Source organism: Ruditapes philippinarum, unplaced genomic scaffold (assembly GCF_026571515.1).
Source record: "Ruditapes philippinarum isolate M1 unplaced genomic scaffold, ASM2657151v2 ctg2033_1_1_1_1, whole genome shotgun sequence".
In the NCBI taxonomy this organism is placed as follows: domain Eukaryota; kingdom Metazoa; phylum Mollusca; class Bivalvia; order Venerida; family Veneridae; genus Ruditapes; species Ruditapes philippinarum.
The window spans coordinates 57,055-129,143 of NW_026854327.1; the positions used below are offsets into that span (position 1 = coordinate 57,055).

The window sequence follows — 72,089 nt, forward strand, 5'->3', positions numbered from 1 at the left end:
AACGATACCCACGCCCCCATTTTGATTGTTGTGACCAATTGTTGACTGCCCACCATTTGAATGGACTCTTGAGTGTTTAGGCGAGTCAACTATGAACGGCCCAGTGCTTCTGGTTGTCGTGTTCGAGTCTGGGTAAATATCCGTCTGATTGTCGTAGAAACTTTTGTCAGCGTACGACTCGTGCCAACCATTTTTATTGTAAATCGCCAAGTTCGGCCTGGGAATCGTCATGGTGTTGTGCGGGCTAAGGTTTTGTGGCATCGTTCCAATTTGAGTCTGTGGCAGGGTATTGTTCTGTGCCATCGGTGCGGCATGCTCCATTCTCAAGTGTAGGTTGTTCACCATCTCCTGCTCGGCGGCTTCAACCATTGTTTTATTGGCCAATATGTTGGTCCTTGTCAACGAAATGTCTCTTTTGATTGCCCTGAAAATTAGAATGTTTTAATGATTTATATTGATGATTAAAAAAATAAACATTTATTTATCGCATTGTATATCTATTGTATTTGTATTTCATTGTTTGGTATTTGTATTGTAATGTATTACGTTTGACTGGTTACTTTCTTTTCTTGTATTGTATTGTTAATTAATTGTTCTTTTCTTGTATTGTATTGTTAATTTATTGTATATTCATCGTATTGCATATCTATTGTAATTGTATTAAATTATATTATATTGTATTGCATTTATAATTGTATTTAATTATGTATTTATTGTATTGTATCGGACTGTATTGTTTTGTATTGTATGAATTGTATCGTATTTTATCGAATTTTGTTGTTGTTGTACCTATTGCATTGTATTACATTGCATTGTATTGTATTGTATATTGTATGTTATTGTATTTTTTTTGTATTTATTGTACTAAGTATTGAACTGTATTGTATTGTATTTACTGCACTGCACTGTATTATATACAATAGTACATACTTCCTTCTTTTTGTCTTGAAGATACATGCAATAAGAAGGGCGAAAAGGGCTGCTACCAGAATTCCCGCTATCTGTAAAGGCACGTAGAAATCATCATCTGAAAAATTAAACACCACGTGAAAACCGTGACATGTAAAACCTCTTTAAAATCTATAACATACCACATACTTGAAAATGTATATACCAGCAATGGTTTTAAATACTGTAACAAAATATAGTGACAATACATATGAATACATTAAAAGTTCACACATTTGAAAAAATAAAAGAAAAAAGTGTAATAAAACTTTAACATTTATAGTATTTCTATATTTGTAATTCTATAATTCAAATATATTTGAATTTCTAATGGTCTAACTGTCAAAAACTGTTAACAAATGTATATCTAAGTGGGTCAGTCCTTCATTAAAACATTTTTATGACAGATCTGTGATATTTTTTTGCATTTTTATTTTCATTTAATATTTTATGATGATAAATTGAGCCTAAAATATATAATAATAGGTAATAAGATTGACTTTCAATGGACCTTTAATACTTATTTATGTGAGACAAAACAAGCTAATTAAAATTTATATCATTTTAGGATTTATAGTATAAACAACAGTTACTTTGTTTCCTTAAAATATTCATCTTAATATTTTGGTTCAAACTTGCATATAAATAGTTTCGGTTGAGCTTGTCACCTAGTCCTTAAGTTAACTGTTAATAGGAATAATTATTTACTGCGGGTCGACTAGTTAGTCCAGTTTTTAAATTAATATGTACTTTATTTCTTTTAAATTCATTACTTTTCAAAGTGGCAAAGTTGTAACAATATTTGATATTAAAAACACTGACAACCTTAAGTATCAACTGTTATTAGCTTTATAAATAGATTTTGCTAATAGCCCTATACACAATACTCATTTGAAACATATATGCCTTAATTTAAAATGCTTTAAGATTTGTCTATATGTTAACTAAAAATGAAAAAAGGTCAAATAAAGCAAACAAAACACGTTACATCTGGACAACAGTAATGAATAATCAATATACTAGGCAGTTTGCGCTTTCAAGTTTAACAGCTTCTTGAGCTTTTGTTTGATGCTGATGTTGTTGTTCTTGTTTGTGTTGAGGGGTACGAAAACTGTGTCGTGTTTTCCCCTTATACTATTTCCATTTCACCCTGATACAATGTACGTAAAACCGGTAGATGACCTAAATCAGCTACCGTACTTTTTGATAACGTTTTACGAATATTCGCACGCGAATTTTAAGTCTTACCTTCTTTTGGCTCATCGACAACTATGGTAGGATTCACTTCAACATGATCATCGTGGTCTTGTCCCTTGTGTTCTTTCTTGTCTACAAAAAAGCATTTAAACTCTATATGTCTACATATTAAAATACGTTTTATGACACATTTTGATTAAGGATAAATGACTGAATAAAAGAATTAAACTTGTTAATAAATGAATTTGTTCAATAAAATGAAGGCACATTTGGTAATTAACTTTTCATAATTTAAACCGGAATAAACCCAATGTTGTAAATATTTGACACTGGCTAACTTCACTTCGTTCTATAAAAGATATTGAATGAAAGAAGAAAAAAACAATAAACTCTTGAATTTATTGAATGTAATAAATTAATTCATTAAAATAAATGCCCATTTTGTAATTAATGTTTGCTCATTTATACCGTAATGAACCATGATATATGCTATACTCCCGTATATATTGCAAACGTGTATTTTGTAATAAAAAATCTAATCTTTACTAATGCTTACTTCACTTTGATCTATTATTAATCGGTGAATTTCGAGTAAAGTTCGGATAATGTAATAAATCCGAATTCCTCTCGCTTCCATGCAAAATCTATATTTAGCTCCTTGGTGTCACGTGATTTCACGTGTCACGTATTTTCCACTGTGACGTCAAAATATAAAAAAATATCAATATGGCGCTTTCCGTAATGCCGATTTTATGGAATGTGAAAAATGTGTTGTATGAAATAGTGGTACTCACATGTTAATTCTATTTCAATATCTATAGGAATATCTGCATGGAACTGTTTTGGTATATTGATGGCTGTTCCATTACATCGCCCTTGAAATAAATAGATGCAACTTCACTTGTACATGTTTATACTTTGTATGGTTTAAGAATTATCTGTAGATCAAACAATTATAGCAAACAGTAATTCATAGCATCCAAATTTATATTCTTATGATGTAAACTGCTGAAAACTATTTTGAAATTGTTTTATTATTTTTGTTGCTCAATCATATGTTGGCATGTTTCTTTCAAATTTTATTAATATCTTTCTTTGTTCTCTGTCAATTAATTTATTTATACTTTAATCATTTGTTCATTTATCCATTGATTCAATAACACCATGCTTATCGTGTGCGCTCATTCATTCATTCATTCATTCATTCATTGATTCATTCAATCATTCATTCATTCATTCATTCATTCATTCATCATTGAGATGTTCTATTTTCCTTACATGTGGAATAGTCTCTTGGTCTACACTGAATAGTCAAAGAAGGATCAATCCAAAATTCTTGTTGAGTGAGCTCCCTTTGTGGTTCGACGCATGCGCATTTCCCATTCACACAAACGCCCGGATATTCACATTCTTCAGTCCCTCGACAACTTTCTCCGACAAACCGGGTATTTGTTACTCGGCACCTTCCGTCAATTGTCGGAGATATGAATTGGTCACATTTGCAAATTCCGGTTGTACACTTGGCAAAGGGAGATAAACATGTATCCATTCTCGGGTCACACGCCTCCCCTACTTTCACAGCTGCGGAAACGAAAAAGACTGTACCGTCAGTGATTTAAAACAAATAATTATCAATAAGCACTCTTAAAAGAAATGAAAAATATATCATAATACCATATAAAGGTACAAATATTTGCTCAAATGAAATTTATACACTATTACTATCTTCTGAAATTCCTTTTGCTGTATAAACTTAGCAGCCCTTCATTCGGGAAAACAATTAAACAACGTACTCTCCCTTGTTTTTGGTTCCCCCTATTTAGTGAACAGTTCTTTACCGTGACATATTACCCTCTTTTTTTGAAATTTGTTTTCGAATTTAAGACGGTTAAAGAGAGTTTGAGAAAAAGTCTTGGAGCTATATATACCATTATTGCCCCCACATTGTACGTCAAATACTGTAGGACAGAAACATGTGCAACCTGACCGGAACTCTTATATTGTACATTCGGAACACCTTTATGCAGCTTACTCGATTAGTGAACAGTTCTATACCGTAACAAAACATTGCCGTAGAATGGAAAATACGTACCTGGAAGGCACTGGAGTCTGTCGTCACTTTGTACAAATCCGACGTCACACAAACAAACGAAACCGTCACAGGAATTAGGGCGACACCTGGCGTTTCCTGCAGATGAAAAATATATAAAATATCATTTTAATATTTTCATTAAAAGTTGCAATTAATTAAGACCACTGTACTACGGTGGCACAGAGGTGACATGTGGGTGTCTTTATTTATCTCGTTCCCACGAGATAATAAGTCGTTCCCACGAGATAATATCTCGTTCCCACGAGATAATTATCTCGTTCCCTCGAGATAATAAGTCGTTCCCACGACATAATATCTCGTTCCCACGAGATAATTATCTCGTTCCCACGACATAATATCTCGTTCCCACGAGATAATAAGTCGTTCCCACGACATAATATCTCGTTCCCACGAGATAATATCTCGTTCCCACGAGTTAATTATCTTGTTCCCACGAGATAATATCTCGTTCCCACGAGATAATTTCAGCCAATCAAAACTCAGTATAGTGGAAAAATTAAAAGTTATTTCCCTTTTTTTAACAAATGCTAAAATGGACTTTAACAATCAGGCTAATATTAGAAACCTTATATCAAGATACTTTCATGAAAGATTGAATTACCGGCAAATAGTGACTGTGTTGCGAGAACAACATGGGATATTATTGTCAATAAGACATTTATATAGACTTTTAAGGTCTGAAGGACTTCAACGAAGGTCGTACTCTGATCCATCTTCAGTTATAGACTTCGTCCAGAATGAACTCCAACATTCAGGCCAGCAACACGGATACAGGATTATGCGTGAAAGATGTCTGGCAAATGGTTTATATGTTCGATCAGGCGACATAGCAACCATTCTCCGTATAATGGATCCCGAGGGTAAGAAAATAGCACACCCGTCTTTATAAATGTATAGCCACAAATAACAAAATGTCATGTAAAAACTTGAGACACAGACATGACAACAAACGTCATATTTATAAGACTTTCTTTTCTGTATCCATTATCATATATTCCTTTATGTTATTTGATGAACAAAAAGCCTCTTCTGTATGAACTTCATAAACGCACTACCCAATTAAAGGAGAAATCACACAGCATCCAGCAGTATCAAAGCCACATGATCCCTATGCGACCAAACATTCACTTTGTTAAATGGTAAACCCAATAGCAACGATGTTGGCCTATAAACATGAGAATACATACAAGAGAGAAATACTTTAAATGCGACGTGACGTGAGAATACAAACAAGAGAGAAATACTTTAAATGCCACGAGACGTGACATTACATACAGGAGTGAAATTCTTTAACTGCGACGAGAAATGAGAATACATACAGGAGAGAAATACTTGAAATACGACAAGACATGAGAATACATACAGGATAGAAAATCTTTAACTGCAACGAGACATGGGAATACATACAGGAGAGAAATTCTTTAACTTCGACGAGACATTAGAATACATTCAGGAGAGATATTCTTTAACTGCAACGAGACATGGGAATACATACAGGAGAGAACTTCTTAAACTGCGACGAGACATGAGAATACATTCAGGAGAGATATTCTTTAACTGCGACGAGACGTGAGAATACATATAGGAGTGAAATACTATAACTGCGAAGAGACATGAGAATACATACAGGAGATAAATAATTTAAATGCGACGAGACGTGAGAATACATACAGGAGAGAAATTATTTAACTCCGACAAGACATGAGAATACATACACGAGAGAAATTTTTAACTGTGACGAGACATGTGAATACATACACGAGAGAAAAATACATACTGGAGAGAAATTCTTTAACTGCGATGAGACATGAGAATACATACAGGAGAGAAAATCTTTAACTGCGACGAAACATAAGAATATAAACAGGACAGACATTCTTTAACTGCGACGTGACATGAGAATACATACAGGAGTGATTTTTTTAAATGCGGCGAGACGTGAGAATGCATATAGGAGAGAAATTCTTTAACTGAGACGAGACATGAGAATACATACAGGAGAGAAATTCTTTAACTGCGACGAGACATGAGAATACGTACAAAAGAGAAATTCTTTAACTGAGACGAGACATGAGAATACATACAGGAGAAAGATACTTTAAATGTGACTAGAGGTGGAGAATACATACAGGAGAGAAAAACTTTAAATGCGACGAGACATGAGAATACAGATAGGAGCGAAATTCTTTAACTGCGAAGAAATTGTTAAGAATACATAGTCATACAGGAATAAAATACTGTTAATTATATGTATACTATATATATTATACTATATGTATTCTCACGTCTCGTCGCAGTTAAAGAATATCTCTCCTGAATGTATTCTCATGTCTCGTCGCAGTTAAAGAATTTCTCTCCTGTATGTATTCTAATGTCTCGTCGAAGTTAAAGAATTTCTCTCCTGTATGTATTCCCATGTCTCGTTGCAGTTAAAGATTTTCTATCCTGTATGTATTCTCATGTCTTGTCGTATTTCAAGTATTTCTCTCCTGTATGTATTCTCATTTCTCGTCGCAGTTAAAGAATTTCTCTCCTGTATGTAATCTCACGTCTCGTGGCATTTAAAGTATTTCTCTCTTGTTTGTATTCTCACGTCACGTCGCATTTAAAGTATTTCTCTCTTGTATGTATTCTCATGTTTATAGGCCAACATCGTTGCTATTGGGTTTACCATTTAACAAAGTGAATGTTTGGTCGCATAGGGATCATGTGGCTTTGATACTGCTGGATGCTGTGTGATTTCTCCTTTAATTGGGTAGTGCGTTTATGAAGTTCATACAGAAGAGGCTTTTTGTTCATCAAATAACATAAAGGAATATATGATAATGGATACAGAAAAGAAAGTCTTATAAATATGACGTTTGTTGTCATGTCTGTGTCTCAAGTTTTTACATGACATTTTGTTATTTGTGGCTATACATTTATAAAGACGGGTGTGCTATTTTCTTACCCTCGGGATCCATTATACGGAGAATGGTTGCTATGTCGCCTGATCGAACATATAAACCATTTGCCAGACATCTTTCACGCATAATCCTGTATCCGTGTTGCTGGCCTGAATGTTGGAGTTCATTCTGGACGAAGTCTATAACTGAAGATGGATCAGAGTACGACCTTCGTTGAAGTCCTTCAGACCTTAAAAGTCTATATAAATGTCTTATTGACAATAATATCCCATGTTGTTCTCGCAACACAGTCACTATTTGCCGGTAATTCAATCTTTCATGAAAGTATCTTGATATAAGGTTTCTAATATTAGCCTGATTGTTAAAGTCCATTTTAGCATTTGTTAAAAAAAGGGAAATAACTTTTAATTTTTCCACTATACTGAGTTTTGATTGGCTGAAATTATCTCGTGGGAACGAGATATTATCTCGTGGGAACAAGATAATTAACTCGTGGGAACGAGATATTATCTCGTGGGAACGAGATATTATGTCGTGGGAACGACTTATTATCTCGTGGGAACGAGATATTATGTCGTGGGAACGAGATAATTATCTCGTGGGAACGAGATATTATGTCGTGGGAACGACTTATTATCTCGTGGGAACGAGATAATTATCTCGTGGGAACGAGATATTATCTCGTGGGAACGACTTATTATCTCGTGGGAACGAGATAAATAAAGACACCCACATGTCACCTCTGTGCCACCGTACTGTACAGCATACCGTCAATGATGTTTACATACAGGGCTCAAATTCTCCGGGATTTGGAATTCGTATTATATTTAAAGTGATTTCAAGAGTTTATATGTCCCGGGATGCTTGTAAAGCTCGTGTCACGAGAGACGCTAGACATTGGTTATATAAAAAAACTCGGCCATATAACCTGTCAATATCTTTTATAATATTAAACAAGTTTTTGTTAATTTTTTTTTCCAGAATTATTTGTATTCTATGTTTAATGAGGGTCCATCCGCCCTTTCAGGCACTAAGAGTACGGACACCTTATCAGTATAAAATGACATAATCAGAATAAAAACTGTCATTCATAATGTGTATGTGATTTAGAGTTTATTTTTACTCGCCACCTATATTGCTATATGGGCGAGTCATCTTGAAGAGTGTTAGTCATTTAAGATTTTGGAGGGTAGTGCAAGTTACAGATACAGAAAGATGCCCAAATTCCTGGTTCTTTATCGTTTTGAAGCACTCACACACTGGACTTCAATTTAAAGTCTTATCCGAAAGACTGATTGGTGATTTTAGTTTAATTGGTGCCGGGAATCGAACCCACAATGTCGAGATTACCTGTCTCGCGCTCTTACCATTTGAGCTATGCGTGTTGGCATAATATTTTCGCAGCCGCGCATATAGGTGATATAAGCCTCACGATTTATCCAATGAAAATTGACGTTATAACCAAGAAGTGTTATTGTTAAAAGTATGCGTCGACAGTTATAGCTTCATGCTCCTTAAAACATGAAAAACAGTTGTGATCATTCAAGTTTTTATAACACATGACTTATAGTGTCATTAGCATGATAACGATGAGTGATCGGATTTCACCTTTTAAAAAGCCAAATGATAAAGAAATAGGAAACCATTTATTATATTATTTTGCACCACAAGCATGATAAAAAAAAGCATTTGCGGGATTCATTTAGACATGCATGACTTGCAGATCAATATGTTTTTGGGAAGGACATTCCTACGTCATCATCGGGAAAAAAAATGGTGGAAAATACTTATCGCGTTCTAGGAAAATACACGACAATCTAAAGTCACGTCTAGTTTGGTTCATATTTATTTAAGCGCGTTTGCGAAACAGGTTCTTGCAACTCATATTTATTACTTTAGAGTCCGTTTCTGGAACCAACCAGTACTGGTGTCCTATGAAGAATCATGGTCGTGACCCCAGTAGGGCTCGAATCAATAAGGTCTTAGCCCTAGGTTGAGATGCTTATACACCTGAACCACTAGGCCACCACTCCCCTCACATATCTAGGGGGTTGAGGATCTTTATTATTATTATTATTATTATTATTTAAATGACATGATTACTATGATCTACGCATTTAAGTTTATTAAAATAACAAAAAATATACATGCATATTATTGGCTATTGACTTTAAATAACCGAACCGTCCAATTATAGAAGAGAAAAATGTGTGACAATTTTGATATATTACTTCTACATTATTTAGATTTTAGTAATTATACAAAATGTTATAACAAATTACTCATTTTATGCGGTAAAATTTGTGCAGTTTAATATATTTTACCGGTGTGAATCCATCAGTCATAATAACTGAATTTCATGAAATTATTTTCTTTTTTCTTGTTAATTTTCAAATTACAAAGCCAGGTTTTGTTAAATGATTATTAAAAAATAAATATATTTCTCAAACATTATGTAATAACATCATCAAAAATGGATTTACATAATTTTATCTAATTATATTTGTATAATTTGCCATTAAAATTCAAATGAGACCTGCTTTATTTTGCTTTATTTTTTAACCAGATATATTTATTTTAAGATTTTGTCATTATAATTACAGTTTCATTTTAATCTTATAAATTAAACCTCTGCATAGTGTCATTCTTTTTTTCTCTTTGCCTATTTCATAGATATTTAAGTAATGTTTTTAACCAGTATAATCATTTAAGTAGACGTATGATCTCATATTGGGATATTTAAGTATTATTTACTGTTCACTTATTAGTAAACAGTTCTAAATCGTGACATATAATAATAAGACCAATTCTTTGCATAACTTTTACTTCTTAAAGGAACTCCGCTGAGATTTATAGACAGAATACATATAATTTTAATTTCTTACATAGATCAACTGGGGCACTTAAAACTGAAATATGAATAAAATTTAACTAACAAATATACTCAGAAATGCACTGTAAATCGTATGTTTGTGCTATTCTTAGTCAGATGTGAGTTTTGTGTCATTATTCACAATTAGAATAACTATTCTGAAAAAAAAACAGAGCGAGTTAATGATCTGAAATTTTGCACATAAGTTGTAGGTATAGATCTACATCGAATGGAGTAATAATCTCGAAAATCATTTCCAGTCCCGTCATGTCGAAATATCTCAGTTGAGTCGCTTTAACGGAAGTTGAACTGCACGTTTCCATTTGCAGACGGCAACTGCCACATAGATCAGTCGTCACATTGCTTTTGTCCAAATTAAAACATGGACAGATCCATTTAAGATATTTAGCGTTTTTATGGTCAAAATCATAAAAAAACAATGGAGTGTTTACCTGGACACTGAGAGTGGGAGTTACAACTCTCGTAAATAGATTTTTCTGGCAGTATCAGGGACCAGTCATTTGAATTAATGCCAGTAGGGGAGAAACTGTTGGTCTGTGTATTGGATGGTTGCGTTGTTTCAGACTTGACGACTATAGAAGTCCCGTTACAAAAATCTGTAAAAGTGAAAAAAATACATAAACGGTGTCTCGTAAATAATAGAATGGCAATTATGCACTGTTCTTCAAGCGTCTTGTACATTCTAATCTCCAGGCAGTAAATTTGCAAACATTTTAATTAGTCGTATTGAAAGGAGATATCGAATGTGGTGGTTGGCATTTGCATTACTTAGATAAAAACTACCATTATAAAACATGACGAAATGACTCAAAGTCCCTGGCGAGATTAGAATCCACATCGGTAAAGGGCAAGTGGTATTTAAAGTAAATTAAATCAATAAAGACCTTAACCACCCGGCCACGGACTACCCTATAAACGATTTCATGTTTACTGTAATGTATAATGTCTATGATTTGTAAATGTAAGAAAGAATGTATTTAATGTTTCACCTAAGCTGTAGTCCTTAGGTCTGCACTGTAGAACACTAATTGGATCCACCCAGAATTCCTCCGTTGTTAAAGACCTAAATTCTCCCGCGCATTTACACACTCCATCAACGCACTGTGCCGGAAATTCACACGAACCGCATCCTTCACCGACGAAATTAACACCCGGAAGTTTACATCGGCCATCTTTTGTAGCTTGGAAACCCTTCATACATTTACATTCCCCGGAATCGCACTGGGCGTACTCGGAAATACACCGTGTCTGGTTTTGTTCACATTTGTCACCTATTCGAGCAGCTGAAACCGGAAATGATATCATCACTTTTAAGAACATAGCTAGTATTGTCTTTTATGCATTTGTAAAATTTTTAACTTTTGTTTCAGGTTGACATTAAACAAGTCATTTTGCTTTTGTTTTGATAGATTAAGAAGTTATACCACGTGACTTTTTCAAATGATGTCTACTTTTTAAGTAGGAGCACATACTGTCACGTGACCAAACGGTAGTTATAAAAAAAAATATTGACCAAAACTAAGTTGATACCATTGCGATAAAGAAATTAAAAAAAGTTAAAGATTATACCTCGGATGCATTCCTTTCTGTCGTGTGTTGCCACGTGACCGTCGTCACATAAGCACGTGTAGCCGTCACATGACGTAGGTTTGCATGTAGCACGTGCAGGGCAGTCGGCACTTGTTGTACACACTTCGTGCACTGCTTTGTGCTTAGCTTGACCTGATGAATATATAATTATAACCTAAAATTATTTTAACCTTCTATCCATCGGACCGGTGGTTAAAGCGTCAGACTAGAAATCTAAGGATTGCTGGGCGCGTGGGTTCAAATCTCGTAAGGCGTAATCCATTGATTCGGCAAGCAAGCAATTTTACACTAAATACTTACTATTGGTTGGTTCCTGGAACGGATATGAGAGTATTTTAATATACATTGTACTTATAGCTTCCTACATGATTAATTTGATAAATAATGATACATTATTTAAACTAAAATGTATAATGATATACTGAAGATTTTATTTGGAAATCACTTTCTATCCGCTTATTTGTTTTGTTTTGTTTTTTTTTTTTTTTTTTTTTTTTTTTTTTTTTTTTTTGGGGGGGGGGGTCCGTTTAATCTGGACATCATCCTTGACTTTCGTCCCCTGGGTCCGAGGTTATGAGATTGAGACAGAACTCGAAAAAAAAGTTTTATAACCTTGATGCCAGAGTAATATATTATTGTATGTATTTAGCGTTGTATGGTTTATTTGTTTTGTACTTACCGTGACAAAGAACACATTGAAACACTGGCAGGAATACTAAAATGCTCCACAACATGTTACTCTGTAAAAGAAAATGCATGTATTATTAACACATTTGAATATATATTTATAAAAACGTGAATAACGTGCAAAAAAATTTATAAACAATAGTGTGAATGATTTCAAACACCCGACCGGATTGCCGCCTGCGTGAGTTCAAACCCCGTTAGGGCTGTATTGGAGTGGCGGCGTGGCCGGGTGGTTAATGCATGTCACTGTTTTAATGTTGTTTGCTTTTGTAGGATACAACGAACACGGAGAGACATCTTGTTTTTGAACTTGTAAAATATAAAGCACCATTACATCGGACCCCGATTTTCTTAGAGTATCTTATAAAGCATGAAAAATGTTGACGCCTCGAATTATTTATGTAAGGATTGCTGACTGCCTGGGTTCAATTCCAATAAAGGCTAGGCCGTTTCTTTCGTGAGCAAGAAACCTTACACTCATTGTTTCGTACTGGTTGGTTCTAGGAAAGGATTTGAATGTATACATAAGCTCATTGCTTCCAACACAATCAAACTTAAGTAAATTTGTATTTATTAACTATTAAAGTTTTTTTTTTTTCTTTTCTTTTTAAGTTGTGGAAGCGAGGTTACGGAATCAGCAGCAAAATTTCTGTTTTTTCGTCAGTGCTACATGTACATGTACCGTGCTTTTCTATGTTGACTGTCTTTTTATAAGAATTAAAAACACTTCTACATCTAAATCCAAAACTACATTGAAACTTCCCACTTTACCGGCTACTGAAATCAAAGTTAGTACTATCTAAATTTGATGGAAAACGAATCACTCCTGTTGCACAAAGGTTCATTGGATTTCTAAACTGTGCATAATATTTTATTTATATTTCATTTTATTTTATATCGTTTTTGGCATTATAATAACGAAGTAGAATAATTAATATTATATTATTTCTTCAAGGTAATGATATAAAATTTTATATATTCAAAATGTAAAAAACAAAAATCTATTTATAGATTGTAGTGATTTTTTACGACCATGGCGTACATGACATTGGTATTTTTTTGTAACTAATAACAAGTTGATTGTCTGTTGCTGTCATAATTGACCGATGATTAATTATCATCAACTTGTCAATTATTGTCATTCGGTACATCATGTACAATGAGAGAAATGGAGGGAAAATGTCTTTGTGACGATATTCGGTAAACTCCGTGAAACTCCGGAATGCTTCGGAAAATTTCAATCATGAATAATCAAAAAATACATTAAATGCATTGTTTCCCTCACAATTAAGAAGAATTTGATTAAAGGACCGTATGTCTTCGGATTTTTTTGTATTCTTTCATACATAACATTATTTAAGCAGGGGCAATAGATTTACAATTAAATTGATCCTTTGTTACATGGAATGAACTTCATTAATAATTGTCCACTTCATTTAGAGATACAGCAAATTTGCTCCAGTGTTTTCCATGAGGCTTTGGAAAATTAGCGTTAATTTATACTTTTTTATATATAATTATAGCATCAAATGTAATAACAATAATATTATATCGGGAACAAATTGTATATAGACAAATTTTAAAACCCTTGGATAAAGACCAAGAATTTTGAGATATTTTTTCATTTAATGATTCACAAAAAGCCATCGACTGGACCTTATAACCTTGCTAGTTACAAGCAGTGGCATTTACTTTTTTCATACCTTATGTTTTTGTTAAAATGTTGTATAAAAACGTTTTTGCTTTTGGAGAGTTTTTTTTTTACAAAACTATACTATTTCATTTTTAAAAATTACACATAATACCCCATGATACGAGTTTATGAAATAAACTTACCATATTTTGATCGTTTATAATCTATGCTTTCTCCTTCAACGAAACCTTTTTAAAGAACCGTGCTTTTTCGGCTTCAAATGTATTGCCAAAATTCTGTGAATTTATTTTTATCCGAAAGTAGTTGAATTTTTAAGGTCTATGACTAAGATAGCAACTCGAAAAAAATAATAGCTTTTTTACATTAATTTGATTTTAAATCCATGTTTTATAGAACTATAATAGTAAATTCAACACATTTTTTTCTTTCAATTATTTTTTTTCACCACAACACTGACCACGCATTAAAACATAATAACATAATAATATATCTATCTGCGCATGTCCAACACTTCTGTGAATCACCCCGCGAAATAATTACCTCAGATATTCTCGCGAAAAACTGAATAAAATATCAATAAAACCTATCACTTCGATAATCAATATTGATCGATCTTTGACCACATATAATAGCATATATGTATTTAATGTCGAATTACTGCCTAACAAAAAAGACGAGCCCAAATTTGTATGACCGATTTAAAGGTACAGATTGCAATAATTTAGCGATTGCAATAAATCCATTTACGACATTGACATTCAGCGTCTAAACTGGGTTTGCTTTAAAGGACAGATTTTACTTCATAAGGTTCTTATACTGTACATATTGAAGGACGTTCATGGGCCAGTGATTAAGGCGTCTACCTTACAACCCAAGGATAGTGGGTTCGAGCTCTAATAGGGTCACGACGAGGTTCCCAATATGACACCAGTATTGGTAAGTTCCGGGAAATAAACCCGACTTTGAGTAGCCTTAAACTTTTATCAAAATTCAGCTGAAATTTAAATTATATCTCGAAACTTATACTTGAAAACAAATATTGTTTTCTTTTTACATTTAAATTTTATCTGACGACTAAACACCACTTACCAATGCAAGACATCTTGCGAATTGTTTATTTTAAGTTAATTTAAATTGAAAAAGTTCAATTATAAGTATATCTAAAATATTTTGAATGACTGATCTTAAATTATATCAATTACAAACTTCTGCATTGAAATAATTAATTTTATAGTGTTCTTTCGGTAAAAAAAAATGATAAAGTGAGGTACTGTGCCTCTTTTTTTTCCTTTTCTTTAAATAACCTTAGAACTGGTTAGAATAGCCTGAATATGAAACTAGAAATAATACAAGCTATACTTTTCCCAAAATTAAGCTTAAATGCATTCGAAAAAGTAAAAGTAACTTGACACACAGTCAACCCTATGTTTCGGACCACCTCCGAAAAAATATGTGTCCTGTAACAAATATATTAGAGTTAAACGTATTCTACGCCTCATTTTTATTACGTTTAAATAGTGGTTTTAGAGAATACTAAATGCCTATCATACGGTGTTTCGTTTGGACAATCGTGATTTTTTATTTCGTCTGTACCCGCGATGCACGATCGTACGATGGTGAAAACGCGATGGTACGATGGTAAAAATCTAAGCATGGGCCTTAAATTAGTATTGCATACATAATGCCGCGCTGGACAAGGAAACAAAATAACAAAATGCTTCTAATAATTCCTTTATTTATTTGGTAGAGGACCTTTAATGCATCAATGGTCAAGACGTCATATTTTCTATTATTTAATGACAGTCACTAATGAATATATTTGTCAGACATAACTAATTCCCATTATGGTACATGTTACGTCGTGATGGGTAATTTATTTACGCCTATCTTCTTGTTTAAACGATTATTTTTCAACATAAACACAAACGAAAACTTTGATGTCTTTCACTGAGGTTTTCAAATCCTTTGTATTTACATAGACAATGTTGTGTTTATAAATAAATCAATTTAATAATTAATTGATTTATACATGTCTATTCAAATACACAAATCATTCTGATAATGAATCATCAGTTTTCAAAGTAAGTAGGTAAATCATCGTGGAAATTTAAAAGTAAGCTTTTTTTCGATTAGCAGGTTGAATTTATACGTTTGTAGAAGTACTGACCTATAAAAGTCTGGAAATAAAGTGATCCCTCGGAAGCATTTATCACATTAAAATTACATGAAAATTGCAGAATTGGTTTGATTGAGTCTGTACATAAAACCTCAAAAATGATAGTAGTCTTATGTATCAAAAGCTTGTGATTTTTGATGTCCTATTACTTTCCAAAATTTTAGTCCTACTACTTGACTATCTTGTACTTCCTTTCAATTTATTTCATATTTTGCAATAACAACAGTTTTAAGTATTTAGTATTGTATATGGGAGTCAAAATACGACTTTGTTTACGGTGTTTGCTTCCTTCATCTGAAATGATATCGCATTGGTCGCTTTTTACTGCAGCTAAAAAGCATTTTTTCTATATCATTCTATTAATATAACATTATTGACACATGTTTGTCATTTGTGGTTGTAGCGCTGGTAGTTTTCACTCCGGATCACGACAGTAAGCCACATTGAATTCACCAGAGCACAGTTTAGCCACCTCATCGTTCCTGGACAGACTGTCAAGCAGTTTACCAGTACTAGTAGCCTTCACTTACACTTATTTGTGAAGTTATTTCATTTTCCTAGAAGTTTGCAGTATTATATAAATGCGTTATAAAGATTTTTTGACAAGTGATATGGCCGTGTATAACGGTTGGGGTTGTGTATCCAAACAACCGTTTATATTATTAGTTATAAAGATTGTTGACAGGTTATATGGCCCTATACAAACGGTTGTTTGTAAATATAACCAGAGTCGCCAGGCGGGGGTTATATTGCAGACAACCGTTTATATTCGGCCATATAACATGTCAACAATCTTTATAACGAATTTATAATACTACAAACTTTCTTTTTCTGAGAAAAAGTGAGATTTCTTTCTCTATACATTGACAGCAGCCGTGTATATAAAACTATATTTATAAACGTCACGATTATTCAATGAAAAGCGACGTTTCAAACGTGCAGTATTATAAAGGGTCGTATAACTTTAAAATGCTTTATAACTAATACTATAAGAGTTATCAAACAAAGAAAAAGAACAAAAGTAAAATAAAAAACGCTATAAAAATTTATTATTACTTTATTATGAAGTTTGAGCAATGGGGAATATATAAATAATTAGCGAAATTAGATTTACAAGTTTATACATAATATATGTTTGTGTTTAGACAGTTATAAATACAACTGTAATTGGAACATATATATCTTTAAAATATGTACACAACTTTCTTAATATATAAACATCAAAAGCTATATTTATATCATTCTAGTGAAAAAAGAAAAAAAAGAGAAAACAAAGAAAATAAATATTCTTGCCTTCTTTCATATGCGTTATTCTTTTTTTGTAATATAAAAAGAAAAGACGTAGTGCTTAATATTTCTTTGCTTTATTTTCTAGTTATTAATTTATTATTGAAGCTAAAAAATATTCTATTTAAAATTCGAAATCCGACATCAATTAAGTACTACGTCATGAACTCACAATTAAACAGTTTTGCGATATACCACAGTTTTTGAAATGGTTCACATTTGATAAACACATAGTATCTATGAGTATAAACAATATCACATCTTAAGCAACGGCAATTTATTATCTAACAAACAAAAACAGATGTCATAATGAATAGCGAAAAATGGCATGTTTAAAAAGAAAAGTCGTATTGCTTACTATTTATTTGCTTCATTTACAAGTTATTATTGAAGCTCAAATGTTCTATTCTGACACCAATTACTACGTCATGAACTTAAAATGACGTCACTAGTTCTGCGATATACCGCAGTTTTTGAAATGGTTCACATTTGATTTCTTTTAATTAATGTTAAAAATATGAAAAATATTTTCTATTTATATAAACAATATCAATAGCGGAATAGCGAAAAATGACATGTTTAATAGTGATGACGTCACATTAACGGATAAAAATAATCACATTGATCAACGGAAATGTGAAAAAACGTCACATTTAATATAAAAAAGTTCACCTTTAGAAATGGAAATATTACAACTAGTTCCAAAAATGTCACACTTTAACCACGAAATAAGATTTTAAGAACGAAAATGTCATATTTTTACCACGAAATTCAGATTTGTATGAACAAAAATGTCATATTTCATCTACGAAATTATCATTTTTAAGAACAGAAATGTCATATTTCAACCACAAAATTAAGAGTTTTAAGAACAAAAATGTGACATTTTAACCATAAAATATATAATTATATTCCTAAAAAGTCATATTTGTTGATAAATATTCTATATTTAGCAGCAAACACGTTTCAATGTACTGCAAAATCGTCATAATTCAAGCATCAATATCATATCTAACAACTAAAATTTCACATCTTATAACAACAATGTCATATTCAATTGCAACAATGTCATATTTGAGAGCGGTAATGTCACAACTAACACGCCTGAATGTCACAAACATAAATTAAATGCTTTTAACATTCAGCAGAAAAATGATTGTTAAATAAAGATATGCATATGATCAAAGTTGGTATAAAAATATAATTTCAACGACATTTTATTTTTTAGAACAATGACTATAGTAATTTATGTTTTAATATGAAGTTGAAAACTACGTGCTTCGAATCGTAATTATTTCAAATTATTATAAAATTTCTTTTTAATATAATTCTTTAATTACTTTATCTTGTAAACAAATAAAAAAATTGACGCATTATAAAGTTTTTGCATTGACATTTAATAAACCGACATGTGCACAAAAAGATCACTTTGAACTTATAGACAAAAAGCATATGTTTTACAGTCTGTTAACTTGGACATGACATAAATTGCTACAGTCTATTTATTTGAGCATGGCATAAATTGCTGTCTTAACAACGCATTACATATTTTCAAGTTATAAATCCTTCAGGAAAGTATCATGCCTATTAATTATAGAATAGATATAAATTATACATGTATCTTCAATTTATGAGTCATTTTCCATATTTATCTAGCTGTATGTGAATAATTACAATCTATTGATACACATACAAAAACCTTTCCTATATAATAGGAAAGGTTTGAATTTGTATCTTAGATATCCTTTTTTATATATATATTCTATTCAATGAGATACCATAGATACATGTATATATTACCAGTGAGATATCATTTGTATTACTCACAGTATATCACTCACTAAATATCATTCACTCCAGTTATAACATTGTCACTAATCAATGAGATACTATGTATATATTACAAGTGAGATATCATTTGTATCACTCACCGCATATCACTCACTACATATCATTCACTCCAGATATAACATTGTCACTAATTAATGAGAAACCGTATATTAACAGTGAGATATAATTTGTATCACTCATCGTATATGTATATAGATCACTACATACCATTCACTCCATATATTGTACAATATACTGTAATTTGCCTACTGTAAAGATGGTTTATAAATACAAAAATTATTTAGAGAAAAAAGATATTCAACACGACTTTAGCATAATAATGATGGTGTTTAAGATATATATAAATATTCTATTGTTGTTTCACTCAGGGTTGATGCTCGTAAATATGAAACATTTGGGTTTTCACTTCAGGTAGAATATAAAGTTATATCTCATCAAAACAAAAATACAAACAAGCAAAATATATTTTTCTGAAAACTGGACGAAAAAAATCAACCTGTTTCTGTGGAAAAAAGAAACAGTGATGGTTTTACTGCATGGTAACAACGTGAACGACTGATTAGACTTTGACCTACTTTTTAGACCAATGAGAAAGCCTAAATTTGAAAATTCTGACAATTTTTTTTCCATGAACTTTCTTCGGTATTGATTTTAAGCACTAATTCATTTAATATTGCGTATATTTGGATACATCGTTGAAAAGTATGCAGTCAACTTCAGACAGTACAGTGTGTGTGTAATAACAAAAACAAGCTTTTAAAGGCCCATTAGGCCTAAAAAATGATATCATTTTTTTCATTTCTAAAAAACTTTCTAGTTTTGGTATCTTGTAACAGTTTCCAAAAAATACTCATTTAACATAAAGAAGAACAATCTTTGCTTCTTTTGCTCTGTAGCAAACTGGTGTAATTGGTATAGTTATGTGAATAAGTATTGTATGGAAGCAAAAATACTACTATGTTTACATTTTACTACCTTTACTACACATTAATGCATAATAAACGCTGCTTTCTTCAGCTTTTTAAACATCTCATTTGCTCTAAATCAATTATTCATGATCAAACTTTATTTAACACAAGTTTGACATATTTAAAGGAATTCAATAAATATGTATTTCTGAAGCACCATGTGCCTTTAACACAATCTCAATGGGTCGCTATGCTCCCATTATTTAGCTGCATACATATTTAATGTTTATCTTTTCTTAACGTCGTCCAACATATACATATTTACAGATGGGTATGCCGAGTTTATTATCACTCTTATATTAAAAAAGACATAACGAAATTTAAACATTTAAACACTTACAATATACGACAAAATTAAACGTTAAGAAATGACAACATCGTTTTAATTATGCCTGAATTTTTGTTATAATATTATGCATATATTTTGCAGATATGTACAGCCAGTTGGTTACCGGTACGGTGGTGAGAGTCGCACGTGCTTCTCCTTCCTGAAAATGTTCAAAGACAAAAATTAGTGCACTCATGTTTATGGCGTTTTTTTTCTTTTCTTTTTTTTAATATGTCTAAAAGTAAATACGATAGTTTACATTCAATCATCTGTATATCTATTTATTTACTTATTCATTTTTTTAATTAATTAATTAATTAATTAATAATTATTATATATTAATTAATTATCATTAATTAATTAATTAATTAATTAATTAATTAATTAATTAATTAATTAATTATTTTCAAAAACATTACTCTACCTGATTTGACTTAAATGCAAAGAAAGCAAACAAATTCTTTCAAACATGACCAATAATATACATTTAATATAATAATATACAGCATTTAGAAAATGTATACATATATGTTGCGTATACTTACTTTACAGCGGGTGCATTTGAAGGATATCGTCTAAAAAAGATATAAAAGGGTTCATGTAAAAGTCAAAGTAATATTTTGTATATATATTAAGTTATTCACATTTTTGCATTTTTTACAAATATTTTTCCATTTAGCGCTATTTTCAAGTAACAAATTAAAAAATTAAAACCACTATTTATTTTTGACATTTCAAAAGAAGTAAATATTTTTCACTTCTGAGGCATAATGTGACTTTAAATATATTAATTGATATAAACCACGTCTTATAATAAATACAACACAAAAATCAATCATATATTTTTATGTTGAGCGTAAATACGAAATATAAAGGGAGACAACTGCGACAGTGCTATTAATTACTATAAATAGATTGACATAGTTACCTCTCTTTGTCCATGTGAAGTTGTCGCACGAGGTCTTTGGATGGTATGGGGAAGGTTGGATAGGCGTGATTATAAGAGCTGCCGGAACTCATCGAGCTGACGCTTAGCCGACTCTCCGACGGATGACTGTGATGACTCAGATTACTGTAGAATAGATGTAGTAATACATAAATAAACAATAGTTTCATGATTGGATAAGACACAACCGCTTTCAATATTTTAGCAAGGGAATTTCTCACATGAAAATCACGTAAAACAAAGACTGCAGCTTTTTCAAACATAAGTAATCAATCTCTATATCACGCGTTATATGAACCCCATATTGAGCCTCGATTTGGAGAAGGACATTGCTGTTATTAATATTCTGTTTATTCAACAATTTTTATGTACATGAAATTGCAATGGAATACAGCGCGTCCCGGAATTCTTAGTTCGTTAACTTAATTGTTTGATATCGCAAACTAAGTTCGTAAAGATCGCACGAAAACTGACTTTTATAAGTGATAATTTATTTCTGACAAAAGGATCATCACGTATGAAGAGTAGGGAAATGTTTTGGGGTTGTTTTCTTCGACTGAATACTCTAATAAAATTGATAAACTTAAGCAATCATCTCGTTTGAATAATAGCACAAACGCTGCTTGCAGGCATCATAGGTCACGTGTTACCTGTAGCCTCACTGCACCCTGTTTTTTTCTTATTTCAGCAATTTTTCATTTTCATGTTTAATGTATTTAACCGCAAACGTCTATTAAATTATACATTTATATAATATGGGTTTTTAATGAATTCATATGCAAAAAATATCGCTCAATCTTACAAAAATACCAAGGCATGAACATTTCGGGTCATAATTACTTTTATCTCCGACTGTTAACATGAGATTTTACAGATGACACTTTTTGTTGAAACATTCATTTGCCATCGATCATACTTAAAACGCATTGTATGACTGCGCATGCGCATGTAATAAACATCACGTGATCTGCGACAAAATGAAATATGATGAAGTTGTCTGTCTGTAAATTAGCCATTTTGATTTCATTATTATTTTTATTTTGTATTTTAAGTTATTGTTTTAGATTATTATCAGATTAATTAAACATTCAGCTATACATATGTTTGGTTCAAATATTATTGTAAATCTAAAATCCATCTCATTTATATCTCGCATAAAATTTGCACTGACTACAAATGGTTAAAAATGTTGACCTATCGTGAAATAAAATCATACGTTATTCAAGTTCGTCCGAGTTGTTGGGTTCTTTTGTTTATTATATTTGATTACTAGTTTGTTTTTTGAAGTCTTTGAATATGTGAATGTATAAGTGCAATGCATAAGTGCAATTTCTAAGGCACATTTGGATATAAACTATATAGCATTGGAGGTATAAACAGGCCGTGTACATATAATTATGAGTTATCAGATGTGTCGACTCTTTTTGGACATACTGAATGGCTGAATATCCAAACCTGAATCTATAAGGTATCCTAAAACAATAACAATTTATTTGTCCTTACAATCCAAGTGTTAAGTTTCATATTATAACTTAATGTTTCAATCAAAAACAATGCAAACACTTTTTTGTTTCATTCTTATAAAGAGGTTAAATGAACGGCGCAATGAGGTCCTCGGATTTTCTTCGTATTAATGTTTTGTTACGCGCTACTTGAGGAATAGAGAAAAATATAGAATCCACATAGAACGCACAAAACAACAACGCTACAAAATGTTGCAATCTCGGTTTGATTGGGCCAGTTCATGGACGGCAATGGAAACTGCGAATGAAATAGAGAAAATAAGAATCTCTAAAGGTAGCCCAACACGGCAAAATTGAAAATGTTTCAGGCTCGGTTTGATTTAGTCTGTTTATGGACATTAATGTCAAGTGCAAATTACCGTCCACGCCCCCTAGCACCGGCTTAAGCAGAATTTAACATTTAACATGAACTGGTACCATTTGCAATTTTGAAACATCCGCAGATGTGTTCATATGGCGGTTATCGTGGAATCTTCAATGTGACACGTTAGTGCCATTCCAGGAAAAGCGGCATATTGTCCCCAAGTAAAAAATTGCGTATGCCCTAAACGATGGGCGGAACTAAATAGAATGCAATAGAATAGAGAAAAATATAATCCCTAAAGATAGCAATCATCAACGCCCCCTCGTCAACCAAGCCATCGTCAACGTCCCCTCCCCCAAGCACCGGCCCAAGGTGAATTCAACATTTCATCAATTTTGAATTTAAAAACATATAGCGAATTCAGTTTCTTTACAAAGCCGTTAAAGAGCATGCTTAGTTTAACATCATAAAAATATATATATTGTAACTTATAGTTCAAATTTGTTTCAATAAATGAATATAAAACATAACCATTTGTCATGTGGTCGATATTCGTATTTTTGAATATCGTTTTTATGTATCATTTTGTCCTTGTATTTGTATATATATCTCTTGTATTTGTATGTTTCTTTACAGTCCGATATACAATCCATTATCCAATATCATTCCTATATCATTCCATTTCATCATCTTATTATAACAACTAATTTCTCATATTTCATTTGACATAATTTGCATGCCGGGCCTCAGTTTTTACAAACTTCCCGGAAAAACCACCTCACGCATGCGCACTTTGATATAAATATTTCTATTGGTTTGCGCCAGAAATTGTTGTCTTGTTTATTTATTTATTTATCAAGGCGTATGTTTATGTCCTTACAGGCATTAACAGACCATTCATACATTTGAAAAAAGACCATACGACATTGGTGGCCAGTGTGGGGGACCGTGACTGAATATGCTCAGAGTTTAATTTACATTGCTCTGTAACTCTGTGAAATTCGAGGACGAATTTCAATATAGCAGGGGAGTATGTCACGGTTCAGAACTGTTTACTATATAGGGGAGACGATGTGTAAGCGGCCGGATAGCTCAGTCGGTAGAGCCGCGGTACGGTATTCCGAGGGTCCCGGGTTCGAGTCCCGGTCAGGCTGCACATTTTTCTCACCCTGTGACACATTATTAACCTCTGGCAATGTCTTGACTAACGTTTGAAATTTTTGCTAAAATATGATAAACAAGATCCACAAGGATAGGCGGTGTTCAATTCAAACAGATGTTGCGAGCACTTTTGACAATGACTCTACAGTAATCGGTCAGAGATTCGATTCAACAGACAGAGGAAACAGACAAGGACAGGCAAAAATCTGCGTACAACCATATATTGCAAAATTCTGGAAACAAAGTGATCCCTCGGAAGCATTAATCACAACAAAATAACATAAGAATTGCAGACTCGGTTTGATTGAGTCTGTACATGAGGGATAATGAATAAGTGCAACATCCCTCACGCCCCCCTAGCACCGGCTTGCAAGACTGGCACTGAGTTAGAATCGTCAAAACACAAGACCAATAGTTAAAAATCTGGAAACAAAGTGATGCCCCGGAAGCATTAATCACAACAAAATTACATAAGAATTGCAGACTCGGTTTGATTGAGTTTGCTTAAGCCAATAGACACGCTATGTATTATATGTACCAGGAAATAGATTTAAACAAGACTATGATGTCATGGTACGACGATTAAGCGTTGACCATAGACTGAACCAAATGATAGGTAGCTGTGCAGGCACTATGCTCCGATCGGAGTGAAGAGGTTAATAAGTCTGTCCATATCATTATCATAGCTTGTTAGGATCTGTTCTCGGTCGGTATCAGATAGCAGGTCAAAAACATTATAAAATGCAAGTTTATGAATTGCTTGATATTGAGGTCGAATATTTAAATACTGTAACACTTAAGGTACTTGTAATTTGTCAAATTTAATGTATACCAAAATGTACACTCATTTAGCATATATGCTTTTATAAACACATCAGTTTATATACTTATAGACAGAATGCGCTGATTTTTTAATAAGATCAAATTATTAAGAAGAATTTTTAACGTGTGTAATAGGGCGTTTATGACAACGCTTGGATAGCTTAATGCACAAAATAGGGCGTTTAGATAAATAAATATGATAAATCAAGTTGCCATTTATCATTTTTATGTATCTGTATTTTGTTTAATTATGGCAACGGTGAGTTAAACCTGTATGAAGTATTATTCAACAATTATAACAGATAGTCCTTAAATCATTTCAACTTATTATGGCTTATATGGCATATGCAGAGAATAAACTTGGATTGTGATTGGTACATTTATGATTTCCATATATAATATCCGTTGTCCTTTACGAGTTATCTTCAATAACAGATTTTATCAAGTGCGATTCGACCTTTCAACCATGTCATTTACACTGGGTGTTTTCAAAACTAAAACATTGTATGTTAATAAAAACTTAAACTTTTCTTTTGTAGTCCTTACCGAGTCCATACTGTGTTTGTGTTTTGTGCTTAATAATAATGTTAAGACAAGTTTTTTTTTATAGAGCACGATTATACCTCTCCGCCATGCCATTTACATTGGGTGTTTTCAAAACTTAGTGCATGGTACAGTTTCGGAACCTAAATAGTTCTTTCGAACGCTTTCCCCTTTGAAAAATTGTTTTGTAATAAAATAATGTTAAGACAAGTCTTTATCAATTACGGTTAAATTAATGTCTCCCAAAATAGGCAATTTGAAAATTGCAACAAAATGGCAAAATGAATATTGAATATATTCCCCCAACGATGCAAATACTGCAGGCCGTGCTACTCTGTTGCATTGTGCATGTCCATATATTTCGTTGGCTCATAGGGAATCTGTATTTATCTATCATACATACTACAGTAAATGCCAACTAGATAAAAAGTGAAACACAAGTTTGTGTTAAAAATATTAAGATTGAACGCAACAGTTCCCATCTGCCCTATAATTAAAGATTAATCAAGATATGAGTTTACGCCATTTTATGATAAAATTGCGGTTACAGTTTTTTAAGGTTTTAAACTAAATTTTGATATGTCGAGACATAAACAATAAAATGACGCCCGCCCTATTTATTAATTTGTAGTGTTCTCTTTTAATTGTCCAACGCCCCTAACTGACGGAAATTCGTTTTCCGAAATAAACGATTGATTTCAGGCAGAGAAAACTTGTTAAACATACTATGGATTCGCATGGTCTATGGCTTAACTGAAGAGTCAGTCAATATCAACGAATAAGCAGCAAAAACAATAAAGGGTGTCCTTCTCGAGGCACAAAGGGTCCCCATAAGTGAAAGGAAGTAACAGTAAATCCGATCTTAATGAGGTGCCGTGACTTTAAGATCGTCAAACTCAATTCAATATAAAAGTGAGAAGAAGAAAAATAAATAAATAAGTAAAGACAAAAATATATATATGAGATGTGTAATTAACCTTCACCGTCTCTTGTGATTAATCAATGTAATTTAACAATGAAAATCTAACAATTAAAAGTAGAAATTAATATTTTGGTAAATCATTAACAACATGTTTGTTAAACAAAATACTGCAAAACGTTATAACGCAATACCATGAAAATTAATAAGATACGGTGTTTTTGTGTAATGAAATTATGAATGTATAGATTTGGGAGGATCAGGAAATAGAAGAAAATAAAATTAATTAATTAATTAATTAAATATGGTGTCATATGTGAATGAGATTGATAGTGGGATGTCAAATAAGAAAACACATAATACGAAAGCTAATTCACAGCTTCAGTCATTATATGTATATATTATAAGAATTGAACAGTCATTTGGGTGTGTGAACATACCATATACATTTAACAACTTACCGTCTTGGAAGAGAGCCACAAGGATCAAACTGGTCGTCCCACCGGTCTCTGTACTGCTGTTCCATTCTGAGCGGCTCCAACCTGTGTTATGAGAAATGTTAATAATTCATTTCTTCTCATGGAAACGAATTCTGATTATTGTGATCGTTTTTACAGATGTTATTATTATTACTTTTATTAATTTTGTTATTATTATTATTATTATTATTATTATTATTATCATTATTATTATTATTATTATTATTGTTATTATTATTAATATCATCATCATCTTTATCAATCATCATCAATCATCATCATCATCATAACAAACATCATCATCATTACTTATTTCATCGCCATCATCATTATTATCATAATCATCATCTTCATCTTTTTCTTCTTCTTCTTCTTCAGCAGCAGTAGCAGCATCAAGAACAACAACAACATCATCATTACATCATTATGCATTATACTTCATTACAAACCGACTTATCATAATATCATCATATAGTGTAGTTTTATCATGGCAAGTGGCCATTCTGACAAACAACATAATCATATCAGTAGTAGCATCATCATTATCCTTATTGCCGTCTGGGTCAACAAAATCATCATCACCATTATGATCATCATCATCATTATCATCAACATCATCATCGCCAACGTCAATATCATCATTATATGAAGAAAATAATTTGTAAAACTTACGACTGTGTAGATATAATGGACATTTGCTCATTAGTAAGTTTCTTCCTGGAAGCTGGAGAAGCGCTGGCCGAATGTCTGAAAACAAACAACATAAAAATTCTTTATTAAAATAATTTAAATGTATATTTAACGGAATTCATGAGGTGGACATAGCCTTCTTTACAAAATGATACTGTAATTTTGTGACACGGCTACTGTTGTTATTGATTATGTTGTTGTTAATCTTGTTGGTGTTTGTTATTTTTGTTGTTGTTTTAGTGGTGGTGGTGGTGGTGTTGTTGTTGTTGTTGTTGACGACGACGATGACTACGATGATGTAAGGTTTGTTTGATGATATTGTAAATTGTATAATATTGAATGGTACGTATCCATAACTATATTATTAAGGACAATATAGACACAAACAAGAAAAAAGAAATCTATATACAAATGGATTTGGCCAAGTACGAGTTATAACAATATCAGCAAACGCCCTGTTTCATTTTTTGTTGCTGTTCTGTTGTTAATTACAATACATGTACATGGCGAATTTAAATGCTAAGTCAAAATCTGAAAAAATACGCTTATATCATAACAAAAACAATTTGAACTGTTGATTAAACTATGTTGCATCTTAAAAACATGTATATCGGAAACCTAACCAATTTAATTTTTTTGATGAATTATGAAATACTTTTGTCATGATGTAAATAAATAACTTTATGCACGTGCATGCAACTGCGTAATGCACAATATAGATGATTGATCTGTGAATTAAATTTAAACATGTTTTACCTATCTTCGTTGCTGTAAGCGGTCGATAGAGAAGCAGACGAATGTCTCCCGCGCAATTTATCGTCAGTCTTTTTAGCCTTCATGTAATGTTTTCCTGACGACATATTTTCTTCGGACTCCTCGGACGAAGATCGGCTACTGGTTGAACTTTTCGACAGGTCTGACCAGTCTGTTGCGGGAGTACTTCCGGTAGACTGGGAACAATCTTGGCTTGACGTATTTCCGGTTCCGCTTGACTGTGATTCAATATCAGCTCCAAGATTAGTATAACTGTACAAGAAACAAAAATGAAATAAATTTCATGAATAGAATGTGAAAAAACAAGCATAGTATAATTTATCACCATTCAGATCTTCCAAGATCTGGCACAAAATGTTCGCATATACAAATACGGGATCAAGGATTTTCATTTGTTTGGGTCGTTGGGTCGTCATAATTCAAATCCCAATTAGGCAACTCATATTTTTTTTTTTTTTTTTTTTTTTTTTTTTTTTATTTTAAGCTATTAAAGCCAGATAAACATTGAAATAAATATCAGTGTTGCAATTAGCGTTATAGCCAATTTACTACAGTCATAACACTGGAAAAACAGCATTGGTGGCACTATACAAAAACAAATTGGTTTATGATCTCACAATCTTCACCTTTCTGACATTCTGAGACCCAAAGAAATCAGCACCTTCTTAGATTTCATTTTTTAGAGGTGTCGCACAATTTCGACAAGAAGTATTGGAAACTGGTAATTTACCTTCATATTCAAATCAGTTTTCAGAAGGGGGTCACATGTCAATTTTTTGGGGTGATTTTCACAAAAAAGTCGTAATATATTTAAATGCACTGGGGGCTTAAACATACAAGCCAAATCCCGCGGGTAGGGGGCGAGGGTCTAAGCATAACTAATTTAATTATTCTAATCTTCTAATGGGGTTTTACAATTTTTACAAGTTTGCATTTTCTATAGTTTTGATACAATTTACAATTGGCCTGCATATGTATTGAGGTCGGGGGTAGATTAATTTCATTGTCGGGTACATTAATTAAGGTTCAAATCGGTATGTTTTCCTTGTATGTTAAAAACATTACTTACCACCAATCTTTTAAAGGCATGAATTCAAACTTTCTTTAATTGAGTATAATAAATCGGAATGAAACTTTTTACATACTTAATCTTTAAAACATTTGATGTGGTTTTCAAAACGTGTAAATTAAGTTAACGTAGTGTAAACACAAGTATGCCATTTTGTTATTTCCAAACCAAATGTTTTTATTTGTCCGTTGATAATCACTAAGACTTAATGCTGCTCTCCTATGATGGAGGTAATAAAGAATCTATCTATCTATCTGTTTTAGTACTGTGGCATTTTCGTTAAAACGATTGTAAAAAGGGAGAGTTGGGTGTATATTTCAAAAAGTGCCTTCCCGCATGTCTCATCTGGTAAGAGCGCGACACTTGTAATCTCGACATTGTGGGTTCGATTCCCAGAATGGCCAAGTAAAAAACCTTTTAAATACTTTTAAATGAGACTTTGTATTATGTATTTTGCATTATCCTCCCAAACATACAACGACTAATACTCTTCAATATGGGCAACCGGTGGCGGCTATTAAAAAAACTCAAATACACATAAATATGTTATAAGGTGGTTCCCTTTCGGACAGAATGAAAATAATGTGAAGGGAGACCAATGCCGGGAACTAATACGGGTTAATGAAAGCTTTTTAAAGCTTACCACTTGGGGGAATAGCGATGACTGTAAAATGATTTGTGATAATGGAAGCAAAACGTAAACAAAGTCATTTTTTATAATAAAAAAAATTATAAACTTAATGCCAGATCATTGTAACTAATAACCAAAAGGCAGAAGAGGCAAGAGGTGACTCATCTATATGGCCTTGAAATTATAGCAAGGTACAAAAATAAAAAGCTTGAAAGATTTTAAAGATTGAAGAATAAGAAATTGTACGTCTAAAATGGCCTTTAAATGCTACTTTGAATAAGAAGATGCAAAAATAGACTTAAAACAACTTTGCTGCAAGAAGTGAATCGTGCAGACCACATCCTTTCCCTCTGATCTTGTCGTCTGCACCTGAATGTTTTATTCATATAATGGCATTTTATGTGTCACCTAAGTGCAACAACTGATAACCTGCTACTAAATTTTGAAGGACTTTTTCCGTTGTTGCACTGAGGCGACGATATGTATATGCAAACCGAGCTGTTTTAATACACGAAAGACACGGAAATGAAACGAAATGGGAAAAAAATGATTTTATATTATTGCGGTTATCTTCCCAGGTTTTCGACACAGACAATGCTTTGCTCTTAATTGCTTAGAGGGATAATAAACCTGGTTAATGTGAATTTTCAGTTTTCCACACCTTATAGATCTTTATTAATGAATAAAACAAAACTTGTATGAATGAGAAATGAATTGATGAAATAATATTTATTGTTGTGCTAAATTATCTTTTTCGCTTTTCGTTTGCGATAACAATCGTAATTATGGTCTTCATGATCACTAAAACATACATGTTCTTAAAATAAAATGCTTAATGTTTTAACTATTGTATATCATATCATATCATATTAATGTTATAAATAGAATAATAAATATAATATAATAAGTATTTGTATTTTGCCGTCATGAGTAAATGAAATGGATTCGTTTTTATTATATAACCTCAACGAGGAAATACTATATATTCTTATCGAGTATTAATATTCACATTCAAAGTAATATAAGAATATAAATCTGTAAGAATTATTCGCTTTTTAAGAAACCCTTTACGTTACAAACCGTGCCAAACTTGTTTTGACCAACAATACCCACCCAAACCCAACACCCCCTCATCATTGCAGGCCTGTTTTAAAACACATATTTATATTTCATAGCGTTCAGTGATATGGGAGTTACATGAAAACAACCATAAAAACGTGTATTATACGTCATAAATTTTGTCATTTACAACAGGTGAAATATGTGGTTAGCAGACGATACTTATTTCTGTCATTTATAGGTGAAAAGTAACATTTTAGAAATGAGATACTGTTGATTTTTATTACGAAATCGGTGTAAGGCGTTGCCTTTCTTGTACTTAAATTCCTACAAAGTCATTAAAGATTTGTATATCATTATTATAACAAATTTATTGCCCATTATAATCAAATGCATTAAAATTATTGGATTTCATTTTGTATGAAATGGTCAACTTCATTGCACAGGGGAAATAGGCAAAGGTAGCAAAAGGAAAATAAAGCGACTTTATAAACAATTAAATATGTATAGTTATTACATAAATGAACCAACATGGCTATCTGATTTTCATTTTTAGAGTTTTCTAAAACCAATATTTTCTCGTAAAGTAAGTGTCAGGCATAACTGCGTTAGACAAATAGAATAAGGTCCTCAGTATTTTGTCATTTTGCCTGGTTTTTTTTCTTTGTACACTATACAATGAAATAATATTTGGAATGTTTTGTCGTTGTTCTGCTTGTATACATTAGTACAATAAAATTACATGATTTTTAAGGAAAACAAGTGTTGAAAGCCAAATATGTGTGGTCACAAAAACCAAATATGTCTCAAAATATTTCTAATTCTAACATACCGTTTGACTTTTGTTTTTAATGCCTTGAACTTAAAGCAAGCAATTATTGAATAGTTTTAGTGACCACTTATTACAGCTATTACATTATGTCCAGCCTTTACTTGCATACAGTACCATCGTTATTTCCAGTTAATAGTACAGTCGGGCTGGGTTTGTTTTATGCATTGATAATATTTGGAAATATCTATAGCAAACTGCCCCTTCTACCAAAAAAGAAAAGAAAACATTCATTTGAAAATAAGCAAGATTGATTAGTATCTCTTTAGCAATAATTTCGCAGATAGACATCCACCCCTCTCCCCTCCTCTCCCTTTATGTTTCAAACCATACAAATTCTACCGATTCCAGGCAGCTTAAATGGTTGAAAAGGGTTGGTTTTTTTAGGATAGGTCGCGACTCCTAGTCTATTGTAAACTGGCCCAAAAATGTTGGGTTTTTTCTTTTTTTTTTTTTTTTTTTTTTTTGTTATAATCTACACATTTTTTTTCACAAAACCAGCTTTCCGTGCAGTGTTAACAAATACGTTATCGCAACTTTTCGGCCCTTTCCGTCAGTCTTCGGATTATGAATAATAGCCGAGGACGTTCCGATTGACACATACGAACAGGAAACCATATCAATAAGAAAACTGTACAGGAAGTACTTTATTGTGCGACGTGCTATTGCTTGAAGTTTCACCTTCATTAAATAACTCATTATCATTTTGTAAACAAAACTTATAGTTTTGCATATAACATTGCGTTTAAGATGAATGGATTTCATGCAAATTTTAGCCTACTAAACATAATGTCTTTAAAAATAAGTTAACGGGCGTTTCCAAATTTATGAAAATGTAAACCTTTTAGAAGTCAACAAACTTTTCTACTACATACATTTACATATGTAAAGAACGGGCACATTGATGTAATGTTTAGCATTTATCGGCATAACTTGCTTTTAAAGGCCACCTGTCGATAAAAAAAACCTTTATCACTTTTACAAGACTGATCAAAATGCATCAAACCACAATATATACAATTTTAACTTTTTGTAAAATATATAAAAAATAACATTCTTTAAAAAAAATAATTTAAATTAAGTCTCAAATTGATTTTGTTACTGACATTATGAAATAATATTTCACCTTAAAGTAAAGCTTACCTTAATTTAGGGATAAACAGGTCGGGATTATTTATTTTCTCTGTTTCGTTTTCTTTCTCAGTCTTTTTAGATCGAAAATAAGGTCCTAGTATCCTTAATAATATCGCAGTAATAGCTAAAATAGCAACAATCACAGCGGCCCCGACAACAACTTTTTCCGCTGTCCCGAAACTTTCACTGTCCGAAAGCACTACCGGTCTACGAATTGTCACTTCCGGTGGAGAATTAATTTCTATTGCAAATGTCTTTGTAGTTTGGTATTGTAGATTTTGAGCAATATCTGTTGTAGATTTTAACACTGTATTTGAAAATGTAGATATAAAATTTGTGTCGTCTGCTAATAGCTTTCCGTTCGTTTCGTTTATTTTCAAATTCTTGTCGGGTTCTATAACTCTGGTGGCATTCAATAACCAGTCTCCGCTATCAAAAACAGTCCTCGACTGTAACACTAGACTGGTTTCAGTTGCTGTGAGATTTTCGACAATCAATGACATGTTTATTTTGTGTTTAACAGTCCATACGTCGAAAACAATCAGGTTTGATCAGATAATTGTTTTGTCCGCTTCGCTGATGTCCCCCTTGGCTATTCTACAAATGTAAAACAATGAAAGTCGACTTTAATTGAAATATATACAGTGAATTAATGTACTAACAAACTCTTACACAATTTTGAAGAAGATATGCAATGGTCCGAAAAATAAATCGTTCAAAAGTGATTTATTAATCAAATGTGTTTTTGTCATGTTATTTTGCATTTTAACATTTGTTTTTTTAAACAATATCGATTATGTTTTATTTTTCAAAGAATTATGAAACATTGAATACGAAGGTGATTTCAATTCGTACAAATTTAATGTGATTTTTGTTATATGATTTCCATTTTATGGAGTTCACAATTTAACAAGTTTATTTAACCATGCAAAGTTTTCACGTTTAGTTTTAGGAAACCTCGAACAGAATTATAATAAATAATGCACGCCCTTTTCACGTGCTGATTCTTGAACGCTTATAACGTGCACATGCTATCGACGATGTTGTCCGTCAATATTTGATTTGACCATATATATATTTATTTGTGGTATGTGAAGGGAAAATTACATCATAGTTACCAAAACGTAGAATATTTCTACAAACAAAAATAGAAAAAACTTGCTTTTTATAATTTACATCCCCTCAATAACTCACTAATTTGTCTGCGAATGTCCCTTACTTATTAAAATGTCTAAGAATATCTCCCTCGTAGACAAAAACGTCTAAGAATATGTCCTTCGTCCACTAAAATGTCTGAAAATATCACCTTCGTACACTAAAATGTTAAAGAATATTTCCTGATTCTTTAAAATGTCTAAGAATATCCCGTCACACAAATGAAACTTAACAGCATATTACTATTATAAATATATTTTAATGTTATAACAAGCAGCTGCAGTAATGCTACAATGCGACCCAACTCCTATATTTTAAAAGTGGAACACTTTTTGCTCCCCCCCCCCACCCATGTATAATAATATCGGACACGAATTGTCATATACATGCACATATACCATCAACTTTCAGAAATAATCTTATATCTTTATCGAAGCAATATCACTACAAGAATTTAAACCCTTTGCATGCTTAAATAAAAATGTCGTCTGCTTAGACTGTCGTCTGCTAGAACTGTCGTCTGCTAGAACTGTCGTCTGCTGCAGTTTTGAACTTTTCGAATTGCTCTAAGAGCTGCAAAAAAAACACAAATGGAAACTGTCAAACAGTTTGGTACATGACACGACTCTAAGGTACTCGGCAATATGTCTGGTACCAGGCTGTGTGCAAAGGCTTCTGAGAACGCTCACAGAAATGTTAATCAGTCAGTCAAACAATTTCTATAATATTAAGAAGGGTAAAAAGGTCATTATGTTGCCAATAATTATATTCATAATAAAATAGCTTGCTAACTTTGAATATTGGTCTCGGTTCTAGAATATGTTCTTTTCTATCAATTCATCCGAAGGCCTTGCTTTAAAAAAGTAATCACTGTTTTAAAAGCATAAATCGTCCTTATTGAGCACGTTTTAACAAAAGTCGAAAATTCCATTTTTAAATAACAATTGCTACACTGTGAAATTTCACTTCTTTTTGAACGAAATTCGCTATGAAATCTTCTACATTTACTTGTGATTTTATGTGAAATTTAACTTCTTGCACCTTTCACCCCCCCCCCCCCCCCCCCAACACACACACACTTTTAGCTGTAGTGTGCTTTCTGTCAATATACGAATACTAGAAAAGTAAATGTCCCTGCATTGTAGTCAAGGAAAAGTGTTCAGAATACTTGTATGGCTGGAAGATTTTGCCGGATCGGATGCTCGTAAATGCCATTTGTATTAAACATACATTAGAAGCAAGTATAGCATTAACTAGATATCTATGAAATAAAAAGAAAAATAGCAAAGACACATTTAGGGGGATATAGTTCTTTAAATCTGAAAAGCATTCAAGAATCATTTACGAAAAAAAACAAATTATGACTGGCTCTTAGAATATGAAGATACACATCACATAAAAACTTAGATAAGAAAATTTTAAATGTCTTGGTTTTTTATATGAACAGAGTGACGCAAATTCATACTGTAAACCCAACAGCTAATCATTGGCAAAATATAATTTATTTATTTATTCATTTATTTATTTATTTATTTATTTATTTATTTATTTATTTATTTATTTATTTATTTATTTATTTATTTATTTATTTATTTATTTATTATTTATTTATTTATTTATTTATTCATTTATTTATTTACCAACGCCTTATCAAATAACAAAAACAAATAACAATGAAACTTTTATAATATTGAATGCGTTAAGTATTTACCATAATGAAACTCCAAATACCGAAATACAGTTTAATACACACACATGCACCGACAGCCTTGCATGCACTCTTAAAAATGAAAATGTAATAACATTACATCAAGTTACTTGTTACGGTCGATTATTTTTTGGGCGGTTTTAACTTTCTTCTCGAATTATCAACTTAATCATACATTTAAGTCATTAATCATAGAGCATACACTAATGTTAAATATTGCAAATAAAATGCCAATGCATTTTGTCTAATTTTCCTATTTTTTTATAAATGTATACAATTTTTTCGACATGCGTCATTATTTAGAAGATTTTTTTACTGCTGTACAGAATGCATATGCATCACGGAAAAAATAAAAGTGTTTGAAATGCTTTTTAATGATAATTGTCAACTGTGTGTTTAGGGCATTTAAGTCAATTTCATGACTGTGATGAATTTGAAAGATTCTTTTTTTTTATAATGATGATCGATATTTCTTATGTCGTGGATATTTTCTAACTTAACGCCTTCCAGTGCTTGAACCCAAACCCTGAAACCCAAATTAGTTAATAAGCCTTTTCCACCTGTATAGAACCAGGGTCGCTTACGAGTCCGTGTAGTTTGACTATGTTATAAATAAACCTTCGACTGCATAGCTTTAAATCCGTCCTGTTAGTTCAATAGGTAAAGCGCTGGACTGTGAATCGGGCGACCCTGGTTCGCGGTGATTGATCATGAAAACCTTTCTACGGTCATTCGCAATGTACCTCTGCTCTAGTATGTACAGAAGTAATCAGTTCCTTGCAAAAGTGAAGGTAACTAGTACTGGTAAACTGCTTGACAGCCTATCCAGGAAGGATGTGGTGGCAGAATTGTGCTCTGGTAAATTCAATGTGGCTTACTGAAGTGAAAACTACCAAAACCACCACCACAGCTTTAATATTTCATTTTCATATCCCTAAAAATTTATAAGGAAAGTTCCAAAAATTGGAAACTGGACAAGTCCCTTTAAGAATTATAGCAGGTAAAGTCTAACGCGTTAAGGTTGTCGTTAAATTTGTCATTTTTGTCGTCTGCTATTTTAGGATATTGTAGTAAGTTTGATAGTCATTTGCTGTAATTATTAATTTTCTGGATACACTATTACATAAATGGTGTTTGTTTGCTGTTTTGTCTGGAATTTTTGTTTTTTGTTTTGTTTTTGTTGTTATTTTAATGATCGTATATATATATTTTTTTTGATAGGAACTTTTCAAGAATGTGGCGAACGTCGCTTGGTGGTTGCTTTTTTGCTATTATTATTTCTTTCGGTATTTTACATATAGATCTAGGACTGTATTTTTGGACACGTATCTGTTTTAAATACCATTTATAGGTCATTGTTGTAAAAGTTTAATTATAACACACACTAAAACCTTAACACCACGTATAACCACATGTATTAAACAGCAAATGTCAAAATACAAACACTCGACTTGCTACTCTATGACTTTTACACACAGACGATAATGCTTTTTTCTTTCTTTCAAAAAAAAATGTGTGTTAATTTTTTTTATAAATGTTACAATTGCAAAAACAACAATCATATTACATCGTGACTAACGTACTTACAATGTTCGGAACATCCGGAAGTAAATGAAAGAAGGTCAGATTTGTAATATTATTAGAGCTAAATGTTTAACGCATATCAACGATTTCCTCGCAAAAGATCTTAAAGCGACATGTCTATCGTTTCATCTTGGCGAAGACATTCAATATTTAAAGGGAAATTTCAAAATTATGAGCTAAGTTAATATTCTTGCGTATCTATATAGTTTTAAGACAAACAGAAACTTACAAGTTTGTGATTTCCATTAATTAATTATTATTATTATTATTATTATCATTATTATTATTATTATTATTATTATTATTATTATTATTATTATTATTATTATTATTATTATTCAGCTTATAATCAATTTGTCATTGTGCTTGACACAACATTTTAAAATCGACCTTTAAAATTTGAATTACAAAAAAAAAACATAACAAAAATCACCAAAACCTCATAAATGTTAAAATGTGCAAATTCATTTTCATATTTGCATACTAAATTACTTAAATACATCAAAAATAATATTAATTATAAAACATTAGGATTTAGACATTTCGTTATGTAAGTGTCAGCGTTTGAAGTATATTCTTTATGTGCAACACTTTGCATTCCTGACATAATTTTGAAATAAGAGGAAATATAGTAATTTTTAGTATACATTTGATGTCATAGATTGTGTAAATTAGTGATTATTATTTGAGTGCTATGCATGACCCTCAACCGGCTAGAACTAGCACTGATAAATCTCTAAACTCACTCTTTTGTTTTGAGACAAGGAATGGAGTTTAAATAAAAGAAATACGTAAAAAAAATAATGAAATAACAAATATTAACTGTAACAGTAGCATGCATTACATGTCTTCTTCTGTTTTATTTATTTTTAAGACTATTTTTAGACTAACTTGCAGTTTTGTATTTTTAAACTTTTTTGGGACACTAGCACAACAAGCCTGGTCTTGGGTTTGATCACCAATTATGTCACACAACCATATTGCTTCCTATGAAGTGGTATATGTAAGACTGTATGCAACTGAGCTAAAACTAGGTTTTGTTTAAAGTGAATTGGTCCTTATTGAAAGATGGTGTACTTAGTATTTAGTATCCTACATGAATTATTTATTATATGGATGTTGTTTGTAATGTGAGATAAATGATCCGATATTACTTTTTTATATATAGTTGAGCTAAAAATAGATACAAATGTATGTTTAAAGTGAATTGGTTCTTATTGCAAGCAATAATTATGTAAATCGTTTTAGCCTTTGTCAATAGGGTAGACACAAGCGAACCTGCACATGCGTAGAGTCAGACAAGGTCCTTTTCTGCTGTTAGCACAATATTTGACTACATGTACTCCAAATAAACGTATTCAACATGTTTGATGTAGCAGACCAATTTTAAAGTAACTGCAACTGGCCAATTTCAAAATGTTAGAAATGCAACTTGTTTTATATTGAGAAAACAGACTAAATAAGGATGCATTTTATGCTTCTATATTCATGCAATTCTTTCATAATGTGCGTATCCATTATGATTATATTAATCTAGATATCATAACGCATATGATGCGTTGTACTTGTCACTAAACGTCTGCACTGTTTACCTTTTAGGGTTATACCCCGGTCACATATTCACGGAATACGCCAACGGAAGAGCCACGGATTAATTCCGGCATCGTCCGTAGCTACCCGTACTGGTCAGTAGCTCTCCGTATTGTAACCGTAATCAATCGTAGTAGTCCTTGTATATCCGTAGCGATCCTTGACAATTTTTGAACATGCACAAAAATTTGCTACGGAAAAATCAACCGTAGCACCTTAATAATCCGTACTGATACGTACTGGTCCGTACGAAAACCGTAATAGTCCGTACTGATTCGTAGTCCACCAACTTGTCAAGGATTTCCACGGTTTGGTACGGAGAACTGCGTATTTGTACGGTTTCCCTACGTACAAGCCACGGTTTTAATACGGATTAATACGGCATTGTCACGGAAAGCAACGATCGTAATACGTTGTACTACGGAGAGGCAAGGATTAGCACGGTCTTATACGGTTTATTGCGTTGCAACACGAAACGGTACGGAATGGTACGGCCCACCACTGTTTAGTACGGATGAATTAAGTATCATGTACTTTTTCAAGGGTATAAATACTACCTTCTTGTTAAAAACAGACATATACATTTGCAGGAACATTTAGTAAATTATAATTGCCATTTACTGGCTGCAACTTTATATTGAAATGGCTCAGATTGCGGAGGCAGTGGTCGAGCTGCTTGATGACATGCATGGAAGTAAATTTATATTAATATCGTACTTCAATTCATAAGAAATAGAATAACATTTAATGTTACATATTTTACAAACATTAGATCGTGAAAATGGAGTAAATATGTACATAAAACGAAGTGTCTCATAAGCCTCGGACACTGGCCCTTGAGTGATAATAAGATAAATTAACAAGCTTTTTACATATTTCTAAAACATAAACATCACAATAATTAATGTAATTGTAAGATGAACAGCAAATCTTAAAATTAAAAGAGAAGCAGTATTGATCAACATTTTTCATTAATGATTACTAGTCCATATCTAATCAGGTAAGAGAAGACAGACTATTTGGTGGACTAGAGATGGGCTTTTACGAAGACCGCTTCATGTTTAGTATGAGGCTCTCATGGCCGAACTTGTTGAGGATCCAGCGTTCTTCAAGAAATTCACTTTAATTAGACCTGATGTGTATCGGGGTTCGGACGCGATTAGGCTGAATCCTCTCCGCCAAAATCATTGAACGCTGTAATTCGTTTTTCTAGGTGTTCTTTTCTTTTGAGGCATTTTGAAAATGAGCAAGCAAGAGGTTGTGGGCGGATGTATTAGGTCCGTATAGATCCGTGGCAATTCGTTCTTCTCCGTATCAATACGTTCTTCTCCGTATCAGTCCGTACTTATTCGTACTAACCCGTGCTTATACCGTAGCAGACCGTAGTGTATCCGTAGCGCGTCCGTCCTGATTCGTGTCGCTCCGTATCGAACCGTGCCGGTCCGTAACAATCCGTGTCGCTCCGGGGGCTTTTAATGGTAAATCCGTCGGACTCCGTACACATACCGTTGTAATTCCGTACTTGAACCGTAGCGGACTACGGAATTTCACATTTCCGTAGTAATCCGTGAACGATTAGACCGTAGCTCTTCCGTGGCATTATCCGTGAATATGTGACCGGGGCATTACACGCCTCAAATTTCTTACTAATTTTTCATGAAAATTTTGAAAATGTATAAATAAATAAAATATTGTAAAGTTAACAAAGGAAATAATTTACACATAGCAAACGCCACAAACAACCCATGTAATTTACTAAACAGAGGTCAAAATATGCAAAACTAGAAATGTGTCCATAGGACACGGATGCCCCCACACGCCACTGTTCCCTCAATCTTATGACTCTAGGTCAAATATTTTTTGGACTACATGTGCCACAAGTTGAAAACTAAAAATCGACAAAGGGCCATAATTCTGTTAAATTTGGTCGCAGCAAAAATTCCTTCCTTTACTACCATCTACACATTAAGGTTGTTAATCCCTGGAAGTTTAAGCAAAATCTGCCATCCGGTTTAAGAGGAGTTGCGTTCACAAAATTTCTACATAGTATATAATGACAAAATAAAAAAGGGCCATAATTCTGTTAAATTTGGTTGCAGCAAAAATTCCTTTCTTTAATACCATCTACACCTGAAGGTTGTTCATCCCTGTAAGTTTAAGCAAAATCTGCCATCCGGTTTCAGAGGAGTTGCGTTCACAAAATTTCTACATAGTATATAGTGAAAAAATCAACAAAGGGCCATAATTCTGTTAAATTTGGTCCCAGCAAAAATTCCTTCCTTTACTACCATCTACACATTAAGCTTGTTCATCTCTGTAAGTTTAAGCAAAATCTGCCAACCGGTTTAAGAGGAGTTGCGTTCACAAAATTTCTACATAGTATATAGTGAAAAAATCAACAAAGGGCCATAATTCTGTTAAATTTGGTCCCAGCAAAAATTCCTTCCTTTACTACCATCTATACATTAAGCTTGTTCATCTCTGTAAGTTTAAGCAAAATCTGCCAACCGGTTTAAGAGGAGTTGCGTTCACAAAATTTCTACATAGTATATAGTGAAAAAATCAACAAAGGGCCATAATTCTGTTAAATTTGGTTGCAGCAAAAATTCCTTCCTTTACTACCATCTACACATTAAAGTTGTTCATCCCTCTAAGTTTAAGCAAAATCTGCCATCCGGTTTAAGAGGAGTTGCGTTCACAAAATTTCTACATAGTATCTAGTGAAAAAATCAACAAAGGGCCATAATTCTGTTAAATTTAGTTGCAGCGAAAATTCCTTCCTTTACTACCATCTACACATTAAGGTTGTTCATCCCTGTAAGTTTAAGCAAAATCTGCCATCCGGTTTAAGAGGAGTTGCGTTCACAAGATTTCGGGACGTACGGACGGACGGACTGACGGACGGACTGACGGACTGACGGACGGACGGACAAGTGCAACGCTATATGCTCCCACATTGTGGGGGCATAAAAAGCCATTATTGCGTTAGTAACAGAATGAAATATGGTGAAAAATACTGAATAATTGGTCATAAATCATACACAACATGGAAATTGTTACTTTTATCTTTAATCTTTTTACTTTTCTTAAAATCTTAGTTTGTTTCACTCAAGATGGATTCTCGTTTAATAGTGTTGTTGTTGTTGTTGTTGTTGTTACTGGTATTAAAAACAACAAAGTCATAAAATCCATTAACGTACATTTGTATTATAGATAACCTAATCGATGTAACAACATAATAACGGTCGATTGATTTTATGTCATGTCGATTTTCCTAATCGATCATTTTAATCAGGTATATCTACAATTCAACGAGGTTGATTGTTGAATGAATTTGTGACGGAGTGTCATGAAATGATAGTAACTATACAAATATTTCTGACCTTGAGCTAAAAACACACAAATAATTATGTTTTTCTAATATGTACAAAGTGGTGTTACATTATAGCTTTAGGATGACGTATCTGTTACTTCATCCATGTTATGTATAAACTATGATTATAAGTTTAGGCGGTGTCCCATAGCATATCAAGCGTATCGGTTTGGACGGTGCCCCATGGCATATAAAGCGTAACAGTTTAGACGGTGCCCCATAGCATATCAAGCGTATTAGTTTTGACGGTGCCACATAGCATATCAAGCGTATTAGTTTAGACGGTGTCCCATAGCATATCAAGCGTATTAGTTTGGACGGTGCCCCATAGCATATCAAGTGTATTAGTTGTTGGGTTTTTTTCTTCAAAATTAGAAAAAAATCGGAATCCCCATGGAACGCTAAAAAATGAAAATGTTGCAAGCTCAGTTTCATTGAACCTGTTCATGGACGGTGGTGGCAGTTGCCATTGTCCCTCATCCATGAGCACCGACTTAAACAGAATTCAACATTTAGGAAATGAAAATGATGAAATTTTGTCCAAATGCGCTGATAACGTTATTCTAAAGCAGGATACTCTATGAATATTGTACTTTTGCAAGTCCGAAAATGATTTGATATACTGAGTTCAAGATTACACTGCAAACAATAATCAAATGCAACGTTATGCTTCTATTTCAGTTTCCTGTCTCTTGTTTGGAACAAACAGCAGCGACAATGGTTTCAATATTTCAGGAAATTTCCTTTATATACTAAAATCTTTCGGAGAACGTTTGTACTGCAAAAATAATTTCCATTTAACCATTTAATGGCATACGCTGACAAAAAAAAATCAAAATATTATGCACATTAAAGACAATTACCTTTTTACCCATGAAACAGCGCAGAGCAAGTATAATTATCCGGAATATTGGTGTCACCTGATCATGGCTTGCACTGTATACTAATCCGGGAGTTTATATTTTGTAATTTTCCCTTTATTGTGCCCGTTTCTGTATTTGTTCAAAAGTAGAAAACTTTGTTTAAAATAAAGATCACTTATTTTTGAAACTGCCATCTGGATAATTAATCTTTCTTTAGATCAAAAAGATAATATTTAAGGCCAATTATGATGGGCTTAATTAAGCTCAGAAGTTAAATTATGTTCCCATTTTTTCATTCAAATATGCAACTTTTTTTCGGAATTAACCGAGCAATTTATCATAATCTTTAGGTAAGTACAAAAAGTTTTCTTTTCATAACAAGTTTACTTTTCCCGTACAACAACAGTTTTTGTCATGTTAACTATTCGTAGACAAATTACGGTGTAATATATTAAAATATCCGGCTTTAGGTTTACAGATGGAGGAAGTTTTTGTTGCTTAATTAAGCTGAAAAGATGGAGAGGAACAAAGCTAATTTTGTCAAATTTTGTGAAATAATTTCGTCTCATACGTTTATAATATACATGTACATGTAACTATAGTGTTGATCAGGTATAAGCCGAAATATCTTTATTTATTGTATGCATATAAATAAAGTGTTGAGAAATTTTGATGAAATAACATGCATAATTTCATTTTCCGTATTTTCTCTGTAAGAATGTGTTTTGCAATGCAGTGAAACATATTGTCCATATTTTCACTGCTCTCAATTTCACTGGTGTCTTGCCCAAACTCTGCCAATTCACAAAAAAATTGGTTTTCTTTGGGTTCAAATACCGACAAAACATTCAATTTAAATGCCCCTTATGCCTTAAAAAATATGATCTTTCAAAAGCTTTTTATTGTTTGATTTCCTGTTACAGTTTCCAATATGTTTTTCATTGACCATACATTAAAGTCATCCTTTGCGTTTTGACAATTTGTACAGTTACAGTAAAAAAGTGTATGGAACCCGTTATAACAACATCATAAAACAAATACAAACCCTTTCTTAAATAAGAATCGTATTCCTATCTGAGGTCTATTGTGTCTTTAATCAAATGGTAACCCTGTATCCTTTTTCATTCCAACGACGTTAATATAACATATAAGTGAAGGAGACCCTTTTAAGAAAGTGATTATATACAAAACAGAAAATAGCATTGATTAACAGAAAGCGGATGTTAAAACTAAGATGAACGCTCGTGTCTGCAATGATTTTTGCAAAGGTCTTATCTTGTCGATTAATGCTGCATGTATGTATCGGACGAGGGAATTCAATTTTTGGTGCCTGGCGTCTATCGTCCAATCAGATCGCGTGTTACAACACATGTATCAGACTCCAAAGACTGATACTGATATATGTATTCTTGGCTTCACGAGTGCCAAACCGCCCTTTAAAGCACTGAGAGTACTGACTCCATGCCCTTAAATGTTATAATCTGCCGAACGGTAACCTTTAATTTTGAATTCAGTAATTCACTAAATGATACTAAATATGTATTTAAATAGATTTTTGTGATGTTAACAATTCTGATGCACGGGAGGCCAATTATATGCATCATGGAGACAAGAAAGGTGTTGCTGTAAATAAAATGAGCCGCGTCATGACAAAACCATCATAGTGGGTTTGCGATGGATACAGACCAGCCTGCGTCTCCGCTATCAGTTTCTCTACTTGTAATAGGGATTGTAAGCGAACAGCATGGATCGTGATCAGACTGCGCGGAGACGCAGGCTGGTCTGGATCCATACTGGTCGCAAACCCACCATGTTGGTTTTGTCATGACGGGGCTCAAATAATGATCATATCTTTCGGACGGGCTCGACTGACTGATAAGATTTTGCAACTCTGACTGGTATATGATATGTATTCGGCTAGCTTAGCCAAAATGCAAGAGCATTTTCCCCCAGTTATTCACAGACGAATTTTGAATGCAATTTTAGCCAAATAATTGTGGTTCCTTATTTCAATTGCTGCAAAGTCGCTTTGTGACTTTATAGACCCCTCCATCCCGCCATACAAAAAATATCAATGATTAAACAAAAACTCAAAAAAATGTCTTATTCATCAATTTAGTTAAGAAAACAATACTAACATACGTTGAATCAGAAATCATATATACATGGCAACGGTATAGTCTTTTAATAACAACGACGTTAACGTAACGTGAAAATATAGAAGTCACGTTTTTGAAAGATAGATTTTGTCAATTTATTTTATTGCCTAAATATTTCACGAATTGACTTTTTTTCGTAAGATAAAGAGAATACTTTCTCACATATCTTTATCGTAAATCGTTTTATTGATTTCTGGTTTTATTAGATGAGCGAAATCAATGCAGACAAAAGAAGAGAACTTGTTGCCATGTTAAAGGAATAATTTTGGATAGAACCCTAAAACATGTAGGTTGATTTCGGAAACATAATGTTTTTTTTAATTCTCTTCATTCATATAAAACATTTTTCAATCGTTGGCTTCGTTTCAGGCCCTTACCCTCAATCTTTGGCTTAATTAGGATCTTTTTCTTCATTTCTTCATTTCTCAATTATTCATTGTGTACATATAACTGCAATATTTATCAATCTTTGGCTTCATTTCAGACACTTACCCTCAATCTTTGGCTTAATTTAGGATCTTTTACTTCATTTCTTCATTTCAAAATTAATTATTGTGTACAGATATTTGCAATATTTATCAATCTTTGGCTTCATTTCAGACACTCACCCTCAATCTTTGACATAATTTAAAAACTTTAATTTAATTTCTCAATTAATCAATGTGTACAGATATCTGCAACATTTATTAATCTTTGGTTTTATTTCAGACCCTTACCCTCGATCTTTGGCTTGATTTCAGATCTTTTACCTCATTTCTCCATTTCTCAATTAATCATTGCTTACAGATATCTGCACGTTTTATTTATTGTTTTTAATTTGCTTTTATGATTATAGATCGAAAACAAGTAGATGTGTAAAATTTATCAATTATTTTTCCGCCACAAAAGATGAGCAATTGGCCTAAGGTGAAATAAATAAACTTCATTGAAAACAGGCACGCCCAGAGAATATCATGTTAATATATTTTTCGGTTTTTGATTATATCATTTTTTTATATTAAAATTATTCAATAAAACAAATGACAAAAATTAATAAACGATTTGACACGCAAGTATACCTTTGTAGTGACTTTAATTTATCATTTATCAATAAAATAAAATAAACTGACCTTGGCAAGGTCATTTAATTAATTTATACTTATTGACAGTTATTTAAAATAGCATATAATCGAGATGAACTGTTATGAATTCCGAACAGCTTCTGTGGTTTTAACAAAGATAAAGTTAACGGTTATTTTCATAGTAAAATCATTAATCTATTTCATGTTTTAATTCTAATTACTGAGCTAAATAAAGAATAAGAATTCAAAAGCATTTGCGATACACAAGGACATTTATAACTACTTAATTGATCAAACGTAACGTTATCTAACGTAATAAGACGGTCATATGTATAACGTAACGTAACAATTCTATAACATAATTGATCAAATTTCGTTTGATTAGAAATTACGTTTCCTGTGGATCATAAAATGGTGTGTCTTCGATGTACTTATTGCATTCTTCAGAAAATATAACAAATGAAAGTTTAAAGACATATGCTACAATTACATAGACATAAGGGTAGATTGAAAACTGTATGATAGAATTTGTTTATTCTTTGAATGAGCTTAGATCAAAAGCAGTTGTGTAAATATGACAACTGTTAACAACACTGCACCTTAACACTGCTGGAACCGAAATGAATATACCAGTAAAGAGATACTTGTAAGCCAAGCTTGCACATCCATATGATCGCATGGTCAAAAATCTCTAATAAAATGATAATATTTTTAAAGGTGTTTTGGTTCGGAACCGTCTGATGCAAAATTTTAATGTATCAATTCGTAATAAGGATTTTTAAAATCCTAATTAGGACTTTGTCAATTGTGTTTTGAAGATTTAAAAGCTTAACGATGACTTTTATTTTAATTTTAAGTAGGAGTTATAGAATCCTTATTAAGATACTTCTAAATAGGAGAGAAAAAAATCTCATTAGAACTTTGTTCCTCCCAGATATATTGTATTTACCACTTTTCAATCGTAATTAGAAGTTCTTAAAGACTTATTAGGAGAAATAAACATTTCACAGCAAAAGATTTTGCAACATTTAACGGCGGTTATGACATTTAGCGGCAACGGTGCGACATTCAGCGGCAAGTGCGATATTTAGCGGCAATGCTGCGACATTTAACGGAAAGAGCGACATTTAGCGCCAGGTGTGGTATTAAGAGGTTTAAAAATAAAGCGTAAAGAGAGTTATAAACTAACGGTATAAAAAGCAACGTTTTAACATTTTTAAACGTTACGTCAAGGGCGGTATAGTCTAACTGACCTTAATGCGCGCCGATATGTCAAATAAATTACATGTACATACAGGTAATCTATCTCTTTTAACGAGCTGTTATGTATGTATGGATATAAAAAGTAAATTATACTTTGCCGATCATTTAACCTTATATATCAGATTTCTTGCATTATTTCAGTACACATATATCGGAAGGCTAAAATAGAGGTCAATGACCTTGCCTCTTAATCAAGGGACATTGAGTTCGAGTCCTATGTGGTCAAGAGAAGGGCTTAATCTAATGTTGCTAGAACTTGTTGCCCATCCCATTTTACACTTATCATTTGTATGATATTTGACGTGTATTTGATTCAATATTTTGAAACTAGTTTAATCACGTACATGTTTTTTCTCGTATGACATCAGTGCCGGGATGCGGACTTGATAGTGATGAGTTCTAAAGACATTTTTTTCACAATTAAGTGTGAATAAATTAGATTTTGATATGAGTAAGTAATAGAGATAAATATATGCTGCACTGCAGAAATGATCTGTGATTAAGGAGGATTATCTTAAAACTCCTCTTATAGGCAAATCATGCCTCAGAAATCCATGTTTTTATTCTTTAGAAATGTCAAACATGTATTTAATAATGTTTTAATATTGGATTTAGAGAATATTAATTTATTAACAACTAAATGCTCTGAATGTGTTTTGATGTGTTATTAAGGTAGCTAAATGCAAACAAAGTACATGAAGTAGATAAATAAAAATGATAGCATTTCATAGGCACAATGGGCTTTTAATAAACTTGACAATTAGTTGATGTCTTTGTGCAAGAATTATAAAATGTCGACTTAAAGCGAAATGTCTTGAGATGAGAGACAAAACATTTTAAGAAAATGAAACTTGTGACAAAAAAGTATTTAGATTTTAATAAAAGTAAAAAGAATCAAGATTTAAGTAGAAATTTACATTTTCTGTGTGATTTATAACTAATTTTGCAGTAAGTATCATCATATTTTTACAGCGTGACTAACGCAGTAATGGCTATGTTTGCATATTTTGACCTCTTTTTAGTAATTTACCAGGATAGTAGGTACCATTTGTAATGTGTAATGAAATTACTTCTTTTGTTTATTTCCCAATATTTTTCTTTGAAATATATTTTTTGAAAATGTTTATAGAAGTAAAGATGAATCTATAGGGATGGCGTTTTAATATTGATAATGTGAATCCTACTTTTCGGTACTTTTCCTTCTTTCTCGTAATTATCCTCCTTTCTCGTATTTTTACTCATGGCTAAATAGAAAAAAAAGTCTTCAAGAAACGTACCACACATTATATATAAGCAGGCCATTCATTCATTCATTCATTCATTCATTCATTCATTCATTCATTCATTCATTCATTCATTCATTCATTCATTCATTCATTCATTCATTTATTCATTCATTCATTCACTCACTCAATCACTCACCCACTCACTCATTTATTTTATTTTATTTTATTTATTTTTTTAATTGTACTTTATAGACTACATTATAGAGCCTGTTTAATATTCACCTATTCTAAACAATAATGTGACGTGTGTAGGAAAAAGAAATAATGCCTAGTGACATTAATACATTCTATACGTAAGTCAATGACACGTTTTTAACTTGTTATCGCACATATTTTGGTATTTTGGGGAAATACATCTTGTAAACTAGGATACTTTTTGTACTTTACATATGATTTAAATCTTACATCGTAACTTTGTAACAAGGATGTAAACAAAAAGTTTTGGAAACCCGCCTAAAACGAATATTACTAATTCAAACTTTTTAAATTCGGTTCTAAGAGTTTAGAGTAATATAGTTTAATGATACCATACATGTGTTACACAAGCTTGCAGATCTGCCAAGATCTTAAAGAAGCATGCCTCCAGATTCATGCTAATTTTCATGAAAATTTTGAAAATGTATATAAAAGTAAAATAAAAACAATCACTTGAACAACTACAGTATGATGCAGCGCGCATAGTAACAGGCCTTACCAGGTCGGTATCGATCAATTCGCTTATAAAAGAAGTTGGGTGGGTTTCCCTCTCAGATAGGCGTAAAATACAAAAATTAGTTACGGTTTTTAAAGCTAAAAATGGTCTTCTTCCACAATACCTTGAAAACATATTTCCATCGCTGGTTTCAGAAACAACAAATTACTCGTTAAGAAACAACAACAATTACAAAACAATAGCTAGAAGCACCGAAACGTACAACAAATCATTTATACCTCCTGCTACTGAATTATGGAATGCATTAGACACCGAAATTCGCGAAATTAATTCATTGAATATTTTTAAATCTAGAATAAAAGAAAAGTTTAAAGCCCCCGTAGTACCTAAACACTTTTTGTTTGGTATAAGATATTTGTCAGTTTTACATGCTCGTTTAAGGAACAATTGTAGCAAATTTAACGCTGACCTTTTCAAAAATCATTTGAGAGAAAGGCCGACTTGTATATATAGGCACCTTTGTGAGGATGACGAGCACTATCTATTTTGCTGTCCATTATTTAAACCTCAGAGACTTATACTCTTCGCAGAAACCAGAATTTTTCATCCTCTTAATGTTGAGATATTACTGTGGGGTAGCAATTCTTTAGATGTTAACAATAATGAACAAATATTTGCGGCTGTCCAAAAATTTATCAAAACTACTGACCGTTTTCGAAACACATGATATTTTTGTAAATCGGCCGAATGCACTAATCCTAAACCTGGTACAACAAATAATTGACAATCACATTTATGATGGACGTTTACTCCCAATGACGAATAATACTAAATGCTGGATCCTTAACCTTGTCGTTATTATATAAATACATTACTATACATTTTTTTCTGTCTTACTTATTTCTTACATTGTTTTATTTTTTTTTATGTTAATCTGTCTTTATTTTTTTTTCTTTGTTCGCTTTATATGTATACATGTCACACTTTCTCATATAAATGCCATCAATGTTGATTAATATATTTTTCAGGGGGAGGGCCGATCGCTAATGTTGTAAGAACTTGGGCCCAACCCTTTTGCTATTTGTTTTTTCGAAATCAATTTGTTTCTCTGTATATTTACATGTATATATTAGCAATAAAATATAAGTAAAATATTGTGAAGTAACAACGAGAAAAAAATTACACATTACAAAGAGCACTTACAACCTACGTAATTTACCATAATGAATTCAAAATATTCAAAAATAGCCTTTACTTTGTTAGTAACGCAGAAGAAATATGGTTCGAAATACTGAAAAATCAATCATTAATCGCATAAGTAACTTGTAAATTATAACTTGAGTCTTGAATCTTTTTAATACTCCAAAAGTTTGTTTTTTTAATTTTATCAGGTTTGGTTTGAAAGTTACTATACGGCCAATTACCTGTAACATTTTTTGTTTCTGTTGCTCTTTATCAATTAGAAAAGTTATATTGATATAGTATTTTGTATGGAAGTTGAAATACTAATTTGTTACTTTTATGACAATTAATTTTATATTGAGCACGTCTTTCTTCAGGTGATAAGCATGTATCATGCTCTTATATATACTACATTATTTTAACGTTATAAAACTCATGTCTTCCCTAGAAAGAAAAACTTTTTGTGTTTTTGAGGCATAATGTGCCTTAAAGCTCCTAACATTTGTGAGCAGTACTATAAAAAATTTAGCTGTTTAACTCACGGTCTTGATTTTATTCTATAACCAGTAATTAAGATTGTGATAGGTTACTGTTTTAAGCAAAAACTATTTAACCTAAACCTTAAGGTGAAAGTTATATAACCAACAATTATAAACATGGTCATATAACCGGTCTTAAGTTTAAATAACGAAATTATAATAGCAGCACAAATTCTTTCCTTAATTTAACAGAAAAAAATCTTAAATTTACTGCATCTTGGTATACCAATTATATAAACTTCAAAACTTCATGATCATCCAATGAAATTGAACGTTACAAAACGTGCAATATTTTAGAAAAAATACGAAGTATCCAAATTACATTTTAATCAATTTTTTATCGGTTTCTAAAAAAAGAAACGAAGAACTGTAAAACAGTGAAATGTCTATAAATACATAAATTATAGTAAAATGTATTCATAAGTATCATATTGTCCTAAATCTGGGCATTTGTTTGTTAATTCCTCAACAAAACTGACGCTTTTATATATAAACTGATACTTTAATGCGCAAAATGACGCATTACATTTTAAGAATGAGTGCAAAAAGTTTGTATATAAATGTAATTATTCAAGTATTTAGATGATGTTCTATTGTTATGAAATATTCCTAAGCACGATTATCATAGACAGTTTTAAGTTGTTACAATTTTGGAACAATTTTCAACTGGTCGAACTAAGAAACGGGGTGGGGGGTCAGTGAGCCCTACAATTCAGCGGTCTGTTACTGAAATCCTTCTAACTGAAAATGGACAGTTCCAAGCTTCTTGCAGGACGAGTCCATTATACAAATTCAGCAGGGTTGAAGGTTAGCATGCTTTTTTATCAATTATACAGCATTTTTGCAATTTTACAGTCATGCCTTCGTCTAAAATAGAACCGTTCCTAATTAGCTATGCACATTCCTGTTATACGAAAATGTCAGGCAAGGGCATCGATCTATTAATATCCCCCATAACAGAACGAATATCTAAAAATAGATTTATAGAAAAATAAAATATTATTATCATTTTATCGTCTTCTTTTCTCACGAGAGTTGATAAATCTAAAACAAGACTTACTGTAGTTTTCCTAATCCATCGTTTGAAACTGTTTAAAATGATTTTAGAGTCTTATCACTGAATTTTTAATCTTTGATTTAACTAGAATCTACATGTTTCTGACACTTAAATAATATTCTAAAGAAAGTTTTAATTTTGCATAAATTTTGAGTTGGTCTCATGACAACAGTTGAAAGTTTGGTTTTAAAGAAATTTGTAAGATGTCGTATTTGATTTGTACGGTTTTAATGATGATGAATTAAAGCTTTACGCATGGTTAATTTGACTTCTGTTTTGCAAGGCCTTGTTCACGCGATATCATAATATCATTGTGCAGACATCCTGTAGCAAAAAATGACAGAGTTTATACATGCCTTGTCAAACTGGTTTTTATATATCTATATAGTTTGTTCCTTCTAATTTTTTTTTCTAACACATGTTCCGAAAACATTGATAAAATAAAAACAAATTAAGATTTAACACGCGCGTGTCTCGTTGAAATTCGCGTTTTATAGAACCTTTTATATTTAATATGTAAAATTGAGTACGTGCAATCAAGGTTTCGTATTTCTGTTGATGAAAGGTGATTGACACAAGGTTTTCTGCTTATTTCTAGAGTTGTGAAAGAGACTTAATCCGCTTCACGACCATAATTGCGGAAATTATATACAGGGTTTTAGCTGCTTTCTCTTACGACCATCAATTTTACCATACTGAACGCTTTAGACCAGAGCTGTCAATACTTAATATACAATTGAGAACCACCTGTAAATCCTGCTTAGGATGTTTACACTTTTATGAAACTTGGACACATGATTATCCCAATGCTTAACTGGCTTAACTCGGAGCCGCCGGCTTACTTGACTTTTGAAATTGCTCTTGGCATTAAATAGAAAAGACTCTGTAAACATTTTAGCTAAAACCTAAAAAATGTTCATTGAGAATTTCTTCGCAGAGCAGTGAATAAACGTATTTACTCAGTTCGAATTATCGTACAATTTTCAGCATTGATGTTTAAGAATATATAATTATGTTGAATGTTGTTACTAAATCAAACACTGATGATTATCATTTTAAAATGGACATGTCTAAAAAGACTGAGGGGTTGTCTTGTTGAGTGTTGAGCATCAGAACTGCAGCCATCATTTATCCTTGCGTGATCGTAAGAGTTTGAAATACTTGAGTCTACTTACACCTCTTAGCTCCAGCAGGTGAGGTGGTTTTGACCCATGGTGTTGTTTTAAGCTTGTAACACTAAAGGTTAACCAAAATCATCAATCCTGATTTGGTGCCATATGACCTTTGTTGTGTAGGTGCGCCGTAAAACCAAACAGAGAAAAAGCAAAGAAACAATATTTGCAGTTTCCATACGATTATCAATTATATTTGCCATGCTTCAACAAAACTTTTCTCCTGATAAGGAATAAAATGGTGGTTTCCTAAGTTGACCCACGTGGGTCAGGTTAGAGCGTTAAGATTTCAAAAAAGTTGTCCCAGTGAACTCTGGAAACGTTTTAAGAACATGTCAAATGAATGACTTAGACCTGTCTCAGTCCTGCAATATCCCCAATAAATGTTATTGTAACTTCCGGAGTTTATTTAAGTCACATGACTTGTTTTAAAACCACTCGGTGATTTTGTCAGTGTCAAAATTTCGTTCAACATGTATAGATAGATATTCTTACGCTTCATACCCAAAATATAAAGAATTAATACAGAAATTCATGCTGGACTTTAAAAAATGTCATTTTAGCGTGATTTGAGTACATAAGATCATTTTGATATTTTTGTCATTAATTTGCCACAGTATTCCTATGAATACGCTCACATAACCAAGTTGTGACGGAGAGTAGCTATTACTCTTTTTGTTTTCTTCTTTTTTTCCTTCATTTTTCTATACTACTTTTCATTTTCCGACATCTTTTTTACACTAAATGCAGTGCTTATCTTAAAATGACAATCACGTGAACAGGGCATTATCGAAAATAGATCATATATTACCACGCCTCTATAGGATTTTTTCCCGTGCTCTATTATTTATAGACGCACCTTTCTGGATGTATTTCTGGGGAATATGTGTCTATATTTGACCACGTAACATTTATGAATCAAATTATAATTTTTGTAATGATTAATTAAATTTGATTTTTACACCGCATCAACATCACCGCCCCCACCAGGATCTTTAACGTAAGTAACGTAAATATCGTTGTTAGTAATCGACGTTAAAGCTCGCCTGTCGAACGTAACAAGTGAAAACGCCTAAGGTTTATGTTAATTATAGAACTATAAAATCATTAAAATGGGAAGTGACAAGATTGTTTCATAGTTTATTTTCACATGCGGTTTTGATCTTTTGCACTTTAGGGGGATCTAAACATAAAAACGTCGTTATAGGCTGCTGCAGAAGATATTACGTTAACGTGCAACAACGTTACGTCTGATTATGGCTACTGATAATAGCTCTTTGTCCTAACCTAGCCATGCCTAACCTAGCCACGGCTATACATGTTGCATGCGTGGGTGGGTGCGTGCATGCGCGCTATATAAAATGCATTTAATATATAAAAATGTTTGAAATATTAAATAAAAAGAAAACTTGACAAACGTTCAGACCCCGCTTTTGTCACACCTATGGCGTACAGCTTTTGGGTAAAATGCTTTGTAACATCATATATTTTACTTATGATAAGCAAACAAAAATATATTATGATTTAAAAACAGTAATCACAATGTTATTACATATGAGCCGCGTCACGACAAAACCAACGTAATGCGTTTGGGACCAGCGTGGATCCAGACCAGACTGCGTATCCGCGCAGTCTGATCAGGATCCATGCTGTTTGCTATCAGTTTCTCTACTTGTAATAGGGTTTCTAAGCGAACAGCATGGATCCTGATCAGATTGCGCGGATGCGCAGGCTGGTCTGGATCCATGCTGGTCGCAAACGCATTACGTTGGTTTTGTCGTGTCGCGGCTCATATATTGAGTTGTGTCGACGTGGAATCAATGTTAAAAGTTGAAAAAATAGAAAAATAAAAGAAAAAAATCTTTCCAGACCTCATTTAAAAGAATAAGATGGTCACAATATTAAACTGCATTATACTATATTTCTTCTAAATTTAAAAAAAAAACAAATAAAAAACAAAAAACATAAATAACAGTTTATTTAACCATATTAATATATAATCACGAACTTTTTTGTTATGTATAATAGACACTCCCTTTTTAACATATTAATCCGCCAAGACGTACAACTTACACGAAAATAAAAACAGTGTACATCCGACCAATGAGAGCGTAAAAATAAACCGCGTCTAAAATTCAAGTTCCGTGATGAATAAATGACATTTATGTGAAACTAACCACGCACGGATTTGAAATACATATTTCTGTTATATATGTATATGCATTGTTTCATCAGGGAATGGTTCTGAGATTGTTTTGCTAAATTCTCAACAACAAAAAATCTAAATTTTTCACGGACAGAGGATGTAGATCTTGAAATAGGTGAAACTAATCCGGTCATATTTCATAAACAATCTGACCACATTAACGTATTACACCAACACAGTAGTAGTTTTATATAATTTTTCTCTTTTTTTTCCCTTCCTTTTTAAACTTGTTTCAAGACAATTTTATCTAATATGAATGAATGAATCAATCAATCAATCAATCAATCAACTAATCGATCAGTCAATCAATCAATCTATCAATCAATCAATCGGTTAATCAATCAATTAATCAATCAGTTTATCAATCAATCAACCAATTAATCAATCATTCATTCAACCACTCAATCAATTAACCAATCAATCAATCAATTAATTGATCAGTCAATCAGTTTATAAATCAATTAATCAATTGGTCAACCAATATAACACTCAGCATGTGTTCACTGTAATTTCAGTACATATCATGTGACCGTGATGACTGCCTCTACCGTAAACGATAAGTTATTCAGTATTTTGAAATAGAAAAATTACAATATTGTTTTAAAAGACGCATAGTGGACCATTGAAATAGAACATAGACTACATCTAAATTTAAAAATTTCACACATGTATATTTTTCAACATGCCATAATCTTCGGTTTGATATAATAATCAAAGTGTTGACCTGAACTGACCATACACCTGCTTATTGCCTGATAATCTAGTGGTTTTCGGTCATCTCCGTATTAATTTCCTTCGGTCATTTTCGTTTTTTGTCGGTCATTTCCGTTTTACTTTGTTGTCGGTCATTTCCACAAAACGTATCCGTTTATCATCTATGACACCTAATCTTAGGGCTCTAGTTTTCGATCATGTTTCGCATTATATTGAATGTTTTAATGTTTTGTCTTTCTTCAACGTCGACACTTGTTTCCATCATATTCGTAAGTCTCCGTGTATCATTTACGGAAATTTACGGAAACAACACGTGTCCCCAGAAATTCTGATAAAATGTCATGCAGCCGTTAACTTGGCCAGACGACATCAGACGACACCAGACGACAACAGACAACCAGTCGTGACGCTGTAATCATGTTTCGAGAACTTGTCTTCGTCTCGTTTCTAGGTAAGTTTTATTTCTGATTTAATATAAACAATTAGTATCAAAATAAAGGGACTCCATAGAAAGTTCTTTTATACACGAAGGGACTGGAAATATTTTGTTCGTGATTAAATTATGGGACTGCAAATATTGCTTTCGAGATTTGTCTAGCATTTGATTAAGGTTTGATTTCAAACTTTTAGATTACTTCTATTCGCTCGCTCCGTTAACAAGAACAAACATTTGTATTGTGCAGTGAAAAAGCGCTTTAACGCTTTTAACTCAGAACAAATTGCATAGTTTGATTTTCAAAAATCTATTTTATGTAACATTAAACAAAAATACGTAATCATGAAACCTAATTATTTCATTTTTCCCCCAATTTTTTGTAACTGAATACGTTTTGTTTGTTTATTTGTTTGTTTCATTTTACGCCTTTTCCCAACAGTATTTTAGTCATAGAGGCGGGTAGTTTCCTAACCATCGTTCCTGGAGAGTTACACCAGTACTAGACTACCTTCCTCCGCGCTAAACTACCAAAGCATCTCCCGGGGATCGAACCCACGCCAGAGAGGTAACTGGATTAGAAGTCATCGACTCTAAACCCACGACCACGAGGGCGGTAACTAAATACGTACACGATTATTGATTATCAAGGATTGTACACCGCTTAAGTCGGTGCTAGGGTGGTTGTCGTAGTGACCTGGCAGCTGTTTACACACTTTATATCCGTAAAAAGTTAAAATGAATAACTCTGAAAAATAACAATAAAAAAAGTAAAAATTCCGAATTCTGTTCCAGGTCTTGGCCTAGCAAGTTCGCTAAGACGTTTTATTTTCAACACCGGCGGACAACAACCACAGTCACCATTTGGAGGTTAAACACTTTGTTATCTAGGGAGAATCTTAAGTGACATTAAAATACTTTTATGTTTATGTTGTTTTTGTTGTTGTTTTTTGTTGCCGGTGTCGTCGTCGTCGTCACGGCACTTTAATTTGTTGACACGATTTAAGATACTTATTACTATTATTTGCCGAAATAACAACTTGTTTTAAACGAAACACTATTGAATTGACAACAAGAAGTGTTTATAATGTCACGTTAGGGACACCGTAGTTATCTACACACTATTTTAATAAGTATACGTCATTGTATTTTTCTTAACAATATCAATTCAAACTGTTCTGTGTTATCCACGAAATTTACTAAGTATAAGATTCAGTATAAGACTAAGTATTGGACTAAGTATTAGACTAAGTATTGGACTAAGTATTAGACTAAGTATTAGACTAAGTATAAGACCAAGTATTGGACTAAGTATTAGCCTAAGTATAATACTAAGCCTAGTGCTTAGTATAAGACTAAGTACGGGTATTAGGCTAAGTATTAGATAAGGTATTAGACAAAGTATAAGACTAAGTATATGACTAAGTATAAGACTAAGTTTTAGACTAAGTATAATACTTAGTATAAAGCTTAGTATTAGACTAAGTGTTAGGCTAAGTATTAGATAAGGTGTTAGTTTAAGTATTCGACTAAGTTTTAGACTAAATATTAGACTACGTTACATTTATAGTGAAACGACTTATTTGAAAGCAACATTATAAAGCTTTATTTGTTCATTGTTGTCATTCTTCAAATGCCTATACATTGTATCACAAACAAAAACCAAAAAACAATGTGATTGTGTTTATTTCATTTTTGCAGGAGGTGGTGGCGGTGGAATGACGTCACTGTTTGGTGGCAGCGGTGGCGGGATGTCCTCGGGATCCGGAAGCTATAGCCCGTGTACGCCGTCTCAATCATTTTGTTCTCTTCACTGTGAGAACGGATACGTTAAAGGGCCACTAGGATGCGATTTTTGCTTGTGTAACACTAACGCACATTCCATGACCACAGTTGGTCCGGTTTTAGTGGATCCCGTAGACTCAAAAGGTAAGAATTGAATTCATCATTTAGAATTTGTTGATTTACACTCGTTTTTGTATTCATCAATCATTCATTTTCAAAGATAACAACGCCAGTAATAATTCTGTCACAAGTCATGTTTTAATTATTTATTTTTCCAGTTCTTATTTATTGCTTCTTTGACGTGTAAGAAAATACTATAATATTTTTGTCTTATCAATCGTAACAGCCTCTTTTTCTCATGTATTTAAAACGATTGTCATTTTGTATTCTAAATGGTTTCTTTAATTAGATTAAGTTTAAGATGGACTTGGTAAATTTCAAGGTCAAAGGTACGGTAAAGAAATATGTTTTTTTAAATTTTGTAACCTTTAACCTTTGTAACATTTAATGGCCCATTATGCCTCGGAATGCTTTTAATTTTAGTTACCGAAATTTTTTTATGTCTTTGTTTTCCTGATATAGTTTCTACAAATAAATTTACATTCCGCACTTCTTTCTTTAGAATAATTGATTATAAAGAAGAGAAAAATGGTTCGGAGGCATAATGTGCCTTTAAGGACTACTTTAGCATTAAAATGATACATTGATATAAATTTATAGTAACGTTAGAACTCCTCATGCAGTGTTTACAGTTTCTTAACAAAATCTATCAAACTGAGAGAGAATTTTTCTCTTATTTTATTTGTCATCATCGCATCCCAGAGATCTCATTTTTATGGCTTATTTTTTAAAATTTCAGTTTCTTCGCCAACATCGACTAAAATCCCAACAACAATAACAACGCTAGCGTCGTCATCACCAGCGCTATCCAAGACTTCCGGTGAACAGACAACAACTTCCACCGACTGTGTGGCGGCCAAACTAAAGTGTTCCACGTCATGTGGCGACAAAGGCTATCTAGTTGACCCGAGTGATTGCACATTTTGTTTGTGCAAAAATTCATTGGTGTAGTTTTTCTGTTACATTTTTGTCTCTAAAGTTTGTTTCTTTTCTTGTATTTCTTATTGCGGAAATAAAATAGACTATTTAAATGACTTGAGGATTGTTAAGTAGTAAATCCATGATCGAGTAAACCAAATGCGAAATATATGTACATCTCTTTGTTTTATAAATGTTGCAAATAATAACATGATACATACTATAGGTATTCATTAATCAAGTACAGATAATTATTACTATTATTATCATATTGTATTCATTCATTCGTTCTTTTGTTTCTTCCTTCCTTCTTTCCTTCCTTCCTTCCTTCCTTCATTCATTCATTCATATATTCATTCAATTATTCATTCATTCGTTCGTTCATTCATCTATTCATTTATCTTATTTTGTTTGTTCGTTCGTTCATATTATAAAATGGTCACACTTTGAATATCAATAGCATTTACACAACACTTTCATATACCATAAAACATGGCTAAGTTTTTGGAATAGTTCATTGAAGTGAAGTTCTGCACACAAAAAAAAAAATAAATAAATAAAAGAAAATATGGTGTGGACCCGGAAATGTTTTCTTGGTTACCCGTACTTCTGTAAGTGGACTGTCGGTAGGGAATAAAAATACAGCTCGTCGATTGACTCATGTTTTTTGACCTACGCCCCCTCGTACAAATCAGATAGCTTCTTGTTTTGATGTACTTTACCCCTCACTATTGTTGTAATGTTTAATTTCTCAAAGGCCAATGGAAGTTATTCTTACTTTTAAACCGAGTATACCATGTGACTTAAAAGTGTGATAACAGTACTTTTCAGAGTAAATATTTGAACAATAAAAGCCTATAGAAACAGTCTCCAACTGAGATATTAAAGGAAAAAAAACACATAAAATAGTCCTAATTAAAAGTTTAATTTAGCACCTCAAACATTCTTTGATAAAAAGTAAATATACCATTTTTGATAAATGTTTCTTCGGTATATACAAAAGTTTCCGGACGAACTCCATGGCAATTATCAGAAGAACTCCTGACAAGTTATCATAAGAACTCCATCCTTCGTGTAACAGTTGTTCCCCGTGTTATCGTACTTGTAAAAGAAAAGACTGCAAAAAATAGATGAAACTTTAGCATTATGTGCAAGTCAGCAGATCTGTTGAATTAGATTCATGGAGTTATTCTTTACATTTTAATATATATGTATCGTTTGATTTTAAATTATATTTACTGAATCAATGAATTTTTACATGCATTTATTGAAAGATCTTTTTTCAACGGTAAGTGACATAACAGGAAAGGCTAACTTGCATACATGCATAGGAAATAAATAGTACATTTTTGTCAGGTTTGATTTTATTGAAATAGTTTGACTCATCTTGAGATTTGCAGCTCAACATTAACAATACTTGGTTAGCTTATGTTATAAAATAAATTATGATTAATGATTATTTGAAATGTCATTAAATGATAAATCATACCACCATTAATGAAATACCATGCATGTATTCAGACATGCAGGTGGCGTCTTGGCATAACACGAACTATTTTCGGTGCATTGGCTGTGCAGCGCCGACTGCACGTGAACATACAATAGATGATAAATAACGCATGATTAATGCTGCGCGTGCTAAAGATCAAATCATTGTATCAAAAATACAATTAAAAAGTCACAGTAATTAATTATTTGATTTATGATTTAAGAAAGACTACGTAAGTAAGTGTAAACTTAACGGGGAAATGTACTTTCAACTTTTGATAAAACGACGGCTGTAAATAACGTTGTCTTTTTTTTAAGTTTAAAAAAGAAAATGTGGCCTATTGGCTAAGCTGTAGGCCTCTCAACCTAGGGATCTGGGATTTGAACCGTATTAGGTAAAACCCAAAATGTTTCATTACACATCACAATGTTTAAGCTTTCATCTCATTTGCGCTAAACGAATTATGGTTTTAACCAATGCACTTTATGATATTTGCAAACAGATTACTGTTGATTTCTTTTAAATGATCTTTTATATATTTTTATGCCCCCAAATGATGGCATATAAAAATCGCACAATCCGTCTGCCTGTATGTCTGTCCATCCATCTGTGTGTCAACACTTCTTTCGTGTCCGAACTATAACTTTGTCATAGTACATTGAGGGATTTTTGAAATAGCTTGGCACAAATTTCTACAACATCAAGACGATGTGTCGCGTCTAGAAATCACGTCTCTACCTTAATGGTCAAGGTCACACTAACATTTTGATGGAACATTTCCAATGCATTTCGTGGGCTATTTTCCAGCAAGTCACGTGGGCTATTTTCCAGGAAGTCACGTGGGCTATTTTCCAGCAAGTCACGTGGGCTATTTTCCAGGAAGTCACGTGGGCTATTTTCCAGCAAGTCACGTGGGCTATTTTCCAGCAAGTCACGTGGGCTATTTTCCAGCAAGTCACGTGGGCTATTTTCCAGCAAGTCACGTGGGTTATTGATTATACATGTGAGGTATAAATAACTATAAAATTAAAATACAATCAAGACAAATTGAAAAGATAACTTTGACTTTAACCAGTAGACTCACTTTTTACTTTTTGATGGGCATATTGTCACTTTAAGAAGCTTAATATTTCATTTATAAATTTAAGGTTGAATACATGTATAAGCAATGAGAGTAGACCTGTGCATGTATTTAGTAGCTGAATTAAAACTCCTTGAAATGTAGAAATAAGGGTTCGATTTAAAATTGTATGAAAGATGATTACGTATTTTCTAAAACTTAAACGTATGTAAAGTGAAAACGCGGACAATGGCCTATTTATTTATCGTTTAATTGATATCGAAAATTTGACAAGTTGTCGGCAGATCAAACGAGAGCATAGATAGTAATCCGCTAAAAATAGATATTCTTATTTCATTTCGTACGAATAATTGATCAAGTGATTTAAAGAAAAATAATATCCATAATTTATCTCATTTGCATAATTGATTTAATAGTAATTAAAATAATAAATATCTCTATTGATGTGTATATTATGACAGGCAATAAATCATTTTGAACTAGATAAAGTGGGTTCGGCACTTTCTTTGACCTCGTCGGTGCATTTGATGCACAGTCAATCGCTCCTTACCAGGAAATTAGTTTTAAAAAAAACTATATACAAAAGACCGGTGGAGACATTAAAACTTTATGAATTCCCGATTTCATCTTCGTAAATTCACAATTTTAACTTCATGAACGAACGGAATTCACGATTTCAACTTCATACTTTCACAATATTAACCTCATGATTTCAACTTCGTGATCTCACGATTTCAACTTCATGAATTCATGTTTCGAACTTTACGATTTCAACTTCATGACTGTAAGATTTCATCATAACGAAGTTGAAATCGTGAATTCAGGAAAGTGAAATCATGCAGTACAAAACATGAATTCCTGAAGTTGTATTCGAGAAGTTGAAATCGTGAATTTGTGAAGATGAAATCGTGAATTCATGAATTTGAAAAATTGAATTCATAAAGTTGAAATCGTGAATTCATGAATTCTGTATGTTGAAATCGTTAAGACTCAAGAAGTTGAAATGTCACTATCGGTCTTTCGTAAAGGACACTGTGGGTGATGACAGTTTCAAAATAATCGAAATTCTTGCAAAATGATGAAGTACGAATAAACTTCTGATAAAATGCCGAAGCCATCTCCTGGTATTAAAGATAACATTTTGTTTAATTCAAATTTCTGTGCAAGCACCCAGCTATTTTTAGGGGGAGGGGGGGTTATGCAAACAATTCAACGACAAGCTATTGTGAGTCTTATTTGTCTGTGCGTATGTTTTACATCGTTTTAACATACTAGAGGTCAAATCTCGACATCTGATATATCTAGATAATTAACCAATGATTACCATTATTTAACTTTCTTTCAATACTAGAATATTTATTTTTGCGTGAAACAAAATGCCCATAAATCCAGTCAAAGGCCAAATAACAGCCGGAGCAAGCACTGCTCCAGCAAAAGATCACGTAATGGAACGCGACACACAAACAAGTTTTGTCAAATAGTTTATCGTGTAGGCTACACAACTGAAAGATAAAAATGAATTAAATCGTTTTTACTGGTTATATGACCATCAAAGTATGCATACATGAGATTATTTGTCATCGAAGCTGATTAACAGAGGTACAGCTAATAAACGTTGAAATTGTATTGCGGTCCTTTGAAATTGTGCCTTTGTACAATAAATCAGGTCCTAAATAACGCTACACATAAGGATCTGACGGTCACCAATAGGTTGTAACCTTTTCGTGATTTTTTAAACAGCCAATCATCGCCGAGCTTTTACAGTTTTAAAAGCGATGCGTTTTTCTAATTTAACATTAATTTTAAGAGATAAGTAGATCTGAACTTTAATTAAATTTTGCCTTTGTTTGCATTTGTTTGTTCTCATTAGGATAAAGTATAGAAAATTTTGTCATACTCGTAGATAACAATAAATGGTAAGATAACCTCTGTCTAACAAATGTATGTGTTAATTAGTAAATATTTACTAAAGGTAAGAAAATAATCGTTCGGAAAATTCTTGTCTTGTATAAATTTTAAAGCTCAAGCAAAAGTGAAGATGAACCAAGTTGATAATATATGATGTCCTCACAATGGGCTTTACTGGTAGCAAAATGGACTAACGATACCGCAACAAGAAGAACCTTTAAATTCGTAAGACCCTTTACAAATTTCACCACCTCGAACGACATTGATGTCGGAAGAAGAATAATAGGACCTGCGATCATATGCTTAATCAAAATGGCTTCACGAGAGGTCCCGTAGCCGAAATGAAAACGTTTAATCTTTAAACGTAAGACAGCCAGGTATGAGCACCTCGACGGTGTTATGGCTGCAAATTATCTTTATTATTAATGATAATTATTTTGATCATTTATGATAATTATTTTGATAATTAATGATGTTTTAAATAAAATGTTTTCATTAAATTGCACTATTCCCATTCAAGGTAATATAGTGAGTGAACAGGGGAAAGTCCAATTAAGTCATAATTCCTTTCAATTTTATAATTTACTTCACATGAACGATAAATAACTCATGTGGAACGATAAATAACTCATGTGGCCCAAGGAAAGTTCTGCAAATATCCATCGGAATTTAATTGTAACGTTCAAGACATTAAGAGAGTGGAACAGTTGTTTTTTGTTGTTTTTTTTTAAATTTAATATGGACTTACATGTTATCTTTATCATTTTCCAATTTCAAATGCTGGTCAACCGCCATAATAACAGTCAATCTTTAGAAATATATAGTCAATTCAGCCCAAATCGATGATGAAAAAATGAGCATAATGTCATTTTAATTTGAAAGTGAAAAATATTGTTGTACTTGTACAAAAACAAAACGTCTGTGTAATGGCACTGAGCCCAAATTATACATGTCTATAATGGCTGAAAACAATTGTCATAGATCTCAAGTTGTTACCAGTAAGGTATGTGCTTTCAGACCTAAAACTGTATCAAGCTGATTACAAAAGGGCAGATGTCTCAATATAATTTAAGATATCGAACTCCTGCATGATGCGTATATCAAATGGAACTTTGATACGCTAAATATTGACCTTTAGTTGACCTTTAACCTATTATCTTGGTACCAGTTGGTCTTATTATTTTGGTCCTTTGTGTTTTGTATGCTCTTTAAACGACCAATTGGTATCAGATCAGAATGTGTCATATCCGGAGTTTGGTTTTGGTGGTTTTTACCATTAGTGGTAAGATTTTAATTTAAGTTTAAGAAGCTAAATTGGTACTGTATCTTTATTTGTAGATTTATGCTCAATGGATATTATTCTTATTAACCATTTAATAAAAGTTAATAAGACTTGGCTATTGTATCCCTTTTTCATAATGGACAAGTATGAATTTAGTTCGATGCAAGATAATCATTTTAGCCGTTCAAAGTATAACTTTATCATTATTGAATAATTTGTTTAAATGTATTGTTTAATATCATTTTGATTTAAGCCTTTAACCTGCTAAAACCGAAAAGCGATTAGCCTTTGCCACCAGTATAGAGTCCACCTGTGACCCAGCCTGAATATCCGGGCCTTTTGATCAGCCTTTATTATTGTACTTGAAAATTTCATTTAGATTTTGAAATACAAAAAAATGTACCTTTAACTTTAAATGGATTGTTCCATAATTCAATACTGGGCAAATCCATTATAAAAAAATCAGCAGGTTATGGGTTAATAATTCTTTTACATTATTTTTTTTTTCAGCCATAGACGCTCTTCCTCAATTGAGACGTTTTCTGAATAGTAAGAATTTATGTTTTTCTTTTGTGAAATGAATTTAATGTGCTTAACATATGTTTTAATGATATAAGCAAACAGATATTACTTAGACTGAAATGTGAGTAAATTTCAAACAATTTCTTGTAATAACTTAATGTTTCTAGAACTATATCTCTACTATTTTTGTTTGTTTAAATTTTTGAAAAAAAAAGATAAATTAAAAATTGCCCGTATGTAATTTAAATATGTTGGTATATTTCTATTGGGGCGGAGGATTCATGCAAGTGCTCATTGCTAAATGATTTAAACAGCCTACGGTATAATAGTTTGTTCCGGAACATTTTATTCAGTTCATGTTATTCTAACAAATTTCACTTCAATGAAATGATAGGGTTTTTTAAAAGATAATTTTACTATGCTCAGATTTGATAGCAGAAGATATTGATAATTGCTACATAGTCTCTTGTAATATAAAATTAACATGTTTTGATTTCAGAGTAGATAATAATATAATTATGTTATGTTGAAAATTATTTACACTACAGGTGGTCACAATATTAATTTATAGTGTCATTTTATAAAAGGCAGTTTATTTAAGAAAAAATTAACATTACTTGACCTGTAATAGGGAATAAAGCTTCTCATACATAGTTTATTCTTTTTTTTTCTTCAAATTAAGACACATTCAGTAAAAATTTCATAGATTACAATAAATTTATGTGATTAAAATATTTTACTCAAGGATGAGCATAGTATATCTTTAAATAATTGTTTTACTGCCAGATCATTTAATAATTATAGAATATTGTTCATAATGTTGATTTACATGTATATAATACGGTGGCACAGAGGGGACATCGGAAAAAATATTTAATCACAGGCGCACTATTTTATTCCCATGCAACCTCTGTATCACCGTCTATCAAAACACTATATTCTATTACTAGAAATATTGAATTGTTTTTTAAACATTTTTTCCAGACCAAAGTCCCGTGCAGCAGGGACATTGGGGTGATCCAATGCACCAGGGAGGTAATTATATGCAGCAGCAACAACAACAACAAAACGGTAATATAGCCCGGTGTGTGACTCCGAGTAACCCGTGCCATTGCTCGATGAATTTGGCACAAGACATGAAATGTCTTGTATGCAGTTGTGGGACTTCTTACACGTCAGGTAACTTTATGCGTCAGCGATGACGTCATGTACATCTTTATGCCTAACAAAACGAGAAGGCACCAACAATCATGCCAATGTTTGATAATTAAAGACTATTTCAAGAAAAGTTAAGCATGTTGCAACAGTAAAAACAAATAATGATAAAACTGGAATATTGTCAATATTGCGACTCACTGCGATATTTTTTTACATAATGAACGATATATATCCTAATCACTGATATTGTATTCTATCATTATTATCGTATTTTTTTCACTCATGTTTTACCTTAATATAGGTCCTGCTCAATTTTCAACACAAGCACCGTCTTTGATATCTAGCACACACAATATTGTATCAACCACATCACCTACACCGCCGGTAACCAGTCGTACACCGCCAACAACAATAACAACAATGCAACAGGCGCCATCAACAACAATAACAGCTACAACAGAAGCAAGAACAACGACAGCAGTAGCGACAACAACGGCGTCAGTCGACTTTTGTGATGTTGCTAAGCAACTGTGTCAAACTAACTGCCCGGATGGTTACCTCGTGGACCCTGCAGACTGCACTTTTTGTATTTGTAAAAAGGACGCTCTTTCCGGTTAATTTCTGACAGCCTCGTTTTCAAAAGGTGTATGTCTTTGAGTTAATAAAATGAAAATTAATGTGTTTTGATGTTAAAAATGTTCAATTATTTTGATATATTTTGAGTTGATACATGATTTTTATCTGTGTACACATGTTTTAAAGAATCGAGAGTATATAGCCCGATGACCATACTTACTGCCTTAAAGGAACTCCACTGAGGTTTTTAAGCCCAAAACATAACATTTTAATTTTCACATAGATAAACATGAGCACTTTAAACATAAATATAAATAAGATATAACTAGGAAGTACACAAGAAATACATTGAAATCATATGTTTGTGATATTCTCAGTCCAATTTGTGTGAAAAGAGTTTAAATGTTTTCCAATTTTCGGTCATTTTTCACTATTATAATAATTATTCTGGAAAAACGGAGCGAGCTTCTGATCTGAAATGTTGCACATAAGTTATTAGTATAGATCTACATCAAATGGAGTAATAATCTCAAAAAAATATTTCCAGTCCCGTCATGTCAAAAAAAACCTCAGTGGAGTCCCTTTAATGTTATTTTCGCATTTGTGGAACATGTCACATAAAGGAAGCTGAAAGTTCTAGTCACTGGAGTAAAATATCCAATAAACTTCAAATTTCAGATTTTATTCAAGAAAATGTAATATATAATATTGATAATGCTATGAAAGATCAACAACATTTGATAATGAATAGTTATTTAAAAGTGATTTTCAAACCAATATATACATATACATAAAAATTTATAATGAATGAGAATATTTTGAGTAACACATATAGGTATTTGATTTATCTTTATACTTTGGACATAATTTTTCTTACATAAATTAGGATGAGCATATATTCGAGCCGCCATGTTGAAAGTTCCTCAAATAATGACGTCACAGTGGGAAACACCCGCTCACGTGACAAAAATAGGGTTTCCATACCACGTGATATCATTTTTGGGCAATAAGTCAAGCAGGTAAAGTAATGAACCGCTAGTTCCAAATCTTTAAACTTAAGTACGTTCTTAATTTCTTTATAAAATATGAAAAAATCTTTAAATAAAAAAATTATTGTAAAATTTTGATAATTATTTTAAAAATACCATGTAAACGTTAGGGGGAGAAGTAAAGTTTTCCCGTTTTCGGGTCTATCTATCAAAAAATAGTACCATACACTTAATGGTATGAGCCGCGCCATGACAAAGCCAACTACAAACCTTATTAAAAGGCGAATGGAGGGAGGGGAAAAGAATGGAAAGTGTATTTACTGTGAAACATACATTGTATCACACTTCCGGCCATCTTTATTGATATAAGGAAAATCTCCGAAAGAGTTAGAATAAACAATAAAACATTTCAAACACTTAATATGTTTGTAAATATCCTTCTGGCAGTATTCCTGGAAATTATAAACATCCTGCCTTTTTTGATGAGGGGAAACAATCGTGTGACTTTACAATAAGTCTTGATGAGTTACATCCCCTGAATATTGTAACTTCTGAAATACATAAACAGAAAAATAGCGCATTTAAGCAAATCTCTTCATGTTTGGTTGCTAGAAGCTTACCTATAACTGCATTCAACAAAACTACATAAAGTAACACAAAACAACAACAACAACAACAACAACAACAACAACATAAGGGTGGTCTAATTTATACGTTTGATAGAACATTTTCAATAAACTGAGATGTAAGTCATTAACCATAAATTAGCCGCGTCACGAAAAACCAACATAATGCGTTTGCGACCAGCATGGATCCAGACCAGCCTGCGCACCTGCGCAGTCTGATCAGGATCCATGCTGTTCGCTATCAGTTTCTCTACTTGTTATAGGGTTTGTAAGCGAACAGCATGGATCCTGATCAGACTGCGCGGATGTGCAGGCTGGTCTGGATCCATGCTGGTCGCAAACCCATTATGTTGGTTTTGTTATTAGAAACTATAACAGGACATCAAATACAATTTGAAGCTTTTGAAAAATACAATAAAAATATTTCTGTGCTTTTAAATGAAGATAGGAGGGGTCGGATTTTCTTCTGGTCAAAATATAGACACATTCTAAAGGGGTACTTAAGACAGATCGATAACAGTTGCATTATTTTAGTCGGCTCCATCTCATTAACGATTGGGAGCATTTTGCAGGTGCGCGATGACGGAGTATCCTACCATCCTAACATTGATAATGGCTTTAGGTAGGTTTACCAAAATCATGTTTGTTAAGTTGGCAGTCTAGCAGTCTGGATTTAATAGATTTTTAAAAAAAAAATCGGTTACGAGGGGTCATCATCGTCAGGTCATTATTATATAATTATGCCGTGATTTCAGAAAAAAAAATTAAAGAAAAAAAGATTTACGGAACTACAAACTGGCAATTCTCCGTATTATTAATCTTATTTGAAGTTTTGCTTCATGCATCGCAACTAAACTGCTACATTTTGGCAGATTAAGCTTTGCAAAATAATTGTAAAACGACCCGAAAACCTCATGTATAGTTTAAAAACATGACACGTGTTTTTCACCGAAATCTTCAAACTTTGCTGTTACACTTTAGAGGAAAATCCTGAAAAATCTCAAAGGTGACATTTTTGTTTACAAAATTGGTGGTGTTATATTATTTTGGTCCTTCGGGATCATTGATGCCAGCACTATTAAGTGTTGAGTCTTGAATACCGCTCAAACCGGTGCTAGGGGGCGTGAGGGATGTTGCACTCATTCATTATACCTCATGTACAGACTCAATCAAACCGAGTCTACAATTTTCATGTAAATTTGTTGTGATTAAATCTTCCGAGGGATCACTTTGTTTCCAGATTTTTACGCGTATTAATGAGTCAACGTCGTTTTGTTAATACGAAATATCATGTTTTAAACATTATATACAAATTCAAAAAAAAATCCGCAAAGTAATCCTTAAGGCCATCTTAATTTTTTTTTATTTTATTTTATTTATTTATTTGTTTATTTATTTTATTCTTTTTTTTGCTGTTTTTCTTTCTTTGTCAATGAGTTGATTAATTTACATTCAAAACATTACAAAATACTTTTTTGATGTTTTTCTTTCTTTGTCAATGAGTTGATTAATTTCCATTCAAAACATTACAAAATACTTCTTTATTTTGCAGATACATTGTAATTTTGGACTCCAGGATCTAATTGGACTGTGTGATCATTCGACAATTCTGGTGTCGGCACATCATTGTAAAAAATACAGATATTACATGAAAGTAAAGTGGAATACATTTATATACTAATAAAGAGAATGAGAAAGTTCTTAAGTTTCGTAATAGTTTCAATTAGCATTATGCTCGCATGCACAGTTGATAAAAAGACTAAACGATTTATTGAATGTTATTAACATGATCTATCTTTTTTATCAAAACATACCTTTACTTTCAAAGAACTAAAATCAGCTAACAGAATGTTTTAAATCGTAAACTTTTAGAAATATTACTTGTAGCTGTAGAGAACTATAATCAGTGAACCGGTTTACACCAGTAGTGGTTAAACTTTCATAAACAGATGTAGGTTGGTTGACGTCAGCTTGTCTCGTGTCAGTGTCGGTATCATACACAGTTGTAGGTTGGTTAACATCAGCTGGTCTCGTGTCTGTGTCGGTAGTGGCTGCAATAGTTACAATCTGTTTAAGTTTCCGTTAATAAAAATTCACATTCTGCACACTTTTAAATTCGATTTAGAATGTTATCTAAGTTAACATATTTCTTACTAT

The 72,089-nt window shown here is 32.4% G+C and overlaps 3 protein-coding genes across 4 annotated transcripts in view; 1 reads left to right on the forward strand and 2 right to left on the reverse strand.

Moving 5' to 3' along the window:
• The window catches only part of LOC132739826 (uncharacterized), a 12,989-nt gene extending 996 nt beyond the window's left edge, over positions 1 to 11,993 (reverse strand). Inside the window, exons 1-10 of the mRNA XM_060727636.1 lie at positions 11,948 to 11,993; positions 11,627 to 11,779; positions 11,047 to 11,340; positions 10,489 to 10,653; positions 4,238 to 4,333; positions 3,424 to 3,726; positions 2,940 to 3,020; positions 2,197 to 2,277; positions 931 to 1,027; positions 1 to 424 (exon numbers count right to left, since the gene is read on the reverse strand). The exon at positions 1 to 424 is cut by the window's left edge and continues 996 nt beyond it. Of these exons, the coding sequence (XP_060583619.1) occupies positions 1 to 424; positions 931 to 1,027; positions 2,197 to 2,277; positions 2,940 to 3,020; positions 3,424 to 3,726; positions 4,238 to 4,333; positions 10,489 to 10,653; positions 11,047 to 11,340; positions 11,627 to 11,779; positions 11,948 to 11,993 (1,740 nt within the window). The remainder of the gene's footprint in view (positions 425 to 930; positions 1,028 to 2,196; positions 2,278 to 2,939; positions 3,021 to 3,423; positions 3,727 to 4,237; positions 4,334 to 10,488; positions 10,654 to 11,046; positions 11,341 to 11,626; positions 11,780 to 11,947) is intronic.
• Positions 11,994 to 17,208: 5,215 nt separating this feature from the next.
• On the reverse strand, positions 17,209 to 53,111 carry LOC132739824 (uncharacterized). Of its 2 annotated transcripts, none has more exons than XM_060727633.1 (8): positions 52,957 to 53,111; positions 33,491 to 34,078; positions 28,742 to 29,011; positions 27,968 to 28,042; positions 27,278 to 27,358; positions 21,527 to 21,670; positions 21,144 to 21,173; positions 17,209 to 20,758 (listed from the first exon to the last, which is right to left on the reverse strand). In XM_060727633.1, the coding sequence occupies exons 2-8, from the start codon at positions 33,982 to 33,984 to the stop codon at positions 20,719 to 20,721; spliced, it is 1,134 nt and encodes a 377-aa protein (XP_060583616.1). In that variant the 5' UTR covers positions 33,985 to 34,078; positions 52,957 to 53,111; the 3' UTR covers positions 17,209 to 20,718. The 2 variants fall into 2 exon arrangements, with proteins under 2 accessions (XP_060583616.1, XP_060583615.1); XM_060727632.1 differs by lacking the exon at positions 52,957 to 53,111 and adding an exon at positions 36,348 to 36,428.
• A 12,869-nt stretch (positions 53,112 to 65,980) lies between these two features.
• On the forward strand, positions 65,981 to 68,408 carry LOC132739825 (uncharacterized). Its single transcript, XM_060727635.1, has 4 exons — positions 65,981 to 66,061; positions 66,572 to 66,610; positions 67,568 to 67,762; positions 68,043 to 68,408. The coding sequence occupies exons 1-4, from the start codon at positions 66,016 to 66,018 to the stop codon at positions 68,357 to 68,359; spliced, it is 597 nt and encodes a 198-aa protein (XP_060583618.1). The 5' UTR covers positions 65,981 to 66,015; the 3' UTR covers positions 68,360 to 68,408.
• The last annotated feature ends 3,681 nt before the right edge of the window (positions 68,409 to 72,089 follow it).

Coding starts and splice junctions, on each gene's coding strand:
- LOC132739824 (XM_060727633.1), bottom strand. CDS start 33,984: ATGTCATTGATTGTCGAAAATCTCACAGCAACTGAAACCAGTCTAGTG. Junction 29,012..33,490: donor CTGTTTATCCCTAAATTAAG/GTAAGCTTTACT, acceptor TTTCTTGTACAG/TTATACTAATCTTGGAGCTG. Junction 28,043..28,741: donor GCTTACAGCAACGAAGATAG/GTAAAACATGTT, acceptor GTTTGTTTTCAG/ACATTCGGCCAGCGCTTCTC.
- LOC132739825 (XM_060727635.1), top strand. CDS start 66,016: ATGTGTCATATCCGGAGTTTGGTTTTGGTGGTTTTTACCATTAGTG. Junction 66,062..66,571: donor GGTGGTTTTTACCATTAGTG/GTAAGATTTTAA, acceptor TTTTTTTTTCAG/CCATAGACGCTCTTCCTCAA. Junction 67,763..68,042: donor TGGGACTTCTTACACGTCAG/GTAACTTTATGC, acceptor ACCTTAATATAG/GTCCTGCTCAATTTTCAACA.